Genomic DNA, 72,089 nt, shown 5'->3' with positions numbered 1-72,089 from the left:
AATAGGATTTAATTGTGAAATTCTGTAATTGTGCTCTGGGATATCTTGACTTGTGAGAGGACACTTGACATTTTGATAGCGCTCCTATATCTTAATTGGATAAAATTTTAATTGGCTACATTTATATTCTGTACCTCAATGGAATGAAATTGAGAAGGTGTATGATTTCCAACATCCAAATTTGGTGAAATTTTCTAAAGAAATGTAGAAACAACTTTTAAATGAGTTTTGTGAAAATATTTCCTGAACAATGATACTTTGAATAGACAACCTACAGAATGGGAGAAAATATTTGCAAACAATGTGACCAACAAGGGGTAATATACAAAATATATAAACAAATCATACAACTCAATATAAAAAATCCAATAAAAAATGGGCAGAAGACCTAAACAGACATTTTCCAAAGAAGACATACAGATGGCTAATAGGCACATGAAAAGATGCTCAACATCACTACTTATTAGAGAAATGCAAATCAAAACCACGACAAGGTATCACCTCATACCTATTAGAATGGCCATCGTCAAAAAGTCTACAAATAATAAATGCTGGAGAGGATGTGGAGAAAAGGGAACCCTCCTACACTGTTGGTGGGAATGTAAATTGGTGCAGCCACTATGGAAAACAGTGTGGAGGAGATTCCTCAAAAACTGAAAATAGAACAACCATATGATTCAGCAATTCCACTCCTGGATATATATCCAGAAAAAATGAAAACACGAACTTGAAAAGATACATGCACGCAATGTTCATAGCAGCACTGTTTATAATAGCCAAGGCATAGAAGCAACCAAGTGCCCATCAACAGACGACTGGATTAAGAAGACATGGTGTATATACAGTTATGCACATACATACATATATACATATACCTATTTTTTTCAGATCCTTTTCCAGTAACAATTTCAAATTTCTTAACCATCAAATGCAAGTTTGAAAATTATTGCAGACAATTTTATTTTTTCAATTTAAAAATAATAAAACCATATTAAAAATACATTCTTCACAAAAGTACGAACGATGCATTATAAAAGGCAAGACTAAGAAACTGATCAGACTATGTGACTATGTACTACTCATAATTACTCTGCTTATGCTATTTTTAAATGTTCAGATAATCAATGTAAATAAGTTATATTTTATTTTAATACACACTAATATATTTAATTCTTATTGTTTAACAAAAGATTTTACTTTTGAGCATGGGATTTGCACACCAATATAAAGTCAGTTTCAGTGAACAAATCAATATTTCAAAAATTATATAGCTATTTAAGCCCCCTTCACTCTTAGAAGTGTCTCGGTTTGAACAAGAAGTGATGTTATCACCCCAACCATAACATACTTAGCACATTTGCTTTGGCAGTGGCTGGCTAGGGCTTCAATATCAACTATGCAACTTAGTAGCTTTGTGACCTTAAGTAACTTAGTCAATTTCTCTCAAACTCAATTTCCTCATCTTTAAAATGGGATGATAATAATAGAAACTCCCACTGGGCTGTTGTGAGGATGAAGTGAGGTAACGTGTATAAGGCACATGGCGCAGTGCCTTGGCTTGTCCAGCACTCGGTGACCATTCCTGAATTATTGGTAAATATCATTATCACCGTTGTTGTTAGTTTTATTAAGAGGCTATGTTCATGATTGTCATTAGACTTTATCACTGCCTTGGTGTCCTAACATTAGCAGGTTGGTTGCCTGACCTCGTCTTTGTCTAGCAAAGGGACCCAGTTATCAGGAAGATTCACCAAATTAAATTATGGCATAGACCAGCATTTTCAAGAACATTTTTCTTAGAATATTGGCCCTACAAGAGGCTCTGTCGGCAAAAGATTCTGCAGCCAGCCGATGCCCGGGGGCTACAGTCATGTTTTGCAAATTCAGAACACATACTGTGTCGGCACTGCAAAATCTGAGAAGTCCTGCGGTAAAGAAACTCTTTCATTCGGTTTATACCTCATTTTCCAAACTTATTTGCTAATGAAGCCTCTCATCTCTCATTTGTGTGTATTGAAGTTTCAAAATTAACAGAATATTCTATGAAATATAGTCTGTGAAACATGGATCTAAGTCTAATTTTTTCACTTAAAAAATAGGAAGCCTAATGGGGGAGGGAGAAAAAAAAAATAGGAAGCCTAATTGGGAGAAGGACTTTCCCACACAGTCATAGTGGGTACATGGGCCTTGATTCCAGCTCTCTAAATCCTGATACTTTTTCTTTTAGGAAAGTATCTTTGTATGTAATAATCTTTGTGCACAGATACACAGATAATGTGAACTGTGTATTAATAAGTAGCTGTGTGATACCTTTGAAAGTTCAATGACAAGCACATTTTATAATAGCTAGAGGTTTTGTATTGTGAAACGTACAGCTTTAACAGCCTCCCCGCTCTCTGGGCCTGAGAGTTTCTGCTCGTAAGCAAGAGGCAGGGGCCACAGACCAGTTAATGGGACATTGGCTCTTGAACTGACACAAAGTGATCGCCAGAGGGCGCTCGCTCCCAAGGATCTCAATTTAGACGCAACGAGCAGGAATACATAGAAACAGCAAGTTTCAAAAAGACCAAGGAAGAGAGACGGTACTGTCACTGGGGGCATGATAGTATTTAAGAAATTAAAGCCATGGAAGACAAAATTAGAAAAGAAAGGGAGGCCAAACAGGACTATATCAGTGTATAAAATCTTCTGCTTCATAATCAACAAAACTAAGATAAAAAAGGTAATGTGAAAATAATGTATATATATGTGTGTATGTACATGTGTATCTATGTATATGTACATACCTACATACATTCGTACATATATCCAATACAAATCTGTGAGACCACCAAGTTTCCAACCAGGCAAAATATGTCAAGTTCATAATAGATGAAATAATATAGAAATAAAAATTGTTTACATTTATTAAGCACATTCTATATATTAGGTATCTTATGTGCACTATTCTCATTAACACTTAAACAAGCCTATGAGGTAGGTATTATCAGAGCACAGTCCTCATTTTACACACGAGGAAACAGAGGCTTACAATCTTAAATAACTTGTTTAAGTTCACAGTACTAAGTAGAAGAGACAGCCGAGATTCCAAGTGTCTCCCTGCGGAGCACTCAGCTATTCCTCACTCCCTCCCCATGGCGTATAAGGCCCTGTGTGGCCTGGCTCCGGCTCCTCTCTCCAGCCTTCTTCATCAGAATTTGCATCCAGCAGGACTGAAACACTTTCAGTTCCTTTAACAGGCCATGTTCCTTCCCCACGTAACCCTCTTCCTGCTATCTTTCCTGACTCAATCCTCCTTGTCCTTGCAGTCTCAGCTTAGCCATCTCTTCCTCTAAAAGTCTACTCTGCAAGTCCAGACACCTCCCTCTGTGCTTCTATAGCGCACCATCATTTCACCAGCCTGCATGGCAGTTGCCCATTTCCTGATCTGTGCCCTCTGTTAGGCTGAGAATTTGGGGAGAGTAGAGACTAGGTCTGTCTTGCTCCCTGCTGCATTCCCAGCTCCTGGCACAACACCTGGCATATAGTGAGTTCTCTAGACATGCAGAAACTCCTCTACTTGAGACATTTCTAAGAGCCACAAAGCTGTCACAGCAAATGTGATCAACTCTGCTGCCAGCAGCTTATTGACTGTCATTTTGGTCTCTGGCATTGACCTTTATCAGGCATGTTTGCTGTGATTTGGCCAAGGTTTGAACAGTTTAAAGAACATTATTAACGTATATCTGACACATACAAAAGCAGTGAGAGTGTTGAAAGTCCTAGTAATAAGTGACATAGGGTTACAATAAAAATGAAATTAGAATAAATAAATATGAAAATTACCAGTGCTGCACAAAAATATATATACTACATTTGATCTTAGCCAGAAGGTCAAGAAGCAATAAAAATATTCATAAATAGTTGAAAAATAGTAAACATTCTGATGGGCAAACAAACACCAGATCATGCAACATGTGAACAGTCCTGATCCTATGGAGGCCAAAAAAGTCAAGAAGAACCATGTATTTTGACTGAGGAAATGAGTGTCCTAAGCTAATTCTTAGAGCACCTTATTTTGGGGGAGAGCTAGAGGTCTTTGCTCACTTTCCAGAAGTCATTTGTCATTCCTTTTATGACACTACTATTCTGAGCTTCTCTGAAAACTATTGTTGTGAAATATTGAATTTAAAGATGTTATGGGAAAAAATGTTATGGCAAAGAGCCAGGATAATCAATCTTTGTGCAGAAGGGCTACATCCTTTTTTAAAAAGGCAGCAAATTCCTCCCATTGCATATTCTATTATTCCATTTGTATAGGATTTTACAAAATATTATCTAGATTTTGTAATTTATTATCATTTCTTGAGCACCTACTGGAGGTCAGGCACTTCTGAACATTATCTGATTTAATCCTCACGGTGTCCCTGTGAGACAGATACTATTATCCCATTCCACAGATTAGGAAACTAGGGCTCTGAAAGGTTAAGTAAATTCCCTAAAGTCATACAACTATGAAGAGTTTACACTGGAAAAGGCAGCATAATTTTGTTGAATCCAACGTGTCCTTTACACTGCACCAGCCTGCCTTCCCTAGTATTTAATTTCATCCTCACAATAATCATACAAATGAAGGTAAGAAAATTATTTCCCCCATTTTCAGACGAAGAGACCGAAGCCCAGAAGTGTTCAGGGTCCCACCATTAGGTAGTGATGGAGATAGAAATAAACTCAAATCTTATATCTTTGAGCCCAGTGCTCTTTCCAGGTCACCAGACCTTTACTTCTTTATAGATTGATTACATGCTAATGGTTGGAGACTTTATAAGGGTTGGACGGCCTTAGTGGCTAAGGAGTGTGTACCCTGGGGAGAGGTGAGGGAGGGGCTGGTTTCCTCTTTTGGGGGGGATGAGGAAGGGAAGCAGCAGCAGTGGCCCTGGCCCTGGGATTTTCTCCCCCAGCTACTAGGCACTTCCCACTGTGCTGGTCTTTTGCTGACATCCCTAGTCTGTCCAGTGGAAATTGTCCATTGCTGACCTTTACTCTTCAAATGCAATCCTGGCCAGACTATGCGGGGCAGGATAGATTTCGTCTGTCCTTTCAAAACACTCTGTTTTGGATTAGGAGGCCTTTGGACAATTGGTTTGGTGACATATTCGTCTTGTATGATTAATTGCCAACTTGTGTCTTTAGGGAAATTAAACGGAATGAGCCATTTGTAGAGTAACTTTTTATATGCTATTCTGGAACCCAGGGCTGGCTGGGAGGATGCCAGAGTGCTGGGGCAGATATTAAATCCTGAGGACAGATTCTGGTCAAATTTCCTGAAACAATTTCCTTGAGAGTTACATGTTTTGAATTTTAATGAGTTTGTACCCATATCTGATGTATGTGTCTACCGCTAAGAATCTCCAAATATTACTACTGAGTTTAGCTTGCCATTAATCTGATATTGAACCTTCTTTTCTTAGGTAGTTGCATAATACTCAGGCCAAGTACACAAAGATCAAAGTATGAAAATGTAGAGGACTTTTGCCTCCAATCAGGTTGGAGTAACAAGGACTGGATTTACCCTCTATCTGAAACAAACAAACAAAAAAATAAAAAATTCAAGAAACAGTGATTTTTCAAGACACATCAGGCAATGAAGAAAAAGTGATCCCTGAAAGATGGTTAAAAAATAAGGTGAGCCCTCTGATCGAGGCCAGCTACATAAGCTGCAGGGCCCAGTACAAAATCTGTCACTATCTCTTTGGGTTAAAAAAAAGATGTGGTATATATACATATATATATGTATATATACACACACACACATATATATATAATGGAATATTATTCAATTATGATTAAGAAGGAAATCAGGTCATTTGTGACAGCATGGATGGAGCTTGAAGGCATTATGCTAAATGAAAAAAGCCAAACAGAGAAAGACAAATACTGCATGGTATCACTAATATGCGGAATCAAAAAAAAAAAAGTCTAACTCATAGAATCAAAGTAGAGACATGGTTGCAAGAGGCTGGGGGTGGGAAAATAGGGGGAGGTTGGTAAAAGGATACAAACTTTCAGCTATAAGATGAATAAGTTCTGAGGATCTAATGTAAAACATGGTTTCTAAAGTTAACACTGTATTGTAGAATTAAAATTTGCTGAGAGTGGGACTTAAATGTTCTCAATAAATAAATAAATGAGGTGATGAATGTGATAATTAGATGATGGTAATCCCTTCACAATGTATACGTATGTCAAATCATCACTGTGTACACTTTAAATATCTTATAATTTTATATATCAATGATACTTCAGTAAAGCTGAAATTTTTTAAAGACTTAGTTATTATTTTAAGAGGGTGTCATTTGAGAATATGTCTGCTTTCATTTTAACTGAGGACCAATCTGAATGTGAAAGAGATCGACTCATGTAGTGAATGAACAAAGATTTCAAGACTGATTGTACAACTTTCAAAATCTCATGCTCTATTTGTAATATAAAATACACAAGGCAAAAAAAGGTGAGTGTTTTTCTGAAGATTTCTTTGGGATGTATGTGGCCATGCTATGTATCATGAAGGGAGAGAGTTGGGGTAGGGAGGGGAGAAGTGGATGAGTTGGTAACTCCTTCACCTCAAGCTTACTTGGAGTAGTCACTTCCACTGAGATGACTTGAAAGCTTGAAGCGTGTTTACAGCAATTCAGCATCCTTAGATCTGCCTGAAAACTGAAGTGAGCTATGGCAACAGGATGGAGGGTTTGTCTAGGAAGCAAAAACACTTTCTCTGTAGGACTGATAGAAAGATGGCTACATTTTTACTGACCTGAACTGCAAGAGTTTGTTGCCATAACACCAAGTATGTTCAAGATATTCCATTTATCTAGTATTTTTAGGTATCATATGTTTGCTGTAATGCTGGAAACTGAAGATTTATGTTACTTTATAAATATGTTGGTTACTAATCTCTTGCTTGAACCACATCAAACTGGTTCATAATTAATATAGTTTGCCTTTTTTAACAAAAATTATTTAATGCAGTGTACCCTTCCCCCTTATTATTGATAAATTTATCCTAGAAAACAGACAAGAGATTTAGAAAAGCAGAGAAAAATTAAAACAACAAACACTGCATGTTCCAAAGCTTGAGAAATTTTACACAACGATTTATTCATGGTTCCTAAGTTATAACTCCTGATTTCTTGCTAATAATATGCTACCTAGAGTATTGAAACTATTCACTGCAAGATTTAACAGTATAAAATTGTATCCAGAAAATTAATTTTATTGGCTTATTTTATAATTGTTCATATATCAGAAACATTCTTCTCAGTAACAAGGACTCTATTAGATAAAAAAAATTATAGCCATTAAGTAAGAGACTTCTTTTAACTTGAGTTGTGGAGATTATTTACTTGTTATCACCCATTTAGTTTGTGACCTAGATATATGCTACTTGCATTAATGTTTTATTTATTTAATTTTTTAACTGGAGGTACTGGGGATTGAACCCAGGACCCCATGCATGCTAAGTACACATTCTACCACTGAGCTATACCTCCCCCCTTGCATTAATGTTTTAAAGGAAAAAAATAAATTATTTATCCCGTTAAATATTTTCTCTGTCCTTGAATACTTGTATAGAACAATGTAGTTTATAATAACAGTTGAATATCAGATGTATATTATCACTGAATAATTTTATTTTGATTAATCTTAAGATACATATCAATTTGCAAATGATAGCAGTGATGCTTAACTCAAGTCTTTAACAACTCGTTTATTTTTGGCCCATTTTGAGGTATAAATTGAAAATTGTTGTAATAATAAAAAATCACCTTAAACAAACAAAACCCCAAAACTATCCAAAAGGAAACATAGAGGGAAAAAGAATATCAAAAAATGTAAGGACCGTTAATGAACTGTGAGACAATTTCAAACAGCCTAATTGGAGTTCATGAAGAGGAAGGAGACAGAAAAAATATGTCAAAAAACAATGGCAAAAAACTTGACAAACTTTATGAAAACTGGAGGGAGGGTATAGTTCAGTGGTAGAGTGCATGCCTAGCATGCATGAGGTCCTGGGTTCAATCCCCAGTACCTCCATTAAAATAAACAAACAAACAAACAAATTTAATTACTCTCCCAAATAAAGAATCTATAATAAAAGAAAAATCACAATAAGTAAGGCAAGTATATAGTAATGACTGAGAATCAACCACTTAAATAAGCCAGTATGAAGATAAAAAAACAAAAAGCTGTAAAAGCAACTGTAACTGCAATGAACAATTCAGGGATAAGCATGAAGATATAAAATAGAACATCAAAAACACAAAATGGGGGGAGGGGAGTAAAAAATGTAGATCTTTTAAAATATGTTTGAACTTAAATGACTACCAGTTTAAAACTGGCTGATATAATTATAGGTCAACATATGTGAACCCCATGGTAACCACAAATCAAAAACCTACAATAACCAAGACATGGAAACAACCTAAATGTCCACTGACAAATGACTGGATGAAAAAGTTGTGGTGTATATATACAATGGAATACGGCTCAGCCATAAAAAAGAATGAAATAATGCCATTTGCAGCAACATGGTTGGACCTGGAGATCATCATTCTAAGTGAAGTAAGCCAGAAAGAGAAAGAAAAATACCATATGATATTGCTTACATGTGGAATCCAAAAAAAGGACACAAATGAACTTATTTACAAAACAGGAACAGACTCACAGACCTAGAGAATAAACTTATGGTTATCAAAGAGTAAAGGGGGTGGGAAGTGATAAATTGGGAGTTTGAAATTTGCAGATACTAACTACTATATATAAAATATATAAACAACAAGGTCCTACTTATAGCAGAGGGAACTATACTCAATATCTTGTAGTAACCTATAATGAAAAAATATGACAATGAATATATGAATGTAAATGTATGATTGAAACATTATGCTGTACACCAGAAATTGACACAACATTGTAAATTGATTATACTTCAATAAAAAATGCCCCCAAAAACCCTACAATAGATACACAAAAACTAAAAAGAAATGAACATAAGCATACTACTAAAGAAAATCATCAAAGCACAAGGGAAGAAACAAAAAGAAGAAGAAATTAACAGAGAACTACAAAAATAACTGGAAAACAAGTGATAAACTGGAAATAAGTACATATCTATCAATAATTACTTTAAATGTCAATGGACAAAATGCTCCAATCAAAAGACATAGAGTAGCTGATTGGATTAAAATAAAAAACAAAAAAAAAGACACTTCAATACGCTGCCCACAAAAGATTTACTTCAGGGCTAAGGAAACACAGAGACTGAAAATGAGAGGATGGAAAAAGATATTTTATGCAAATGGAAATAAGAAATCAAGGGCAGCAATATTCGTATCAGACAAAATAGACTTTACAGTAAAGGCTATAATAAAAGATAAAGAATGGCATTATGTAATGATAAAGGGGGTCAATACAAGAAGAGGATGTTACCCTCATTAACATATATGCACCCAATACAGGAGCACTTAAATATATAAAACAAATACTAAGAGACATAAAAGGAGAAATTGACAATAATACAATAATAGTAGGGGACTTTAACACCCCACTTACATCAATAGATAGATCATCCAGACAGAAATCAATAAGGTAACAGTGGTCTTAAATGATACAATAGACCAGGTGGACTTAATAGATATCTACAAGACATTCCATCCATGAACAGCAGAATACACATCCTTCTCAAGTGCACATATTCTCCAGGATAGATCACATGCTAGGGCACAAAAACAAGTCTCAATAAATTCAAGAACAGAAATTATATCAAGCATTTTTTTCTGACCATGACAGTATGAAACTAGAAATCAATATGGGAAGAAAAAAATGGGAAAAGTGCAAACACATGGAGACTAAACAACATGCTACTAAAAATCCAATGGGTCAATGAAGAAACCAAAGAAGGAATCAGAAAATATCTTAAGCCAAATGAAAATGGAAACACAACATTCCAAAATCTATTGGATGCAGCAAAAGCAGTTCTAAGAGGGAAGTTTATAATGACATAGGCCTCCCTCAAGAAACTAGAAACATCTAAAATAAACAACCTAACCTACCACCTAAAAGAATGAGAAAAAGAGGAACAAAGCCCAAACTCAGCAGAAGGAAGGAAATAATAAATCAGAGAGGAAATAAATAAAATAGAGATAAAAAAAAGAGAAAAGATCAATGAAATCAGGACCTGGTTTTTTTGAAAAGAAGATAAACAAAATTGATAAACCTTTAGCCAAGTTCACCAAGAAGAAAAGAGAGAGAACCCAAATTAAAAAAAAAATGAAAGAGGAGAAATAATAATTGATACCACAGAGATACAAAGAAATCATAATAGTACAGTTATATGCCAACAAATTGGACAATCTAAAAGAAATGAACAAATTTCTAGAAACATACAACATGCCATGACTGAATCAAGAAGAAACAATTTGAACAGACTGATTACTATTAGTGAAACCGAACTTGTAGCAAAACTCCCAGCAAACAGAAGTCTAGGACCAGACAGCTTCACAGGGGAATTCTACCAAACATATAAAGAAGCACTAATACATATCCTTCTGAAACTATTCCAAATAATTGAAGAGGACAGAACACTTCCAAATTCATTCCATGAGACCACCATTACCCTGATACCAAAACAAGACTAAGACTACAAAAAGAGAAAATTACAGGCCAATATCCTCAAGAAAGTATTAACAATCCAAACCAAGTCCAATACATTATGATCAAATGGTCAAGTTGGATTTATTCTAGGGACACAAGGAAGGATCAACATTCACAAATCAATCAATGTGATACACCATATTAAAAAATGGAAGGATAAAAATCACATGATCATCTCAATAGACACAGAAAAAGCATTAGATAAAATTCAACATTCATTCATGATAAAAACTCTCATCAAAGTGGGCATAGAGGGAACAAATTTTAACATAATAAAGGCCCATTTATGACAAACTCACTGCTAACATCATACTCAGTGGTGAAAGGCTTTAAGTTTTCCTCTAAGTTCAGGAACAAGGCAAGGATGCCTACTCTTGCCACTTCTATTTAACATAGTGTTGGAAGTCCTAACCACAGCAATCAGAGAAGAAGAAATAAAAGGCATCCAAATTGGAAGGAAGAGATAAAAGTGTCACTATTTGCAGATGACATGATACTTTATACAGAAAACCCTAAAGTCTCTGCCAAAAAACTATTAGAACTAACAAATGAATTCAGTAAAGTTGCAGGATACAAGGTTAATATACAGAAATCTGTTGTTTTTTAAACACTAATAATGAACTACCAGAGAGAGAAAGCAAGAAAACAATCCCATTTAAAATAGCATCAAAAAGAATAAAATACCTAGAAATAAACATAACCAATGAGGTGAAAGACCTAGACTCTGAAAAGTATAAAACATTGATGAAGGAAATTGAAGGTGATACAAAGAAATGGAAAGATATCCCATGCTCTTGGATTGGAAGAATCAATATTGTTAAAATGACCATACTACCCAAAGCAATCTACAGATTTAATGCAATCCCTATCAAAATACCCATGACACAGAAGTAGAACAAATAATCCTAAAATTCATATGGAACCACAAAAATCCTGAATTGCCAAAGCAATCTTGATAAAAAGAACAAAGCTGGAGGTATCACCCTCCCAGACTTCAGCCTATACTACAAAGCTATAGTAATCAAAACAACATGCTGCTGGCACAAAAACAGACATATAGATCAATGGGACAGAATAGAGAGCCCAGAAATAAACCCACACACCTATGGTCAATTAATCAACAACAAAGGAGGCAAGAACACACAATGGAGAAAAGATAGTCTCTTCAATAAGTGGTTCTGGGAAAATTAGACAGCTACATGTAAAACAATGAGATTAGAACATTTCCTCATACTATACAAAAAAAAAATAAACTCAAAATGGATTAAAATGGATTAAATGGATTAAAATGGACTAAATCAAAATGGATTAAAGACCTAAATGTAAGACTAGAAACCATAAAACTCCCAGAGGAGAACATAGGCAGAACACTCTTTGACATAAATTATAGCAACATTTTTTTTGGATCTGTCTCTCCTAAGGCTAAATAAATAAATAAATAAAAGCAAATATAAACTAATGGGACCTACGAAACTTAAAAGCTTTTGCACAGCAAAGGAACCATTCACAAAACAAAATGACAACCTACAGAATGGGAGAAAATATTTGCAACTGATGTGACTGAAAAGGGATAAATATCTAAAATATATAAATAGCTCATACAACTCAATATAAAAAAACATAATCAAAAAATGGCAGAGGACCTGAATAGACATTTTTTCAAAGAATACAGACAGATGGCAAACAGGCACATGAAAAGATGCTCAATATCGCTAATCATCAGAGAAATGCAAATTAAAACAATAAGGTATCACCTCACACCTGTCACAATGGCTATCATCAAAAAGTCTACAAATAACAAATGTTGGTGAGGATATGGAGAAAACAGAACCCTTGTGTACTGTTGGTGGGAATGTAAGTTGCTGCAGTCATTATGGAAAACATTATGGATGTTCTTCAAAAGACTAAAAATAAAACAACCATATGATTCAGCAGTTCCACTCCTGGGTATATATCCAGAAAAATGAAAACACTAATTTAAAAAATACATGCTCCTCAATGTTCATAGCAGCACTATTCACGATAGCTAAGACATGGAAGCATCCCAAGTGTCCATCAACAGACAAATGGATAAAGAAAATGTGGTATATAGAGACAATGGAATATTACTTAGCCATAAAAAGAATGAAATTCTGCCATTTGCAGCAATGTAGATGGATCTAGAGAATATTACGCTTAGTGCAATAAGTGACACAGAGAAAGACAAATACTGTATGATATCACTTATATGTGGAATCTAAAAAATAATACAAAGAATGTATATAGAAAAAGAGAAATAGACTTAGATATAGAGAACAAACTAGTGGTTACCAGTGGGGAGAAGGAAGGCAGGAGAGGCAAGTTAGGGCTATGGGATTTTTTTTAACATTTTTTATTGAGTTATAGTCATTTTACATTGTTGTGCCAAATTCCAGTGTAGAGCACAATTTTTCAGTTATACATGAATATACATATATTCATTGTCACATTTTTTTCTCTATGAGCTACCATAAGATCTTGTGTATATTTCCCTGTGCTATACAGTATAATCTTGTTTATCTATTCTACAATTTTGAAATCCCAGTAGGGGTATGGGATTGAGATAAAAAACTACCATGTATAAAATAGATAAGCAACAAGGATATATTGTATAGTATAGGGAATTATGGCCATTATCTTATAATAATTTTAATGGAGTACAATCTGTAAAAATTCTGAAGTACTATGTTGTACACCCGAAACTAATATAATATTGTAAATCTACTCTATTTCAATAAAAAAATAATAAAGCTTCCAAGAAAAAAATATCCTTAAGATCTTGTGGAAGAAAAATATTTTTTAAAGAAGATATCAAGGAAAAGACTGATAAATTGGACTAAAGTAAATTAAGAACTTCTGTACATCAAAAGACCATTAAGAGTGTAAAAAGGCAAGCTACAGTGTATAATACAATTGTCACTAGTCATATGTAGTTATTGAGTACATGAAATGCGACTAATCCAAATTTAGATGGGCTGGAGGTGTAAAATACAGTCTGGGCTTTGAGGATTTCATATAAAATGTAAACTATCTCATTGATAATTTTATATTGATTTCATGTTGAAATGAAAATATTTTGGCTACATTGGTTGTGATGATTAACTTAATGTGTCAACTTGACTGGGTCATAGGGTGACCAGATATTTGGTCAAACACTATTTCAGGTATGTCTGTGAGGGTGTTTTGGGATGAGAATAACATTCGAATTGGTAGACTGAGTAAAGACTGCCCTTCCTAATGTGGGTGGGCCTCATCCAATCAGTTGAAGGCTTGAATAGAACAAAAAGGCTAACCCTTCCATAAGTGAGTGAGAATTTTCCCCTGCCTGACTGCTAGGGTAGGACATCAGTCTTTTTCTGCCTTTGAACTCCAACTGAAACAGCTCTTCTTGAGTCTTGAGTCTGCTGTTTTTTTTTTTTTCGACTGGAACTACACCATTGGCTCTACTGGGTCTCCCAGTTTGCTGACTGCACATCTTGGGACTTCTCAATTTTCATTACTGTGTGAGCCAGTTCTTTATAATAAACCTCTCTCTTTCTCTCTCTCTCTCTACACAAACAAACACACACACACACACACACACACACACACACACACACACACATTCTTGTTCTATTTCTCTGGAGAACCCTAATAGACTGGGTTAAATAAAACATATTAAAATTAACTTCACCTCTCTGTTTTTGGCTTTTTAAAAATGGCTACTAGAAAATTTTAAATTACACATGTGGCTCACATATTTCTATTGGGAAGTGGTTATCTAAAATATATAAAGAACTTCTGTAAAAAAATAAGAAAAAGACAGACTACCCATAAGAAAAAATGATAAAATATTTGAACAGGAACACCGCAAAAGAGGAAATCCAAATGTCTAAATTAACATATGAAAAAGATGCTTAACCTTATTAGTAATCAAGAAAATGCAAATTAAAATCACAATAGGGATGACAAAAGTTAACAAATATACAAGGAAACAAACCACCGTGAATGAGTCAACAGAAATAATAAACAACAAACTTATATTCCCCAAACCCTTAAGATATTATAATTACCTGATACAGGATGTAAAGTTACTAGTGTAAGAAAAATATTTAATTAAAAGAAAGAACCACAAAAATGAGCAAGCAACATCAGACTATCAAAATGGCCTGCTAGATTTATATAAGAAGCAAATAGGACTTTTAAAAATAAAAAAATATTAATTATTGATGTTAAAAGTTCAGGAAATGAATTAAAAAGATTGGGCACTGAAGACAGGATTAGTTTACTGGATAATGGTTCTAAAGAAATTACCAAGAATGCAACCTTAGAGATGGAGAATATGAGAGAGTGAGACATAGAAGATACAATGAGAATCTCTACATGTCTGATTTAGTTCCAGGGGGAGAAAAGAGAAAGAATGGAGAGGCAATATTTGAAAAACAAAATAATAGTTGAGAATTTTCCAGAACTAATGAAACACATGAATTCACATGCAAATGAAGCACTATTATATACCAAGAAGGGAAAATAAAAACAATTTCACATTTCTCCATACTGAAACTGCAGAACACCTGCTATAAAGAGGCAGTCTTGAATGTAATCAGGCTGATAAGTCATTCTCATCTGTAAAGAACAAAAATGAGGCTAACAGCAGATACTTTGGTGCAATACTGGAAGCTGCAAGACAGTATGATGATATCTTCCAAGTGCTGGGAAAATATAACAGGCAACTAAGAATTGTGTGGCTAGAAGAATATTTCAAGACAGAGTTGAAACAAAGACATTCTTTGTTAAGGAAAAACAAATATCCACCAATAGACCTACACCCAATACATTTTGAAAAGATGTACTTCAAGAAGGAAAAAAAAATTAACTGAGAAACAAGTTCCGAAATGTCAGAAGGAATGGTGAAAGAAAAAAAAACTAGCAAATATGCAAATTAATGTATACTTGGTATAAAATTATTCATTTATTCAGCATATATTTATCACCTACTATAGTAGGCTGAATAATGTTCACCCAAAGATACCAGGTCTTAATCTCCAGAACCTGTAAAATTCACCTTATTTGTAAAAGGAGTTTTTGCATGTGTGATTAAGGATTTTGAGATTTGGTTATTTGGGGATTATCTGGGTGGTCCCAGAATGCCATAACAAGTGTCCTTATAGGAGAGGGTCAAAGGGAGATAGACAGAAGAAAGCCATGTGATAGAAACAGAGTCAGAGAAGAAAAGTGTTATTATACTGGCTTTTAAAATGGAGAAGGGGACACGAGCCAAGGAATGCAGCTCTAGAGGGAATATGGCACTGCCAACACCTTGATTTCAGCCCAGTGAAGCTGATTTCCGACTTCCGGCCTCTGGAACTGTGAGAGAATTAATTTCTGCTGTTTTAAGCTGCTACATTTGTGGTAATTTGTTACAATAGCTACAAGAAACTAATGCACTTACTATGGCTAGAAACTTATCAAAGGTTTGAGATACATCAATGAACAAAAGAAAGGTCTCTGCCATAATCGAGCTTAAATTCTACACTAGTGGAGTAAACAGACAATATGCCATAAGTATAGCTAACAAGTAAATTGCATAGTATGTAAAAGGTAACAAATGATACATTAAAAAGGAAAAAGGGTGAGTGTGGAATCGATAATGTGTGTGTTGGGGTTGGTGGGCAAGTTGAATTTTAAATAGAATGGCTATGGTAAGCTTCATTGAGAAGGTGGTGTTTGAGCAAAGACTAACGTTTTATTTTTTTTTCAAAGTAAGTTTGTTTGTTTGTTTATGGAGGCACTGGGGATTGAACCTAGGGACTTGTGCATGCTAATCATAGGCTCTACCACTGAGCTACACCCTCTACCCTAATGTTTTAATTTGTGGTGTTCATTTTAAAAAAGAAGACAAAACTAAAACACTGGACAATATTGTGTAAGTTGGGAGAGAGGTGATCAGTATTTAACTTTTTTTATTGAGTTATAGTCATTTTACAATGTTGTGTCAAAGAGGTGATCAGTATTAAAGTACTATAACGTTTTTATATTAATTGGGAGGAGAATTTAGATATTATTTTTAGACTTTGTTAAGCATATATGGTAACATATCAAGGGTAATCAGTAAAAGAATAGAAATAGAATATATAATTTCCAAATAAGTAGTGAAGAAAATGGAATAAAAAACAAAATAAAACTCAATATATATTTTTAAAGTTGAGAAAGGAGAAAAGGCAAACAAAATTAGAAGAGATAGAGAGCAACCAGTAAGATGTTAGAAACAAATACCAATAAATGTGACCAAAGTACGTGCAAATGGATATAATCTTACAGTTAAAGGACAGAACTTGTCTTCATCTATACCTCAATAAAAAAGTATATTGTGGAAAAAAATGGACAGAAATTGTCAGACTGGGGGGGGGGGAGGGAAAATCCACCTAATATGGAAGAGACACACTTAAAATATAAAAATATAAGAAAAGGCTGACAGTTAAGCAAGGAAGAGATATACCAAGCAAATACTAGACAAAAGACAAAAACATATACTAATTACATTAATGTAAGACAAAATAGAATTTAAAATATATTTTTAGGGATTTAGAGGGTGACTATATAATGATAAAAGATGGGAGATTGTAATGCACCGTCCTCGGTTATTGATAGGTTAAAATTAAACAGACAAAACATTAATAACAATATAGAACATTCAAAGAACCTAGTTAACAAACTTGGTTGAAAACTGCTGCTATGAATATCCATGTACAAGTCTTCTAGTGCACAGGGAATGAGTTTCTCCAGTGTGGGGGTGTAACTGTTTGAGCATAGGGTTTGCACATTTTCATAAAATACTACAGATAGAGTTCAATTTCCCCGTACCCCTCCCTTGACCTTATTCTCTTCCCTCCTCCCTGAGAGATCATCACTATCCTGGTGTGGTGTTTATGATTTTAAGACAATTTTAAAATTTTACTACTTCAAGTGTGTATGTGTATATATGTGCCATTAAACATTACAAAGCATTGTTTATATTTTAAAATTTTAAATAAGAAATTTTAAGTATTTACTTTTAATTGTAAAAATTGTATATAAAATGTATCATACTGGATGTGTATCCTCTTGCACCTTGAATTTTTTGCCATTTAGAGATCTGTGTTGATATAGTACTAATTCATTTTTAACTGTTATACAACATATTTATAAATATAACTTATAAATTTATTGTACACATTTGTTACAATGTTTAAATATAAACTTTTATATATTTTTTAATGTATCAACCATTGTGCTGTCAAACACAGTCTGTTCAATTTTTTTTTCCAATTACAGATGATATAGAAATAAACATTCTTGTAAATTTCTTTGTATATAGTGTGAGAATTTCTCTAGGATATATATGTAAGATTAGAATTTCTCAGTCATCAGATGTGGGCACCTTTGACTTTATAAAATGTCACCATATAACATTTCAAAGTAGTTGTATCCCTACCATAGATTAGTTTACATTGCTCCACGATACCACCAGGATCTAGTGCTGAGACTTTTCCATTTTTGTCAATCTGATGTGAAATAATACCTTACTTTTTATTTTGCATTCCCCTGATTATACAGACTGATCTTCTAAATTTGTTGGCCATTTGTGTCTCCTGTTGTGTGAAATGCCTATTCATGTTCTTTGCTTATTTTTGAATTGTCTGTTTTTGACTTAGAAAACATGTTCTGAATGCTGATCTTGTGGGGGTTAAATGCACTGTGAATATCTTCTCTCACTCTCGTTTGTCTTTCTGATTTTTTTATGGACTTTTGGTTATATTGGAACTATCTCTACCATATTATTCTGGGCTTTGCATTAACTGCTTTTTGTAAACTTTCCCCAACCCCCATTTCCCTACTTGATTGATTACATTTCTCCCTTCTACTGGTTTGGCTGTTATATATTCTATTTCTACTCCTTAAGGGTCACCCTTAAGATATTTTCTAAAATTTTAATTTACATAAAGTTCATATTTTGGTTTTGACAATGCATAGTGTAACTACAATTAAGATATAGTAGTTCCATCATCCCCCAAAGTTCTCTCTTATCCCTTTGTAGACAGATCCTCCCCCTACATCAACCCGAATTCATCATTAATGTTTTCCATTCCTAGTTTTGCCTTTTGCATAATGTGAATGGAATTATACTGTATTTAGCCTTTTGATTGTGGCTTCTTTTACTTAGCATGATGCATTGGAGATTTATTCATGTTGTTAAAAGTTGTAAGTTCATTCCTTTATATTGCTGAGTAGTAGAATTCCACTGCATAAACGTACCAATCATCGGTTATCCACTCACCAGTTGAAGAACATTTTGGTTCCTTCAAGTTTTCAAGTTGTTTCAAGCAACTATAAATAAACTACAAATATTTACAGATAGTCTTTTCTGTGAACATAGTTTTCATTCCTCTTGGGTAACTTAGAAGTAGGATTTCTAAGGTATTCTTAAATTTTAATATTGCATACTTAAGAGTCCAAAGTTACTACCTTCAACCTGAAAAAACCAAAGACCTTAATATTTTTTTAAATCGCAAACTCTTTCCATCTTCCATGTTAGCTTGTTTAGTATTTTAGTGCCAATCATATTTATACTTCCTCCAACAAAATTAGCCATTTTAAACTTTTAGTCAATGCTAATTTAGAGCTATTAATGTTGCAACAAATTTTTGGTCACCATTGCTTCTTGCATCCCATTCCTTTCTTCTAGAAAGCATTTTAATAACGGTCTGCTTTGGAATGATAAATTAGAATTTGACACAACATTGTAAAATGATTATAAATCAATAAAAAAAAGTTAAAAAAAAGAAAGAAATTAAATGAATAGAATATCCTAGTATTATAATAGAATCTGGTATCTCCAAAATACACATTCTTGGATGATGAACCTAATGATCTGTTGTATGTAGGAATTATTCATACTAGTCTGGAACAATCACCTTTTCTAGTTCACTTCAATTGTGAAGAAGGTGACCCTCTGGTTTTTACTGCCTACATAAGAGTAGGATGAGAAAGCTAAAATAGGCACCATGCACTTAAAGAGCCCTGAGGGTCTTATGCTACTGTCTTTGGTTAAAACATCTGACTTTACTTATATCTAATTTCCTCTTAATTAAATGCAAAAAAAAAAACATGTTAAGCAGGACACTTGATATTCCTAAATATTTTACAAATCATAAAGTACCTTAAGAACTTAGTATTTTTGAAAATCTGATCAAAGAGGAAAATGTGCAGTAACTTTCTGCCTCAAAATCAGAGCTCCTTAACTCAGAGTAATTGGAAACAAATCTCTGAAGGATGCCAACTCCACAGCTTGTATTGCAACAAGCATTTTAAGACAGAAGCCTCATTCATCAAGTAGGTCTAAGATAACTTCCCTTTGCTTTTTTTTTTTTTTTTTGGTGTGTGTACCTGTCTTTAAAAAATCTAGCAAATTCAATACTGTCTTTTTAGATATGTTAATCATTGTGAAGAATTTTCAGACAACTAATTATCTTTTTAAATGTTTTCACAAGATTAGCACACCAATGATTTAAATAAATCTGCAATAGAATACCTGTCTTTGTACTTAATATGAACTTTCTTACTGCCTGCAAAATGTTTTCAAAAGTAACTTCTGATTACCCCCTCCCCACTAAAAATAACTTCTGATATACAGTAATGAACAAGAAAATACTTTCATGCATAGCAGGGACTTATAATCAACACAAAACAGCTGAATACCTAAAAACAACTCACTCTGATAATTACTTTCAACTTAATGCCTCACTGGCTATTTTAAGATTGATTAAAAAGCAGGAAAGATTTTAGCTCTGTGTTAATGAGCACACAATGTATAAACATGTAATTTGTGGCAAAAACTACATAAAGGAGTGGCAGAGGTATATAGGAGCAGTTTTTGTATACTACTGAAGCTAAATTGATATTAATTTATACTAGTTTGTTGTAAATTTAAGATGTCAATTGCAATCCTCAGGGTAATCACTAAGAAAATAACTAAATGATATACAGAAAAAAAGAATGAGAAGGGAATCAAAATGGTATACTACAAAAACAAACAGAAAAAGCAGCAGTAATAAAGGTGCTGAGAATCAAAAAAGATATATAGCAAAACAAATAGCAAAATGGAAAGTTCTTCCTTATCAGTAATTAATTTAAATGTAAATGGATTACACTGCCCAATTTAAACAGGCAGAGATTGGAAGCATGGGTTAAAAAAAACCCTTTATCTACTATAGGTTGTCTATAAGAGACTAACTTTAGAGCCCAAGACACAAATAGGTTGAAAGAGAAAGAACAGACAAAGATATTGCATGCAAATAGTAACCAAGAGAGAGCTGGGATGGCTCTACTACTATCAAAATAGAATTTTAAGTAGAAAACTATTATTATAATGAGACGAAGAACAAGGATATGTATTAAGGGCCAATCCACCAAGAAGATACAATAATCACATATTTATACACACTTAACAAGAGTCCCAAAATATATGAAGCAAAAATTGACAGAAGTGAAGAAATAGTTACACAATAACAGTCTGAGACTTCAATACCCCCACTTTCAATAATGGATAGAACAAGACAAAAGATCAATAAGGAAACATGAGATCTTAACACTATAAGCCTACTTGTCTTAGTAAACATATATAGAGATAACAGTCTACTCAACCACCAGAATACACATTCTTCAAGTCTACCTGGAACAGTCTCCAGGATAAATCATATGTAACACCACAAGTCTCAACAAATTAAAGAGACTAAAATCATATACAGTATCTTTGACCATAATGAGATGAAACTAGAAACCAGTAACAGAAGAAAATTGAAAATTTCACAATATGTGGAAATTAAACACTCTTGACCAACGGGTCAAAGAAGTCACAGTGGAAATTAGAAAATACTTTGAGATGAATGAAAACAAAAACATACCAAAATTGAAAACAAAAACATACCAAAACCTATGGGATGTGGTGAAAGCAGTGCCCAGAGGGAAATTTATAGCTGTAAATGCTTATACTAAAGAAAGATTTCAAATCAATAAGCTAACTTTACACCTTAAGGAACCAGAAAAAGAACTAAACCCAGAGCCAGCATAGGGGAGTAAAGAAGATTAGAGTAGAAATAAATGAAATAAGAGAACAGAAAAACAAAAGAGAAAAGCAACAAACTCAAAAGTTGGTTCTTTGAAAAGATCAACAAGATTGAGAAGCATTTAGCTAAAGAGCAGACTCAAGTTACTAAAATGAAAAATGAAAGTAGGACATTACTACCAACAATACAGAAATAAAAAGGATAAGAGAAAACTATAAGCATATTGTACACCAACAAATTAGATAACCAAGATGAAAATGACAAATACCTAGAAACAAACAAAATACTAAAATTGACTCAACAAGAAATAGAAAATCTGAAAAAAACTGGAAGAGATTGAATCAATAATCAAAAACATCCCCATAGATAAACAAGTTTCTTCTGTATAGCACAGGGAACTATATTCAATATCTTGTAGTAATCTATAATGAAAAAGAACATGAAAACAAATATATGTATGATTGAACTATTACGCTGTACACCAGAAACTGACACAACATTGTAATGTAAACTGACTATACTTCAACAAAACAAAACAAAACAAAACATCCCCATAAAAGAAAGCCCAGGACCAAATAGCTTCCTTGGTGAATTCTATTAAATATTTAAATTAGAATTAAAACCAATCCTTCTCAAAGTCTTCCAAAAAACAGAACATGAAGAAACACTTCATAATTCATTCTATGTGGCCAACATTACCCTGATACCAAAAGCCAAAAAAGATAAAAGAATACTACAGCTCAATATCCCTTATGAATATAGATGCAAAATCCTCCATAAAATACTAGCTAACCAAATCCAACAGCATATGAAAAGATTATACACCATGACCAAGTGAGATTAATGACAGGAATGCAAGGGTAGTTCAACATATGAAAACCAATCAATGTAATTCACCAATTTATGAAGGAAAAAACCCATATGGTTATCTCAATTGATGCAGAAAAAGCATTTGATAAAGTGCAACATTCTTTAATGATAGAAACACTTATAAAACTACGCATAGAAGGAAACTACCTCAACATGATAAAAAGCATTTATTAAACACCCACAGCTAACACACTTCATGGTGAAAGACTGAAAACTCTCCTCCTAAGATGAGAAAATGAAACAAGGATGCCTGCTTTAGTCCCTTATATTCAACACTGTACTGGAAGCTTCAGTCAGAAAAATTAGGCTAGAAAAAGGAATATAAAAACACACCCAAACTGGAAAGGAAGAAGTGAAACTATCTCTGTAGACAACAAAGATGCTATATGTAGAAAATCCTTAAAATTCATAAAAATATATTAGAGCTAACAAATTCAGCAAAGTTGCAAGGTACAAGATGAATGTGCAAAAACTATATGCTAGCAATGAACAATATGAAAAGTAAATTAAGAAAACTGAAAATAGCATCAAAAAGAACAAAATACATAAGAATATATTTAACCAGGGAGATTCAAGACTTGCACAGTAAAAAGTACAAAATATTACTGAAATAACATTTTTAAAGACCTAAAACAAATAGTTTTTAAAAAGAGGAAAGATATCTTGTATTCATGACTAGAGAATAGTATTTTAAGATGGTAATAATACTCCTAAATAGATCTATATATTCAATGCAATCCCTATCAAAATCCCAATGGCCCTTTTTGCAGAAATAGAAAAGCTGACCCTAAAATTTATACCGTACAGCAAAGGATCTGAATAGCTACAACAGTCTTGAAAAGGAAGTGGAGGATTAACACTTCCTGATTTCAAAACCTATTAAAAAGCTATAGTAATAAAAAGTGTAGTACTGGAATAACCATCAATATATAGATCAATAGAATAGAATCCAGAGTCCAGAAATAAATCCACAGAGCTATGGTCATTTGATTTTCGACAAGGGTTACAAGACCATTCAGTGAGGGAAAGAACAGTCACGTCAACAAATGGTGCTAGGACAACTGGCTATCCACATGCGGAAGAGTGAAGCCGGACCCCTGTCTAATACCATATACAAAAATAAAGTCAGGTGAGACCAAAGACCTACATGTAAGGAATAAAACTATAAACTTTTACAAGAAAACATAGGGTTAATCATCATGAACTTTGGATTTGGCAATGGTTTCTCAGCTATGACAATAAAGGCAAAGCAATAAAAGAAAAAACAGATTAATTGAACTCCACTGAAATTAAAAGCTTCTGTACATCAAAAGACACTATCAAGTGAGTGAAAAGACAACTCATAGGAGAAAACATTGGTAAACCATTTTATCTTATAGGGGTCTAGTATCCCTATATATAAAGAACTCTTACAATAACTAAAACACAAACAATTCATTTTTTAAAAATGGCCAAACGACTTGGATAATTCTCCAAAGAAAATGTACAAACGGCCAATAAGTACACAAAAAGATGCTCAACATCATTAGTCATTAAGGAAATGCAATTTAAAAACCACTTCACAGCTACTAGGGTGGCTATAACAAAAAACAACAATAACAACAGAAAAACCCCCAGAAAATAACAAGTGTTAATGAGGGTTTGGAGAAATGGAGCCCTTGTATACTACTGCTGAGAATGTAAAACGATACAGCTGCTATAGCAAAGTTTGGTGATTCCTCGGCAAGTTAAGCACAGAATTACCATATAATCCAGCAATTTCATTCCTGAGTATACATACTCAGAAGATCTGAAGATGGGGACTTGAACAGGCATTTGTACACAAATCTTAGGAGCAGCACCATACACAATTGCCAAAAGGAGGAAAGAACCAAACGTACAACTGAATGAATAAAAAGAATGTGGTGTGTACACACACACACACACACACACACACACTATTCAGCTATAAAATGGAATGAAATACTGATACATGCTACATCATGGATGAAACTTGAAAACATCATGCTAAGTGAAAGACACCAGACATAAAAGGACACATATTGTATGATTCCATTGATATGAAATATCCAGACTAGGCAAATCCATAGACACAGAAGGTAGATTGGTGTTTACCAGAGTCTCGGTGGAGGGGAATGGGGATTGACCACTTAATGGGTCAGGGTTTCCTTTCAGGATGATGAAAATGTTCTGGAATAGAGAATGGTGATGGTTGCACAAAATGGCCAACGTACTAAACATCACTGGATTGTACACTTTAAAATAGTTACAATGGTAAATTTTATGTATAATTTACAACAAAGTTTTAAAGAAAAAGTCTTCAAAGATTTCATTACAAGAATTAAAGGATAGGTGGAAGATCTGTAGCTTGCAAAATTATTAAGTTCTAATGTGTCTCTGCAGCACATCTTGTATCAAATAAAAAAGGTTCTACAAAAGGTTAATTTTTTTTTACTATGCTAGACATATATTCTAAGGATTGTTAAAGTATATTATGTGTCTGTTCAAAAAAGAAATACTTTTAATAAAAAAGAAAAATATAAGTAAACAAAGTGTTAAATTTGAACCAAGTGTTTCCAAGTAAGTAAATCTCTTCACTATTCAAATGTAAAGCAATTTTTTTGTTGGAAACTGAAAAATATTGATAAATGAAGCATTAGCAAGGATACCATATAAAGCATAGCTATGCAAATTCCCATTAGAACTGCTTTTTAACGAACAATTTGTTTTGGCAATTTTATGTAGATGAGAGAACACAACATGTTTGTAACACTTCTGCTACTCACAGCACTAAACAGAATGGTCATTAAAACAAAAAATAGGTAATGTAAAAAGATTTATGGATACTAAGATTTAAAAACAAACTGAAAATCTTGAGACACAGATACTAAATAGAACAAATTTATTTCCTGAATTGTATGCACATGTGTAAGAATTTCAAGAGTATGGCTAGATACCACGTTAAGACCATACAGCAGACTCAAGAACTAGGTCCAAAAAAGCTTCTTGATTTCTTGTTTGTTAAGGTTCATGGGGAACATCTTGACTATGAGAGTATATGGTCCAGAACTCACATTAAAAGAAAAGGCAGATCAAGTGTCATAACAAAACAAAGAGTATTCATTTAATCTTTTATTCTCCCCGCAACTTCAATCTAGACAAATTTCATGCTGACTTTATGAAACTATTTGACTTTGAGGACTTCGATGTAACAGTGTTTATACTTGTGCTTGATTTTTCTAAAATACGACATTTAAGAATACTCACCTTGAGGATTCCTGGGAATTTTACTCATCCTTTACTATATCCTCCCCTCCACACTCCTATAGCATTATCATCAAACCACCACAAAAATTAAAGAGAAATTTTAAAAATAACAAAATTGACAACTGTGAATTCATTAAAGAAATCATTAGGAAGATTTTAAATTCTGTAAGCTTTATAACTTTCTTACAATATTTGAATTTTAAAGATCTCCAGAAACTTTTTTTAAATAAAAGTTTTATTGGAGAAAAATAGAACCACCACATACACAGGGAAAAAGAGCACAAAAATTCAACTGATACAGAACTAAAAGTCACAATTATCCAATGCTGTTTGCGATTACTTTTCAATTGCTCAAACAGCTCTCCTCAACTTGTTTAAGTCTTGACAATTTTTTCAGCTGAAATAGCATCAAGTTTTCAAAAAATTAAGAGCCTCAGGGAAGGGACCAGCTTTCAAGATAATGAAGATGACATTAAGAATCTCCTAATAGGACCAATTCTACCTATAAATTCCTTAAGAGTAACTATTGAGTCTGGTGGAACAGTCTACATCTCAGAGACCATCAGGGATGAGTTAAAACACTGACATAGATGGTCCAGCATGAAGAAAGGGCAAACAAAAGAGCCGCATTTCCTTGTCAAGTAAGTTCATGTAAGGAAATCAGGGAGGAGCTAAAAAATATTTAGGCAATGGCTGCTCAAAAATAATTAGGAAGGCATTCTAAATACCACATATTGTTAGACAACAGTGTGCAAGTTGATGCAATTAGAGAGAAAACAGGCAACTTAAAAAAAAAAGCTGGTCATGGGTCTTTCAGAACTCAAGAAAACAACAGCAAACAGAAGAGCCAGAAGTCTCCTCAGTTGAGGGTCAGGACCTAGATATTCTTCCTAATGGCTCCAAATGGTCAAGGAAATACACTGTTGCAAAGAGCATTAAAGCAGCTGATTTAAAAAAACAATCAAAACAAAATTTTCTGCTTCTCCTTCAAGATCAATTTCCTTCAAAGCTTCAAGGGAAAAAAAAAAAAAAAAACAAGGAAGCAAAACAAAATCCCAGAAACGAAAACACACAAAAAAACCCACTGATGGTAAAGAGAAGCCTTTTACTCATATTATTAATTTGAAAAACAGTACTTTTTCTATTTTCTATGTATGTGAATAGTCAGTCCTAGGACATTCCCTTGAAAAGTAGATGTCCAGTAGCTATGAGAACTCTTATCTTCAAGCAATTTTGAAAGGAATACGATCAGCATAATACAGAATTTGAAATTCCCAACTAGGGGGTCTGTGGGGAAAAGGAGGGAGGATCTAGTTCTATCCAGGGCTTTAGGAGGTAAAAATAAGGATGATAGGAAAGGCTTATTTGCCAACAAAAATGAGAGTTGGGGCACTTCCAAAAAAAACTTTGGTAGAGAAAATAGGAATGCTAAATCCCAGGAAGCCTGCAACGATCGACAATTGGTCCAAGTTAAAGACGAAACTGTCCAAACAACCTTAGAGTCTAAAGAAGTTGAAAACTAGTTTATGAATTTTTGCTCTTGTAAAAAGTTACGAAACATGTGGGTTTTGGTCTCTTTTGCGATGTTCATATTGTATTCACTTTTAACATGAAGAAAGAGTTGGATTTTTCTCTCCTACCATGTTTTTCTAGTACAACTGATCAGCAATTTTCTATTTCAGCTATTTTTATAAGTACCTGTTAATCAGCACAGTAAACTCAGGGCTGAGCCATATACACATATCCCACAGTCATAAGTGGAACATTCTAGGATATGTGTATACAAGAGATTATGTAAGCAACTGTCCCTCTACTTGAAAACTTGTTTCCAAATAAATTTTTAAAAAACATCCCTTTCAGTGTAACAGATCATTACTTAGTAAAATATCAATAGCTATGACAACTTATTTTTCTTTTCAAGAGAAATCACAAAACAGGTGAACAACCAAGTCCAGGGTGGTTTTTCTATTTGATAAATACATCCAGAACTCTGTACAGTAAATAAAGTCTGCATGCAGTTTAAGTATCTTTAAATGACATTTTAAGCAAATAAACCTTTTGCTTCATAATTAATGGTGTATAAGAACCCCCCTCCTCCTTTTTGAATAGCCAGAGGGACCTCTTCCCCATTTCCAAACAGGAATCATGAAGACCAGGTACTTTCTTAAGAGTTTTCTGCACATCATACTAAATAACATGCAAAGAGTTCAACATCATTCTTTTTAAAGGTAAGTACTCTTTAAATGGGCATGTTAACCACTGAAAAGTCACTCAACTAGTTCCATTACACTGCTTCATTTGGTCATTGGTAGTATAAAAGAAGTCAAATAATAACAGGTTAGTTAATTCACTGGCTACTGCATATGACATCAAATGCTCCAAGGCCAACATTTTATGCAATATAATTGTACTGGTTTGGATTTTCTTTATCTCTTTCCATGTAGTCCCGGTCAATTAAGGATTCTATTCTCTTCTTAAGATCAGCAGGCTGTAAGGGAAGGCAAATTTTCAGTGCAAAGCTCATAACTGCTGGCTCAAACCCATTTAACAACACCCTAAAAAAACCCCAACAATTTTGGCTCACTGATTTAATGTATTTGATCTCCCTAATATTTTTTAATTTTTATTTTTAAAATCTCAGTTTTTTTAAAAAGGAAAGTTTAATGAAAATAAACTAGGTTAACAAATGTTTTTATACTATACATATACTGTCACACCTTGTCATATTGTTATACAATATTTTCTATTAATTTTCTGTTTAAAGAGATCTTCTAAGCACCAGCTATTCTCTGCACAAATACAAAAGACCAACACTATCATAACTTCACAGGAGGAATACAATATAGTTTAGGGAAACAGAAGGCTATTTAGTTTTGCCAAGATAGCTTGAAAAGATAAGTAGACCCTAAACTTTGACAAAAGCTGGTTCTCAAAGTCAGGTTGCACTTTTGTAAATTAAACAAAAAATGTAGTATGGAAATCAACAACAAATGTTTTGATAAGTGAAATATCACCTCAGAATTCAGATCTTCATATTTCAGCTTTAATGTAAGATTTTACTGTTACCTGCTATAAATGATTTGAATTTTTGAATCCTACTTGTTGAAAAATCATTGAGAAAGCTTATAGCTTGTTCTCATGATGGCATTCTTAGCTCCTGGGTAACAAAATTCCACTGTCTTTTGTACCTAGTCTATAAAAAGAATATCATCTTGCTCACTAATAGTTTTTCGGACTGTGTAAAGTGGCTACTTGATCAAGAAGGGTAAAGAGGGAAAGCAGTCTGATAGGGCAGCCAAAATTTCAGCCATAATTTAACCAAGGTTTGATAATCAAAATGACTTTCTCTTAACTGTGGTGAAAGACCTAGAATATGAGCACAATATTTATTACAGTGATCTTCTAACTTCCCTAGCTAACGTCAGTGACCTCTGTGGCTGGAGGCGAAATAACTGCTAGGCAGAGCACGAGGGTGAGGGTGCGGTAATGAGGAAGCGGTACTAGGTTTGCAGGAGAGAGCCTACCACCTGACTAGCATTAGCAACTAATGCTGTGTTAGGCTCAGTGCTAAGCTTTTTACATATATTACCTCATTTAAGCTTGACAGTAATCCCACGAGGTAAGTACTATTATCATCTCCATTTTATAAAAGAGGAAGCAAGCTGAAAAAGGCGAAATGACTTACCTAGGCCCAAAGCTCACGAGAACCCTAACAGTCGAGTCTATACAAACTCTATCAAGTGCTGATCATTACAAGGGTTTGGGAATCTTCTAAAACATGAGATACAGCCCAGTACAACACCACATTATCTAAGCCTCTTTATTACTGGGCATTTATATTGAAATGTGTCCATGTGATGACTAATTTCAGTCTCCCAGAACTACTGCTAAGCTTTAAAAAAGATGCCTAATGATGACTAGTCATCTGTATAGAGGTTTTAATGGACACTTAACACAAGCTAACTAAACAGAAGATTTGACTTAATTAAAATAACCAAATTTGTCAAATAGCAAGGTATTTCAAGAAGAAAAAAATAACAAAAATAACAAAGATGCTAAAAAAAATTAAAGTGAATGAACTTGAAAATTTCAAAGAGTCACTGGGCAACTAAGCTTTCCAGCTAAACTTTCAGGTATAAGAGCTTGTATAAATTGTTTTCCCCTTCTGTCTCAGCTGCCCACATATGCCAACAAAGGTTTTTTTAGAATCATATATATGAGCATGAGAAATGAAAACTTCTGTCCCTCCAAATGTCTTGAGGCTTTAGTCTACGTTTGTAAGATTCCTGTCTGAAAAATCTAATTTTTATACATAAAAAGTTCAATGTAATTTTTATATATAACAAGCTCAGTAAGAAAATACAGAAGTACCTACCTTTACTGGAAATTTCAACTGGTTGTACACTTCCGAAACAAGAAGATTGTGGCTAAGTGTCTTTCTCATCTTCATAATTCGAACAATTGCAGCATCAATTTGATACTGTCTGTCTTGAAACACTCTTTCTGTAGTGCTTGCTTGTTCTTCAACCTAACAAAAAAGTTTTAAACTTAGGAACTGTACCTGAAGTGAAACTTGATTACTTACACAAACTGTACATTTTAGGGACATGACAGTTAATGCTTTAAATATGATGAACTATCAAAAGGAACCTACTTTATAAATACAGTGATTTAAAAAAAAACCCTACAAACATAACTCCTTTCTGTCTTAATTATATTGCCCTGTACCAATGAAGTAACGCCAATATTAGTTAACAGAAAAATATCTCTGAGAGTTGCTTTTCTAGAAATAGACAGCTGATGCAGAATTTATCATTCTCTTTTACTCATTTCTTATAATCTAAATGTGCCACAAGAGGTTACTGACCAGATTTCTGTGTGACATTAGTTTATCTTTAAAAGTAATCGACTTGTGGGGGGCGGGGTTAAGGGGTATAGCTCAGTGGTAGCATGCATGCTTGGCATGCACGAGGTCCTGGGTTCAATCCCCAGTGCTTCTGTTAGGGGGAAAAAGTAAAAAATTTTTTAAAAAAAAGTGATCGACTCTTGACCTCTGACTCAAAGTATGGTACTAACTAGTAAGCTAACTAGAGTTAAACTTAAAATCTTTTTAAAAATTTTGTTAATATATAAAATCAGAAATGCACAGTTAGTGCTTATATTTGTTCAAGACTAACAGAAATTTAGGTGTTTAGAAGTCAGTTAACCCATTTTAATGGTAAAGCAAGAATATTCCTCTCTAGCACATAAATTAAAAGAACAGTTTGGGCTTTTTGCAGTCAGTTTCTTTCTGAGACAGCACACGTTTTGAAAGGACACAGTAATCTTCTAAGGGAATGCCACGCCTTTGATGTGAATGTGAACAAGACAGGAACTTAGTGCGATCCTGACCTCTATCCCACATTAAAACTTGACCTCAAGTACTGTATTAAATCTTGTTGGAATTGAAACCAACTGGTTTCAGGAAATGCTGCAGTTGCTGGTTTCCTTAATAAAAGTCTCTTACAAATTCAAATGGCAAAAACAAAATACTCACTGTTAATCGAAGAAATACTAACTAAATCATTCCAACTTTTCACCAAGCAAGTTGGCAAAGATTGAAAAAAAGAAAATACAGTCTTTAGCGCTGGTGAGGGCACAGTAAGACAGGCACTCATGCTGCTAGACAGTGTAAATTGGTCCAGTCTCTCTGGAACACACTACGGCATACTGTATTAGGACTCTTAAATAAGTGTTCATACTCCTTAAACCAAAAGATCTACTTCCATGATAAATTCATAAGGGAAGGATCAGAGAGATTAAGATTCAGGTACAGAGATGTTTCTTGCTGTTTTATTTACAATACTAAAAAGTTATGAATTTAACTGCCCAACAATGGTCATTGGTTCACTAAATTATTATAGCCATGTAAAGGAATAGTATGTGGCCATCTGCCATTTTATAAAGATGTTTAATGGCATGGAAAAATTCTAAAGATTTAATGTTAAAAAAAAGCAGAATATAAAGCTATGCTGAGTATCAGGCCCAACTGTGTGTAACTCCCCACAAAAACCTGCAAAATCAAATACTGAAATACACTGAGCTAGATATAGGCACAGATAATGTTAACGTTAGTGGTAGTATTATAAGCTAAAGTCTTCTTTACAAATTTTTATCATGAACACATATAATTCAAATATATTAGGATGAGAAGAATGCAAAAGAAATACCGTTTCTTTCATCTGGATTTGATTGATCTTTATCCTGAAAAGTTTGTGCTTGAAATCATCATTACAAATGAACTTATCACCATCTTCGATATCTTTACCCTTTGGATTTTTCGCCAGAACTCTAGCTTTGCCACAGGCCAATGACTGCAGTGTTCTCCTTAACTCTCCATCCTCTGAAAAAGAAACAGTGACTTGTTATTTGTCACTAGCTTATCAACAGGAACAGCTACATTCAACCTCAACATAGCTTCCACTCCATCCCTCTATTAAAACTTCTTCCTTTTCCCCACCAAGGTCATGAACAATCCTCTTTGTCCTATCCAATGCCTTTTTTCCTGGTCATCTTCTAAAGGCTTCAATTATTCCGTGTGTATAACCACCACATCTTCAGAAATGACAGCTCACATTTTCCCAGTCCCACATTTAAAGAATACCCCTGCCTGGCTGTTTTACTGTCATCAGCTCCAGTATGTCCAACATTTTATTTATCATCTTCCCCATAAAACTGTGTCTTCTTTCCAATGGTTAGTCATGAAGCTACCAACCTACTCTGGTGAGAAATCCTGGAATCATCTCTTAACTCTTCCCTCTCCATCTTCCTTGTAACTAATAGTTGCTTCCTTAGAGATGCCTCATCTCTCTTCTCATTGGCCTCACTCTAGGCTAAGCCCCTTATCACTTTATGCCTGAATTATCCCACTGGCTTCTAGATTGGAATCTCTTCATCCTCCAAGCTGCCCTACTAGTTTCTGATTTTAGGTAAGTTGCCCAAATAAGTCACTTCTATTATCTCACACACTTGGGTCCCTACAATGTAGGTTTCATTTGCTAGATTTGTAAGGCTCTCCATATCTTCCCTATCTAACTTTGTATCTCACTATTCTACACTGCAGTTAAACTTTTCATGACTCTTGCCCACGCTGTGCTCATTCCTTCCTCCATGCCTTTTCTCACAGTATTTCCCCTGGCAACATATGCCTTCTCCCTAACTAAAATTTGAAGGCCCAGCTCAAGCCCCACCTCCCTTCATGAAGGTTTTCCCATCTGCGCCAGTCCACAGTGCACTTGCTTCACTGAACTAACATACTCCATCAGCACCACAGATTAGTTCTTATTGGTTGTGAAATGATTTCAAGTGTCATTTCTCCCTTTCCCCATGGCTATATTGAGTGCTGAGGAGAAAGATTATTCCTTTATAGTCCCTAGAGCTCTTAAGGTAGTGGAGTGCACACAGTGGACACCGAATAGTGCTTGTTAATCAACTGATTCAACAAACCTATTCCAGTAGCCTGCTTGATCTCTTCTAAACTGAATTCCTCTCCCTCATTAAACATTAGCAGCACCAGTGTTTGAAAAAGAGAGACCTGGAGTTCTTTTTTACCCTGTTGGAGAAACAAAGTGTTTAGCCATCATTTTTTTTTAGAAACACATGAAAATTAATCAAACAAATAATCTCTTACAGGAAAAGCATTTTTCAATTAGTGGATTTAGAAACACAGATTAGCATTATCCAGAAAAGCTAGTATGTTCAGTGTAGGGTTTAGGTGTGATCCTACCTAAAACAGGAGGAAGGATTGGGTGACCTTTCTACAGGTCTTTTTTTTAAGCTTTAAATGAAAACAGAACAACAAAGTAATAAAATTAATAACAGCCTTATGTGTCATTACAGATACTTATCATGAGTAGCAAAAAAAATCACTATTTCAATGCATTTTTGACTTGTTTGATTCAGATTAGTCATTAAAAGCTACAGGAATTTTTTGAAATTAGATATGAGAACTGTTCCCCTTAACATCCACTCTATTCTCTAGCTCCCAACAACAAGAAAAGAAGTTTCCTATGAAGAAGTGGCAGTAAATTCTGCATCCACAGGTGGGGAAAGGGTGAGAGAAAAGGGTTACTGGTTTTGGTTTTGCAAGAAGGCCAAGTCAACTGTGGAAAAGACCATTCTTATAATTTACACAAAGCTGTGACAAGCTATCATTATGCCATGCAGACACTTAGGATAAATTTATATAACAACTTAAACCTTCAAGTTAAGGGGATGAGCTCAATATCAAAGATGAAGGTGAAAACTAGGTTTGGGGAACATCCACTTACCTCTTTAAATTCTGCCTTTAGCACACAGTGCCCTAGGGTTGACTGCCACTGAAGTTTTCTGCCACTATGTTTGCCTAGGTAAAATGTCTTGAAAATCTCCTGAAGTTTTACCATCTACAGTAAATAAAATAAAGCTTTATTTAAGCTCTGTATCCAATATCACATTCACCACTTTTTATATTTGCCTTGTATGTAAAAATTTCTGGAAGTTTTTAAGTCTACACCCAGCAAGTCTGCTGATCACACTTTGATATAAGGTAATAACTACCAAATCTAATGGTATAAATCACTCTTTATATTCTTTGATCTGTCTCCAACTATTAATCATCCCCTATTTTGAAACATTCACCTCCAATGTCTTTTGGGCCTCTGCACCATGCTGGTTCCTTTATCTCACTACTGCTTCTTAACTGGTTTCCTTCACAGGTTCCTCTTTCTACCACCTTCCGTACGTGAGCCTTTTCCAAAGTTCTGCCTCAGCCTGTTCTTCCTGTTTCCACATTCCCCCTCTTAATGAGGGAGATCTGCTCCCTCGGCTTCCATGATCACTTTCATGGAGGACTCTCAATCTCTCTCTCTAGCCTTAACCCCTTTTCTAAGCTTCAGTCCTGAGCTAAGACATTTCCCCATGAGTTAGGATGGATTTACTCAAGAACTCATTGCTCAGCAATCCAACGTCCCCAGGTGATATATGGGCAAGAATTTCTGAGAGCTGGACACAGTGATGGGTACAGTCTGGAGAACTGAATCAAGGAAACTGGCCCTGAACCCAGAAACTTGGCATCCTTAAGTATGTTCTAATGATATGAGTACGAGAGTAATATAAATAAAAGAAAAAAATACTAAAAACAGTTGATATTTGGTACTGGTGCGCTCAGTGACACAAACTTTTTAAAAGCACATATTTTTCAATGACAAGCAAAATAGAAGTGTCATGTATTTCTATGCTTATAACTCAAGTCCTAAACAGCAATTCTTACCTCTGGTGGTAAGTGGACTTCCATAGGCACATATGTTGGCCAATAACCCATTGTCAGGATATTCACAGTTAATTCAATATTCCCAGGTACATTCTGGTTCTGCATATACTATAATAAGATCAACACACTCACTGAGATCTTAAAAATAGAAGTGCATACATTTCACGCCATAATAACGAACCATTCAAGAAGTTCCCTATTACAGAATTACATGCGAATTCTGACCATCTTTAAGATAAAAGACAACTATTAAAAGGACTATAAATGAAGCCTATATGAAATGCACTAGAAAAGTACACTAGTTAATATTCTGCTACAATGGCACACAAGGATCACATGACCTTGTTAGAAGTATTAATAACTTAAATAATTTCTCACATATGACTGCTGTTACAAGATTTCTTTTCCATTCTTTCCCCCATACCACTTGCAGTCCCCACCTTTGGAGACCACTATGTGGCCTGGAACACCTGGCAGCAACCCCCATTCCTCACCCCACCAGCCAACCCAAGTCTCCAGTTTTTCACTTGCTCCACTGCCTGTTTGCAAGGGGCAACCTGAAGTGGGGAAGGGAAAAGGGGGAAAGGGCAAAGCAGATAAACCCTATTCTGCAGCTACTACAGGATCCATGATCCTACTGACCCTGATATTTCTTTTGAGTCTTCTACTCTCATTTCCCACCATAGCAATACAGTGGTAACAAAGTCATTACTAAAACCCTGAGAAAGGAAAATCTAATTTGCTACCAACTACTACCTATGCTCTTAAATATTTCAAAACCACCTTCTACCCACATCTGCAAAACCAAGCATCTAGCTTTTAATTCCCAATGTCCCCAAAGGCCTTATGCAACCACTGTATCACCTCTCCTCCCTCTCCATTACCGGTTTTGAACATGCAACTCACCAACTGATTAGATGCTGGAAGCCCTGTTCTCACTAGCTACAGATTTTCTTGTCCTGACTTCTGTTCAATACATTTTATTTCTATTTTTGTGTTATCTTGGGTGTATACTGAGAACAAATTTTGAAGTAGGTCAAATATACTTACATTTCATTGGTGATTTTTTTTTCTCTACTGTGAATATCATCTAAGTTGCTATGAAGCACTTACAACAAATACATGTTTCTATTTATCCTCTTCAGTACAAACCACAGCAAGGAGATAACTAAATACATTTAAGTTTGAGGAATTAAGTAAGAGTTTAACTCACTTTTACCTGTTTGAATTGAATCATGATGTCTTTAGAAAGTTCCATGTCTTTAAACATTCCTTCAAGTTTGCTGGTGAAAGCAGCTCCACATTCTATTAAAGATGTTTGTACGTTTACAGTATTTTAAAGTGGTAAAAACAAAGAATTTAGGATTGAAAACATGAAACCTAAAACTTACTTTAGCATGAAATATGATCTGTAACTATATATAAGAAAAAAAATCCTTACCCCAAAGTGTATACCCTACTAATTCAGAGTCAAATCTTTAATCCTGTAATAACCTTATCTACTATTTAGGCATAAGATTTATGGGAAATTTTTACACAAATAATAAAAACAAGAACTTAATGCTTTATTTTTAGAAAAATCGCAACAGCTCTGGATATGTATAGGTTGGAAACCTCATGAACTTATTACTCAATTTACGTTTCCATCATACAAACTTACGAAGACTGAAAGAGTAAAATTAAGCTAACATTTTCCCTTATAAATCAAGGAAAAGGAACAGAAAGAACAACAAACATACCATGTTTAAGTTTGGAGAGCATTGATTTTTCAGCATCTACAGATGCACTCTTCCCAACTAACAGGCGCTTGGCTAAATCTTTCTTATAGAAGGCCTCAAAAACATCCTTGCCTATGTTAAATAACAAAATACAGCTCTCATAATATTCCAATAAAAGGTTCTAACAAAATTGCTTCAAAGTGCTTGATAAATCGTACCATTACTCCAAGTTATTTAAATTCATACATTTTATCCAAGTTTACTAAATGCACGAAATATTAGAGGTAGATTTTTGTGCCAGACACTTCAAAAGTTCTTTGCTGTAAAGAATTAAGATCACATTAACTTTTCTTTAGAAAAGCTTTAGTTGACTGGTAGCTTTAGTGTCAATATTCTAGAGATTAAAACAAGTAGCAAAATTCAAGGCTCTTAAGAGTGGAAAAGTTAAAGCACAAAACAATTAGGTAACATTCCTAAAGTACCCCAATAAATTAAATGCAAGGAATACAATAGAATTTTAAATATCTAAATCCCAAATAAATATACTTTCCAGATTGATTATACTTGATAGTTTCTCTGTTGAGTGTTTTGTTTTAAAAGAAAAATATTAAAACAAGAATACATACCATAGATAAATCTAAATATGATCATAATCTTATCTAACATTTTCTCAAGTTCTTCATCTGTAGCTTCTTTGTTGCCTGCGCGAAGCTTTGAATCTACATACTTAGCTAAAATGGAGGGAAAGTTTGTTGTTTAGTGATCATGGGTATCCATGAGGTACTGGTCACTATACACACCCAACCAGAAGAATGATATACTGAGTTTTTCAATGCTTCACATGTATACATGCATTTTTTTAAGTCTCCAAAGTTAGGGAGATCAAGTATCTTGTTCAACGTTAGAGATAATAAATACCAGAGCCTCCCTACACTGGAATTTGACACAACATTGTAAAATGACTATAACTCAATAAAAAAATGTTTAAAAAAATACCAGAGCCTCAATTCAAACCCAAGTCTTCTGGCTCCAGATGTAATGTACTTTCCACCATACTGATGCTTATTAAAATGCGGTATGAGTACCCTGCGGGGTGGTGTATACAGCCCTGTGCTAGGGCCATCAAAGCCACTGAAAGACATGGCACATTTCTGGGGTGTCCATTTTACACTGATGGTAAAGCAATCTTAAACATCACTTTTACATGAAAACAAACCAGATACGTCACAGAGTAAGAGGCAAAATTTGCAAAAATTTAAAGGCTAAATAGTAGACAAACAAAATATCATCCTTTTGGCAAAGGTATTTCTCAGGTAGCTTCTCCTCTGACATTAAGGGGTACCTGGATGGGAAAAACTGACAAGCGCTGCAGTATACCACACTATTTACTTTAAATTGGCCCAGATTATTAGGTTTATTTTTATCCTGGACATTCCTTTCCCACTGGCACCTGTAATTTTGTGCTATCTTCTCCTGTAGCCCTATGTGTGGGGCCTCTAGAAATAGCACCCTGCTCCACCTCTAAATTACTATAGGCTTGTAAAATAGCTATCAAGATTATAAATAAAAGTAAATAGGCTCCAGTGTACTGTCTTACAAAGAAAAAGAAATTATGTTTGACATGTGGGCTTTGAGACTTTAGCTTGAAGGACTTATTCCTTGCCTCCAGGTTCTTAGAAACCACCAGCTAAGCAACTCCAAATAAATGAGGTGTTAATATACTACAGCCCTGTCAAAATTTCAGATTAAATGAAATTTTATGAATCAAAGAAGAACATTAAATAACCAGGAAAAGGACTGGGAAAATACCTATAAGTTCAGCAGGTTTGTTTGGTCTTTTGTTAATGAATGTCTCAAATGCTTCTTTCATGGCGTTGATAAATTTTTCATTCTTCAGAAAACAGATATCAATTATATGGTCAACCTTATCTTTAAAATCCAGCAATTCTTGAACCATGGTTTTATCCTTTTCAGGATTAATTACAATAGTGCTACCAAATGCCTAAAAAACAAAAATTACCACTTTTCACTAGAATTGAATTATCTACAATGAAAACAACCCCCAAATCATATTTTAGGTAGGTACATATATTTTAAAATCTCAAAAAATAAAAATGAAGCTGATTTTGAAGTCAAGAAAAAAATAAAGTGATAAAACATCCAGACTGATACCATTCAGTTATATTCACAAAATAAGGAATGGCCACTGGGTTCACAATATCAAAACAGGGTATTATTATAAAAGTCTCTTGGGTCTTTTCCCTATTTTAAAAGAAGTCAGCTTTGAAATTTTTTTCTTTATTTTTGGGAGGGGAGAGGTAATTAGGTTTATTTATTTATTCATTCATTCATTCTTGGAGGAGGTACTGGGGATTGAACTCAGGACCTTGTGCATGCTAAGTATGTGCTCTACTACCTGAGCTATAACCTCCCCCAGCTTTGAATTTTTTAAAAATGACAATCTGGGTTCAGTGTAAGGTTGAAAGAAAGAAATCTGGAACCAGAAAAAGCCCTCTTCCTTTTCCCACATTCACTGCTGTAAGTATTAGAGTTGGAAATCACATCAGACTTCAAGAAGGTAACTATTTTATTGCTAATTTGCCATACAGCTGTCATTCTCAGGTTGACTGCTCTCAAAACTCCCATTACTTAAAAAAAAATTGGATCTAATAAGTAAAAAATGCTGGCTGATATATACTGTGGGTATACAGATTATTAGCTATGAGAAAAAAAAAAACTGGTTAACTGCTAATACCTTAATGTACTCAATCCACTGTTGCAAGAGAACCTGAACACCACCTCGAACTCTACTGAAGAGCTGATACAGGAGAGATAAATCTTGAATTCGGTTTTCATCAAGGAGGTTATTTAAACCTGAATTTTGAAACATTTGGTATTAGAAAAGTGAACAAAAAAATCAGGTATTTTAATTAAAATTAAGTTAAATTATTACTGACACTGGTATGAACTATGACTACTAGTCTGTGAATTTTAATACAGACTTGCTTTGAATTAAACCCAAGAGACAATCACTTTTCCAAGTAAAAAGTAAATACAGGAAACTTCAGTTTATATAAAAATAATTGGATAACAGTTTATATCATTTAGCATGGTGGATCACATGTATAAACCAATTTATATAAACTGGTTTACATAAATACACTAAATTATAAATACCTCATATGTGCTGCAATAGCTGTATTATATTTACATTAGTGTATACAGCTATATTTCAAAGTATTAGATATGGCCTGTGGTGTATCAAAAACCATGAATCAATAGGCCAAGTTTAAATGAAATTCTAAAGCATCTGATTTTCAGAATGAAGTAACAGTGTAACTACATTAAAGTTCTAAAACATTTTATAGAGAAGGAAAGATGGCTGGAGAGAAGTACTTTTGCCTACTTGTGGCGCTGTCAAAGTAAAATTCAGGGTATACTGATAGATCACTTAGGATTAATAGAAATGCTTGGTTTTATATGCTAGGAACAAAAACACCTTAATAGTAACACAGTAAGTAAATAAGGACTGTGTTAAGTAATAAAAACACAGTAATAAGGAAAGACAAAACGGAATGCCCTTCTCTATTACTGTAGTCTTACAAATTAAATAAAAACTCCAGAATTCTGTTTCTTTACTGGAGTTGCTAGACTCCTCTCCTCTCACTTCCTGTATCTTTAAGCTAAGGAAAGAGGCACCTCCTGAAAGTTTACTGTGATGAACAGGTAAAAAGGATTGTGTCCATCCTCAGAAATGCAGCCACATGTTATCAGACTTTTAAAAGAGTAATCTTCAAAAAATTTTCTACTTGTTTGTTGAGACCATTTTAAAAGCAATCTCTTATTTATAAATTGTCAATTACCTTTCTGAAGAATTGCTGTTAAGTGTTCACCTAGAAGTTGTTTTTCTACAGTAGCAATTAATGACTTCCTACAAGGAAAAAAAATTTAGAATTGCTGACATTTGACTTCTCTGAAAATTTAAAGCCTCTCCTGGGGAAAAAAATCAAATAGCTCATTTTATGTTCATTTCAGTACTCCTATCCTATGTATAAATTTATTGATGCTCATTGTTTCTCTACTTTACACCTAGAAGAAGGAAAACATTGTATATTTCAGAATTTTCTTACATGAAATTAATAGTTCCACAATCTTGCCGTGACTGGCTATTCCCAAATTTCTCTGCTTTTATTAGGAAAGTATCTATGCTGCTTACATGAACTCCTTGGTTGGTAGTATTTAGGAAAGCACAGAAATACTTTCTCCTATGAACACTGACTGAATTTTAATTGGCCCGAAGATTTCAAAGATCACATCAGCTTGTAATACTATTTTTAATTATGTCTTAAACACATACACATACTAATAATCAAATCCTTGATTAAATCTAATTAACTAGGGAAACTAACAACTCAAAGCTTGCACTATGAAAACGATTGTTAAAAAATCTCAAGTCACACCTGAAAATAGTTACTAACATGTTTGGGGTTGCCTAAAGTGCCTTAGGTGACTCAATAACACAGGTTAAAGCTACTAGGCTTAGCATGTAATACTTACTGGGTGGTCTGATCTAGGTAAGTAATAAGTCTGTCTGCTTCTTCTTCTAGACGTTTGTTAACGTGATGAAGATATTCAGGAACCTACAAAGATAGTTTTTTATATTATTGTTTTCCTCCCCATAAATCATTCAGATAATATTAAGTCCAAAAGATCCTGGGAGCAGCCCTGTCAAATGTGTAAAATTATAGGTAGAGTTTATGATCCAGAATTCTGGCCTTTAAGAAGAGAGAAAAGAAAGGAACACCTAAGTGAGAGAAAAGCAGCATGATGTTGGGAAGATAAACACAAAGGGCGGCTTATGTTCTATAAAGTAGGGTCTATTGTGCGACACAGCGGATTTATTAATCATGATTTTTACATACCTCTCTTTCCTGCATTAATTTTTGGCCTTCGGCTGCGTAGAGTCGGTTAGTTTCTTCCAAAAATCGTTGTTCAAAAGAATCCTGATAAATCTGGGAGGAGGTTAACAAAATAAAGGAGTTCATTTATTCAATAAGTATTTATTGAATGTCCTCTATGTGAACAGCACTATGAATTTGGTTTTTGAACATCAAACTACGGATAGCAATTTGCTCTGTAGTAAGTGAAGCAGTTAACTTACTTGCAAATCAGAGAGCATGCTTAAAAGGCTTCGGAGTAAACTTCTATCAATTGCTTCACCATTCCTTTCCCTCTCAATCAAAAGAAGAATGCCATCAATTGTCTTATTCTGGACTTTCTGATCACTTATAATATGAGCCCTAAATAACTCCAGTCCCATGTCCCTAAAATAAAAAAAATATATATAATCTAAATTAATTGACAACAATACCACTTCAGGAGAGGCTTGCTTAACTTCTCACCACATGCTAATTAGGGCTCCAGGCTTTGAAGCAGCAATTGTAAAAGGATAAAATCCACACACTTAATTTTAAATAACATTATCAGATTCAAGCATACAGGAAACTCATTTTGTCTTTAATGAGAACTGAGGCTAAATTCCCATCTTCCTCCATAACTAAGTTTTGTTGTATTACTTCCTTTGGTGGATTTCTTCCTTGGTCAAATCAAGAGACAAAATTAGTTCAAAGCTATAAAACGGTCTTTACTGTACTGGTAATGAAGGCTTAATTGCTCATTTGTCAACTGGCTTCAGTACTCAAAAATGAGTAAGCTCTCTGATAATTGCCACAGGTAGATGCTAAGCACATGGTAGGGGTAAGAGCTCATTATACTCTTCTATTTTCATGTATACATGGAACTTTCCATAATAATGTTAAAAGATATTGAGTGAACTCTTGATCAGCAACAAAATGATGCACACTCAGACAGTTCGGAGCAAACTTTAATCCCCTTAGCTAACAAAAAAAAGTCTTCATAAATTACTATAAGCTCAGGGAATGTTAGCTATCTCCAATATTAGCATAACAACTCATAATTAAGCAGGTAAAATTGCTATAAATATAAGCCTAGAAACCAAATGTCAGTTTTTAGGAAAATATTCACAGTATCACTTACTCTCTTCTATTAGTATAATTAAGATTTGACTATGACTTGTAACAAAACTTTTCATAATTTTTTTTCTGGCATCCTTACCAAATGGAGGGTAGCATTGAATTCTGAAGAACGTAAGTCCTATCTAGAAACAAAAAAATGCTCCTGATCATGATCTGCCAGAGAAAAAAAAGAAAAACAATTTTTATATTTTGTGAAGCTGAAATATTTGCTCTTGATAAAATAAGACTGCAGGGTTTACTTGTATATATTCTAGACTACTAGGATCAAATGTACAGATAAACACATCTACCTGAGAATACGCTTATATATAATTTTTGTTAAACTATTTTATTGTCTTAATTCTTGCTGTAGTTCCCAGAAAAAAAACACAACTTAACATGGTCCTATGACTTCTTCACAACTTGAGAAATAACTGAAAATAAAAATGGAATCAAGGTGACGCACATACAATTTTTCCTCAGCAACAGTCCTCAGGATAACACTGCATTAAAAATACACATGGGATTTTGGGCAGGGGGGATGGATTTTAAGATTTTTAATTTGCAGACTATAAGGTACAAAATAATACCAGATTAGGGAAAAAGGAAAAGGTTGTGATCTGAATAAGCTAAAATACAGGACGACCATGAGGCACCTTTATAAGTAATCAAATAGCGGGGCATGGATAGCCATCAAGTCTGACAGATAAAACAACACTTATTTAATGAGATAAGTACTTTTTGGTTGTGAGACAAAAATAAAAATGATCTTAAGGTGCAAGTCATTCTAAAGTACTGGTATACCTATAATTTGCAGTTTTAAAATAGGAAACTCAACCAAAATTAGTTTCCAGTTCAGGACAAGAATAGATATTGAGACAGTCTCCCTATTGCAAAGTTTTAAAAACTAACACTTCGGTATTTGAAGAAACTTATTTTTTTAAACTACAATATTTAGCTGAAATGTAATGCTTTTTCCAGCTTACCATTTGTCTGCAATGGTTTTGCCAACATCTATCGATCTTCTTTAGAAAAAGAACACTATCCAATGAATCCGTGAGATATATGTTAAGGAAATTTTAAAAGTGCTTAGTACAAGTATTATATGCAATCTAAGAGCACAATTTGTCTTAAATATGGAATGCCCTACATACTAAATGAAACTAAATATAGAACAAAATGCTACTTCTTAAACTGTAAAAACATGTTAGATTCCACTGAAAATACCTTTAAAAACAAGTCTTAGATATAATTGCGCATTGTTGACATAATAAACTGAAAACACAATGCCAATTATTTCCCTTAGATTATCTTTCCTCAAATGGAAATCTGTTGGGACAAAGAAGGGTAAAGACACCTATCTTATTTACACTAATAGATTAGTGTATACTAATTACTAATACAATGTAGATTTGGACCTTAATTAAAGCTGAAAAGTCAAATTGCTTCCTTCTCTAGAAGCAAAATGAACAAAAATAACAAACCTATAAAACACAGGGATTCCATTTCAAGCTACATTAAAAAGTGAGTTATAGAGAGGGAAGAAAAGAGGAAATACAAAATGTTTTGTTTTTAAAAGGATATTCTCTAAATTGATGAATTTGTGCTTTGATGTGATCTTCACAAATCTGTCTCAGCTGCTTGTACAAGTTTGCAGAAATCTTGTAGGAACAGAGATTTTCCACAGCCTGCAAAATTAAACATACACTTTCTGAAGGAGAGAATGGGTGGATTTCTCAATTATTTACAACAAATTCTCATTTGTTATTTCTACCATGTCAGCTTATTAAAAAGGCTTATTCATCCATTTAAAACACAAGGTAAAACAACAAAATATCAATGTGGATAATGAACTTTTTTCATAACCAGTGTACTATCCTAATCCCCCCCACACACAAATTAATGTATCTATTATGGCTGTACCTGTAACATATAACAACGGCTACATATAAATTGTCTTGTTCTTTAAAAATGTTAATTGTTTTCATAAGCAGAATTCTACTTTGAGTTTGAAAAATAATTTCACCAATTTGTTTATTAGATGGGTTGGTTGGGCCATTCAACCAATATTTAATTAAAATTTCTTTATACTTTCTTTGGTTTTCCTGAATAGAGCAATGCAGAGTTTATTGCTAGCAGTATTACAATGAATGTGATACAATTATACATCAAGGATTTTTCTCCAACATTTTACTTTATTTAAATAGAGGCTTTTAAGAAACAGGCTCGAAGACTTAGTAAACAATCTTACGGTTACCGGGGAAAGGGAGAGGGAGGGATAAATTTGAGAGTTTGAGATTTACAAATGTTTGCCACTATATATAAAAATAAATTTTAGAAAAGTTTCTTTTGTATAGCACAGGGAATTATGTTCAATATCTTATAATAACCTTTAATGGAAAAAAATATGAAAATGAATATATGTATGTATATGCATGACTGGGATATTGTGCTGTACACCAGAGATAGATACATTGTAATTGACTGTACTTCAATTTTAAAAAAAGAGGCTTTTAAATGTGCACAACTGAATAAACATTAATTACTAGATAAATACTGTATTTTTACTTCATTCTAATAATCGAAATGGTCTTTCATACTCAGATCCCAAAAGAATAAACTTCAGATTTCAGTGTGCTTCTTGTTATGTGTATCAAAATACTTTCAAGCTTAATACAACAGGCATGGTAAAACTCTTTGGATGAACTCTGATACAATTTACAATTCCAACTAGTAATTGACTTAAGTATAACACCAGATTTCTTTCTCACCACAACAGAAGGCAAAAATTCCATTAAAATTGACTCTAAGGGAGCATCCAAGTTCTGCTGGTTGGAGTGGAATTTTATAAATATGTAGTTGGAAGTCATATTCCCAGTATGCAGGTCCAGCAAATAAACTAGCAAATGAAAAGTAAGCTTAAAGGAAATCACTTATGCCTAAGGAAAAAAGGCACTACACCTTACCAGGGAACAGCTGGCCAACTGATCCAGCAGCTAAAGAGGAATAAGAAGGCTGAGTCTAAGGGTGTATTTGCCTAAGGGTGTATTTATATTTATTTCATGTGCCTGACTGGTTCACATTGGTCCTCTGCAGATTCTTTCCCTTCCTCCTTTAGTATTCTCATTGTATCTTGGTGTTCTTTTTGAGTGACTCATTTTCTCAGCCTTTATAATTTCCCTGCTTAGGTCCTGTCTTTGTATTTCACTTTCTCCACATTTCCCATTTTCAGTACTTTTCCAGGTCCTACTTCTACCATTCCCTTCCGCTGTGTTCCTCTTTCTCCCATAGTTAGTTCTCATCGCGTCTATTTATCTTCTCTAACAAGATACTGTAATTCCCTTACTACTCAGCTAGGTTCCATTTCTTCCAATGAGCTTTCCTTAATAGCCTCAGCTACCAGTGACTCATTTGGCACTATCACCAATCACACCACACTGACTTGTCACTGAGTCAATACTGTATCTTTTTATGTGTATATCCTGTCCCCAACTCTCCTTAATAACAGAAAGAGACCACATGCTCATGTATCTACATGTTCCTTAATACTTTTTGGGCTTTGAATCAGGTGAATAAATATAAAAAAACTAATGTACCTACAACTAGCAATGTGCCCTAACATAGAAGGGGCTTAGAGTTTAAGGAGAAAGCTGGCTGGAAAACATATAATTACAATATACTGTCTTAGGTGCTATGATGGGAATAAGCATAAAGGCAAGGTGCCCAACCCAATTTTTAGGGCAGGGGCAAGTCAGGAAAGGCTTCCTGAGCAGAGATAAAGAGGTGGAGTCCCAAAGACCCAAAGGAAAATAGGTAAGAGTTAATGGGAATAGTGAGAAATAGAGAATTAAGCTGGGCTTTATGTATATACTTGTGTTTAGTTGGAGGGTGGTTTAAGATGTTAAAGGCAGGAAAAGAAGGAAAGAGAAAGGCAGGAGCATCTAAAGTGAGTTTTAAAGGTCCAGTTGGAAGAGAACACTTTGCTTCTCTTAATTTAGCCTTGACTGCTTAACATATAGACCAGATTTAGTGACTTGCCTTCCTTAAGAACTTTTCTATCAAGCTCTTCAGGTACTAGTATGGAGAAATTTCATAATAGGTATAAAAAAATACAAAGGACTGAATGGTGTTGTGTGTGGTCTACCATCATTTACTTGAAAAAAAGTAGAGAAAATTAATTTTAAAAAACCCACACAGTTGTTTGTACATACATGAAACATTTCTGGAACTATACTCACCGAACTAATGTTTGTCGAGCGGGGAATTAACTGGGGGAGGGGTGTTGGAGGTAGGAGTGGAAGTGAAACTTTCTACTACAAGCTTTGCAATACTTTCTGGGCTCTGAACCAGATAAATACATTAAGTATTCAAAAAACTTAAGTACTTGCCTTCCCCACTAAAACCCTATCTTCCTCACCACCACACTTTTTTGCATGGCATTCAAGGCTCAATATTACCATTTTAATCTCATGTCTGTTTATAATCTTTCCATACACCCTGTGATCTAAACACTGCTTTCCTCACTTTCAAGCAAGGCCTGTATGGAGCAGTCACGTGTTCCTAAAGCAGTGGCTTCCAAAATTTTTTGACAAGACAGTAAGAAATACATTTTATGTCACAATCCATTGTACATAAATTTATGTAATTTAAACAAAATTTTCATGAAACTACACTCACCGTTACTATGTGTGATGTATTCTGACATTTTCTATTTTATTTCTTAAAAATAAAATGTTGGTCACAAACTACCAATTTCATGAGCCTACCAGACTATAAACCATCTCAGGGGCAAGGACTAAGTGATCTCTATATGCCTATGGCATCTGCCCAGCTTTGCAGAGTGAGCAACCACTGATTCAGCAAGAATGGGGTGTTTACTAAGTACTCTATATATGTTAGCTGTTGGGATAGAAACACGGATAAGAAAGTGTTAAATGAGTACTTAGGCGTTTGACAAAAACCCTATTTTATTCCAGACCTTTAAAATGCACTTTTAGAAATGTATTAATTATTTTACACTTCACTAAACACTTTGGAAATTCCTGAAAGTTTGATCTGGTATAATTATTACTAATATAATCCTGTTTCACAGGCAACTATTTGTATTAAACAGATTAGATAACTCTACAAGTCTCTTAAATAAAATTATCTTTTCACTTAAGCTCCCAATCATTACTTGTTAAATATGCTGCCTTAAATCCGTTTTGAAGGTAGCTGGGTGTAAAATAAAAACATTCTAATAAGGTTTTAAACTTTAATCCTCCAAATCCCAGCCCCTTCCTTCCAAAATCCATACATGTCACATCAAAAACATGTCTGAAGAACAAAAAAAACTCACAAGAAAATATGTATGTGTCACAAATGAAATGCAAAACTACAGTTCCTGAAATCTGATGCTTTGCAGGATACAAGATTTAAGAAACAGCAAAGGTACATAAAGTTGCATTTGGGACAAGCAGAAATGAGGGTGAGAAATAAGACTAGAATAAAAACATGAAGAGGATTAAAATAAGGATTAAAAAATACAAAATGTGAAAATTAATGGTAAGGGAGGAAATATAGAAATTTTTTTGATTTAACAACAACAGACACTTAAGAAAAATACTAACTTCTCACCAGGGTGCTGAACTCTGGTCAGTGGCCTAATGGGTTGGCACTTATTTTTCAAACTATATGTTTAAAGAAAAGAAAGCACACCACAAAACTTTTCAACAACTGATATAGTAATAAAACTCAAATTATCTGTCTTTTTAAATCTAGTAAAGATGGCTAAAATAAGATACTCAAAATGTATCAAAAACTAAGAATTTACAGAAAGAAAGCCAGACAATGAAACCTAAATTATTTTTCTTATTACAGCTACCAAAAAGAGCTTAAGCAAGACCGAAATTATCAAGGACTAAGAATTTGTAGTTGCACATTTTCTTAAATTGCAGGGACAGTGTTAATTTAGTAAAAAGAAGAGCAACAGTAATGTGACCAGGTTTAAAAATTTAAAAACATCAACAGAATGACAACAGTTAAACTTGCAGAACACAACAGCTAGTCATCAACACAGAATACAATAGCTAGTCACCTCTGCAAGGAATGTTAACTGCTCTCCTCTAGTTACTGACTGCTTAAGAACCCAGAGTTTACAATGGAAAATAACCTATACTGAGATGGATGCACTATTTGCATTCAGTCTCAATGAATGAATCTTTAATTGAAAGGATCATTATTTAAGATTTATTTCACAAAAAGCAAATCAAACGAGAGCGCCCATTATTTATTTATTTAATGATAGATAAGATTATTTCCGTCAGAACTGAAACATGGACTAAGCTTGCCTTCAAAGATAATGGCTAGAAATTTATACTAAAAAGAAATGTTACACTTTCATATATAAAACAGCCAGCTCCAAAAAAGGTAGCTGATTTTTAAAACACTACACAGCTACTCATACAAGGCTGTCAACATGAGGAAAATAATCCCATTATTTCAAAATTCCAACTATAAAGGTACCACACGTAAAAACAAGACACATTCTTGAGAGGTACATAGGAACACTGTTCCTAGAGAGTTATTCTCTTTTTCTATTATTTTTTCAATTTGGCTAGTGGTGTTTTCTGATGCGTATTTGGAACTTAATCTATTTATCAGCCAGCTGTTCTGGCCCAGTGTGGATTTAGAATTTTAAAATATGTGGCTTTAGAGCTGTATAATAAAATGTAATCTTACAGATATCTTTTTTAAAGACTAAAATACCTATCATCATCATCAGTGACATGGACATACAGCAGGCAGTGTGTAAGTACTTTTTGCAGTATTTTATTTACAACTGAACAAACCTGCCATATAGGTAGTGCTATTCTCCCTATTTTGCAAATGAGGAAGCCAAGGCTTAGAGAACTAACTCTCCCAAAGTTATCGTGAGTGGCAGATCTCTAATCTGAGGCAGGCTGATCAACTCAAATGTCAGTGCATGTAACCAGACTCCTATCTGTAGTCAATCAAAAACAAAACAAGCAAACAAACAAAAAAACCCAAACCAAAATAACATGAACCACTGCTTCACTCTTACAAGATTTTAAGGTTGTGGAGGAAAGACAATTTTTAAACTCAGGTACAATCCTCACTTAAAATCACTTTTAAAAGACAATGTTTGCTTATTGCAAATACACTTAGACACCATGTTCTTTTCTAGAAATTAAAAACTTAGAGGAGGAAATATATGCAATCCACACTAGGGACTTCCATGCTTAAGCTTTAAAGCAAAATGGCTTTGCATTCATAGATATATGCCAAGTAAGTGTTTACTTTAGGGATAGAGAGTGGGATGGGGGAATGAGGTATACTACATTTGTTTGGTATACTACATACTTCTATACTGTTTCAATTTTAGGAGAGTATTTTTAAATTACATTTCAACCAGTCAAAATCAAACAAGCACCTGAAATCCAGATGGTATGAAATAATTTTACTTTTATTCTCTTTTTTGAACTTGAACATCTCAAAATAATCTTTCTGAGAACAATCCAAAGGAAAAGCATTTCTAAAGTTAACGTCAAAAACAACAAAAGAACTAGAAACAAATGCTTTTGATTTTATTATAACAGAAGTAGTAAAGCATTATGAAAACCCCTAAGAGTGAAAAGTTATAACACTGATGTTAGGCTAAAGAAATGAAACTGAACAATAGCAGGTAAAATTCTGGAGCACAAGGAAGGAAAAACACAAAACGTAAGCTACAAGCTCTTGAAACAAAGAAATTTAACTTAATTTATCAGGAAAAATAGCTTGTGAACTCAAAAGCTCTAGAAAAATATTCAAGGTAAAATAAGGGTTCATTAACAAATAAATCAATGTTATAAATATAAAATATATAAAGTCAATCAATGTTATAAATACGAAATATATAAAGTAACACGTTATTGAAATTAAAGATGCTATATGCCAACATATCCAAATAAACACCATATACATGCATGAATGAAAAAAATTACCTTCTTTGATGACAAAGACTTTTTCCCTAAAGTAAAACCATTTATATGCTTCAAACACAGCACTACAGAGGTATGCGAAGTGCTATAGTGTATCAGTGAAAGGGCACTGGACTAGAAACTTGAGCATCTTGGTTTAAGTCCCTTGCTCTGCCAATATGTCACTTTGGGCATATTGTTATTCCCTGAGACTTCTGTTTCCTCATCAGTAGAGTGAGGATAAATAACTACTACCTTACCTACTTCACAAAGGGTTTCTATATTGCTTCAATGAGATAATCATACTTTGTAGGCTGTCACATACCCTTTACGAAGAAAAGATACGGGACCACGTGGTTTCTTAAGGCCTTTTCAACTCTAATTCTTTAATTCTTTTATTATTGTACAACTCAGGAGCCACGTATGTAATAAACCAACATAGCCAAATGAGGTGGGCTTAACCTTAAATAATACTTTAGTACTACTACTATCTAACACTTACATAGTATTATAATGCTTATAATATTACATAGCATTATTAACATGTATTGGGCACCATTCTGAGTGTTTGGCATACATTGATTCATTTAATGTAAACAGCAATAGAAACTGGTGATCCCAATTTACATATTACAAGTAAAAAAAATCATACTGTGGCTAGTGAAAAAGTTAAACTAGTGATAACACCAACTTATCTTTCTATATCATAGTGCTTCAAGGTTGTTTTCACAAACATCTTATTTAATTCTTATAAGCAACCCTGTGAGGTAGACAGAGCAGGTGTTCTTCCCCTTACTTACAGAGGAGGAAACAGAAGCTAGAAGTTTAGTACCTTGTCAGAGATCACAAGGGTGAAAGCAGTCAAAACCAGACTCCAATTCTTTGCCTTCTGACTCCTAATCCAAGGTTTGTCCATTACCATGGACAACTAAAATGAATAGATGAAAACTACAAATTCTGATAAACTGGACTAACATAATTTCTTACAAGGTATTCATCAATACAGAAACTCAAGCTATTGGGCTCTGAATCATTTTTTTAAATACAAAACTGATGGCATTATAATGGAAAGTAAACTTCTTAAATTGGTTGTGGCAAAAACAGAGTAGGGCAAAGTATCTTGGTAGTAAGAAGTCTAAATAAGTAATTGTCCATATTTTATATATTTAAGTTAAAAACGTCAAGTACAGATTCGTTTGTTAAGCAAAAGAGACAATCCTGAACCTCAGACCAAGTTGCTATACTTCAACCTGCTGCTCATTTTTGGGCTAAAGTGTATCTTGTAGGTCAGGAGATAAGACAAACATAAAGAGCAATAAAATGAGATGGCAAAAGCATTCTAATAGGAAGAGGTAGAATAAAGTATACTGAGACTCTCTACATTTCTTGAGGCCTTTCCTGTAGGTAACACCACTTAGCAAGAAGTATCACAATCGAATGACATATCACCAGAAATCATCTTTGGGATCCAGGTTATAGGATTCTATTATAGGTAAAACCTCTATTATACCAAGGTACTCCTAACTGTAAATTCTAGTAAGAAGGATCCAAGATAAGCCCAATTTATACCAATAAGACTGTACTCATAGTTTATGTCAGAATACATGGTCTAACTATAAAACAGAATGTATATATTAATTGAGAAATTATAATTAGAAGGCAACCAAAAGTCTACATAAGCACTCATTTCAGACAGTAAAACCCATTTACACTGAACCTCAATTAACACTAACCAAATCTGATAATCCACATTAATACATACCTGATAGAGTTCTTCTAAATTGTACTTAATCGAAGTACTATTCTGGATAGCTTCAACCGCTTCTTTCAGTTTCTGCCATGTTTCATCTGTGTAGTTTTCTGGCAATTTAGGCTTATCTAGATGATATGTAAAAAGCTGTTATTAGAATGATATGTAGGTTATAGTAAGAAAAGGATCCATAAAACACAACAACAGTATTATTGCTCTTTAAGGGTAAATTGTGATCTTTATAATGATTACACCTAAGTATTAAAGTAACTACTGTATTTAGGCTTAGTTTAAGGAATAAAATTTGAAGTGCCAGAATACCGTGTAAATCATTTTGACTCACCCACTAAAATTGAAGGTGAGGGTTTTCTCCTCCTATTGACTATATTGCTTCAAAAAATTAACATTCAAGAACGACAGATAAAAAATAACAATCTCGACCCTATTCCATCATGTGTAAAACCTAAGTCAATATGAATTTTATACCTGAGATTTAAAATACTGAGTGCCTACTATGTACAAGACACTTCATAAACATCTTAATCTTCCTAATAACGCCCTAAGGAAGGTATTATTATCCCTATTTTGCAACTGAGGAAACTGAGGCTGAAAGACTCATTATTAATAAGGCTTGCCCAAGGTCACCATAGCTAGTCAATGGCAAGACTGGGATTCTAATCCAGGTCTGACTCCCCCCTCCACATTTATGAAGCACCTACAGAAATGAAGAGAAACATCTTAACTCAAGTTTTAATTTAAACTACATTTATGAGCAGAGTGAAATTTAAAAAAATTAAAACATCCAAACGACTCCAGAACCTATGTAACACTTTCAGAATGGAAAAGAACATCTTAATCCAGGCTTTAATTTAAACTTTATTGACCAGCAGTGAGTATTTTTTTTAATTAAAACATCCAAATACCTTAATAATGTGTTTTTAATTTTAGGGGGGAGAGAAAAAAAAACCCAAACAGAATCTCTGAAACCAGTATGCAAATACAATTAAGGTCATAGGTCATCTCTTTAAAAAAAAAATCCTTGGATATTAAATTGATATATTTTAAGTTAAACAGTGAACATATTAGTTAATTACAAATCATATTTACTTGAGAAAGGTCTACTATTAAGTCAGAAAGATTACAACACTCTTGAGAGCCTGAGGGTGGGATAAGAGGGATAGAAAAAAGAAAAGGTTAAAAATAAACAACACTACAACCCTCTGGCTTGAGACAAAGTAGAGAATATTCCTGATTTCTACACTAATGTTGAAAATACAAGCATGGAGAACCTAATTTTCCCAATACTAATATTTAGTCAGAAGGCACTGCTCTGGTAAATATTACTTTAGTTCATTCATTTCACTTCTCCATTTAATAAACATTTTAGCATCTATTACTTGCCAGTTAAGGGTGTTGAAAAAGTCAGAAAAACAGAAACACAGCCAACAGATTAAAAAGTAATTCAGCTCAATTACATTTTTAAAAATCGCTGATTTTATATTTGCATCAATGCATTTATAATACTCCCAATCACATATCTCAAACACAAAATGAACAAATTTTCCTAAAAGCACCAGGTCAGTACTTTTAAACCCATTTTCAGTGATTAAAAAAAAAAGATGTAGTAATTGTTCCTATCTTTAGACTAGTGGTACACAGAGTTACTACTTCTGTGTATACACAGTATTTTTCACTTCCAACCTCTACCTTTGGAAAGAAATGCAAAGATCATAAATATTTTTCTCCAGCAACTGCTTCCACAATGAATTTCAGGAATGTAGTATTCAACATTATAAATCTAACTACAAATCATGTTTGAACATGAAAAGATCACTACTGCTATCTGCATTTCTACGGACTAGATAATGTGGCCTATTGAAGCATAAAAATAAAAATCCCAATAGTGCCAAGGCTCACTATGTACCTGAAATAAATCTTTTTAGAATACAAATTTCTCACCTGTAAAATCCGGGTCAATCATATTGATTGTGAATGTTATAAGGAATAACAGATTAGATACAATACGCTGAGACAGACCTCCAAATACTGCACAGAAACACCCAGTGTATGCTTCAGCACAAGGATACTAACCACCCTCGGAAAATGAACCCTCCACCCAAAAAGGACCTCCCTCCACCTCATTGATTATGCATAAAACATTAGGCCACCTCGATACTGTTTAATATATTAACATAAATAGAGCACGTGACCACTCAAGTGTCAAATCCTTAGGTGATTATGGATTTTGGCCTTGGTTACCTTTAAAGTTCTTGATCACTAACTTCTTAGCAGAGCCAGGCTTGCTGTTAGCAAAGCTAGAGACGGTGGTAGAAGATTTGGCTAGGCCGTTTGCGTGATGCACCGAAGCCACAGAAGAGATTAATATACTCTTATTTTTAAGTTGCTGCTGCTGAGATGTTGCAGCAGTTGGTGAAGATGAGGAGGAGGAGGAGGAGGATTCCTCAGCCATCTTCGCATCAAACCCTACAAACTCCAGGGTGTCTTCAAAACGCAGCTTCTTCTGTATCGGTACGTAGCTGGGAGCAGCCACTGAAACCCCCAGGCAGGAGAAGGACGAAGTTGAAGGGGATGCCGAATCCCTGGGTTGTAAAGGAGGAGTGGAAGAGGAGGAAGAGGTGGAATCAAAGTCTTCTCTCTCGTTACTACTGTTACTGCCGCTACTGCTGCTGCTGCTGTTTAACTTTCTCTTCTTGGCAGAGGTGGGCGGAGTGGTGCTGGTATTACCATCAGTGGCAGATCTGACCTCCTGAGCAGCAGCAGCAGCTGAGGGATTGGGGGAAGAAAAACCTGTTGGAAACATGAAAATAGCGGGGTCAACAGGCAGACGAGCATCAAAAACCTACGTTTATATGCCTGCGTGCGTGTAGGAGAGAAGGTGGCAATGCTAGAGGGGGAAGGGAAGAAAGAGAGGAGAAACACAGAGGACGAGAAGGAAAGTGAAGGGGGGGGCTCCACCGGGGGAATGGGAGGGTTTGGGAAGGCGGATAGGCTGACACCAGGAGTGAGCAGAACAAGGGGAGAGAGCGAATGAGGAGGCAGACAGGTAAACGGCCGTGCCGTCCCCCTCCCCTTCTTTTTGGTCTCTCTCCCCCTTTTCTGCAGGAGCGACTCAGAGAGTCTGTGAGGCTGCAGCTCCTCCTCCTTTTCTCCCTCTCTCTGGGAGGGGAGATGCCGTGGTTGGGGGGAGGGGGAGGGGGAGGACCGGAGCTTGTTATTGTCAATAGCACAAGAGGCTAAAGATGGCGACACTTCCGGTCACGCGGAGGCAAGGGAGGGGCGGTGTCTGTCCCCGGGAGTGGGGGGTGGAGAGAAGCACTGCAGGCGCTCGAGGGGCGGGGGTGCGGGCTTGTGGGGAGGCGGCAGGAAAGGGCGGCTGTGGTACCCGAAACGTCCGTGCTCCTTCGCTGGCACTCGCTCTCCCTCCCTCTCCTGCTCCCCTTCCGTAGCAGCACTCCCCTCCCCCGGCGCACCGGTAACTCCCACCCCCTCCTGAACAGTCCCGCGGGAATCTCCGCGCCGCAACGCCCTTACCGGAAGTGACTGGGCAGACACTTTTCATAGCGCCCAGATCCCGAAGCCCCCAGGTCCGCAGGACTTGAGGTGGGGGGGGAGAAAAGGGAAGGGGGGGGAAGAAGTGGAAAGGGAGGAGGGGGCGGGCCTTCGAGACACCTTCGGAGCTCCTGATTGGCGTTTCCTGAATGCGAGGCGGGCAGGGAGGGGGTGGTGCCGGGAGAAGGAGCGGGAAGGAGCCTGAAGGGGAGGGAAGATGGTGACGGTGAGGGGCGGGGTGAGCCGGCTGGGAAAAAAGAGGAGGAGGGAGGGAGTAAAAAGTAAGGAGAATGGAAACTTTGAAAGAGATAAAGGAATAAGGAGGGGTTGCAAGGCGAGAGGAGTAACCCGAAATGGAGGAAAACATAATCATGCCATTATGCCTGCTGCTAGGGAGGAATGTAGTGATGTTAAGATAGGAAAGGAAAAGAAAATGAGCTTAGAAAAAGGAGTTTATGATTCGGTTGAGCTATAAATTTTCTCTTTTATGTCAAGAACACCGCTGACCCAATACTGGGTTTTGATACCTTTCTCAGTAATGTAGTTGCAAATCCTTTTACCTTCCTACCAGGAGTATTTTCTAAGATGGCTGGCCAGAGTTAAGGGTGCATTCTAAAGCCAAGAAACAGGAAGGTAACTAACACCCCCTCCCCAACACAATTCGCAGGACCAACCCCAACCCCGACCCCTATCAGTGATTAACCCGGTAGTTTACAGACTAAACAAAGCCACTTCTTTTCCTAAATCTCGGTTCATACACTTTGCCTTAAAGAAGACGTTTTAGGAGAACAGTACTGGCAGAAGTCAATGTTTTCTACCAATACAGTCGATGAACCCAAATTTTAAAATGCATTACTCATAAGAACAAACCTCTAAATTTGGTTAAATTAGCAACAATAAACCGTGTAAATTCCCTGTTGAGAGTATTTAATCCGAGGGTATAGGGGGAGGGGTAGGAGGACACAATGTAAATAACATATGCCAACCTGTTGCTCTTTCTAACTGCAGAAACATTTCAATGAGCATGTACTGAAAATGTTTGTATTCCTGACACTATACGAAGTTCCTGCATTTGAGAAGCCAGTGGGGGAAGAATTTCAAAATTAACTTCTATAACAGTACTATGACCAGTGTACAAAGTGCTGTAGGAACAGGGGAAACAAGAATTTGGGGGAATACTTGAATAGAAAGAGCTTCATAGAGGAATTGACGTTTATGCTGGGTCTCAAAGAGGGAGGTGCCAAAAAGACAAGAGGGGAGAGGGTGAAAGGCATTCTGGGCAGTAGAAACTGGGAAAGCAGGGAGTTGTGAAAGGGCCTGGGCTGTTTATGGAGATATGGCAAGTGCAGTGAGGCTGGAAATTAATATGTCTGGTTGGAAGTAAGAAAGATGAGGATCTAAGGTGCCTGGCACATGAAGCCAAAAATTTTGGAGTCTACCCTGTAGGCTAGGGTAGACAGTATGGAAACCAAACCGGGTTTTTAAAGGCAGCGTAGTGGCAGGATTATGGGTGGAGTAAAAGCAGTTTGAATTGTATAGTCTGAGAGAGACAAATCAGAACCCTAAGAATAAATCAGTTTTCTAATTTTGTTTACACTTTTAATTTTTTTTTCGTCTTGAAAAGTCCTTGGTTTTTCAAGCAAATCCTCCTGGAAAAGTTACCACCTTGGGCCACTATCAGCTTTGTGGTGTTTGATGTCAACAGGCTGAGAGCAAGGTTCTAATGGAATTTAAGCCCCAGGGCCACAGAGAAGAGAGATAGAGGCCTGAAAGGGGGAAGATGGGCTCCTGTCTGTTTTGAATGTACCATATTGTTCTTCCTGCCCAAAATAATACTGTAGACTCTTAAGGCCAGGGAAGGTGTCCTAAAATACTAAACCCTCCTTAATTGTGTCTCACATTTCACACCGTGCTGAACAACTTTGTAAATGCAGAGTAAATACTTAGTGAATTGAGTATTTCATTGAATGAGAATAAAATAATGCATGTCTTCATAAATGAGGATTAACTGGCTACTTTTCAGGATTTAATAATAAAGGTTGTTTTAATTCTTGTGGTTATATTCTTTAGAAGGATGTTTGGAAGGGCCAGGTGATAATGGCCCAAAGAGTTATTTTTCAAGGACGATCTGCATTTTAATCAAGGACTTTTCAAGACCAAGAAAAAAAAAAGTGGGCCTTGTTCTCACTCATGTAATTCTATTCCTTAGAAGGGTGTATGGAAGTGCTAACTATTTAAAAAATTACAAATATTAGTGCCATACAAAGATAGACTTTTATACTAACATACAGGATAGCTGAGTCCTGTTAATATTCAACTACGTACTAGTAATAATAGCTCCCAATCTGACATGATTATCTAAGCCCTTTAGTCTTCCGCATTACATGTTAGTTCTAAAAGCACAGATCCTTGGCTCTTGAACTCTAGCTCACTTTGAATGATCCAGTAGTCTAACCTACTATTTCAGTTCTCCATGAAATACCCTTACGTGAGTTTTGTGGGAAAATATTTTTCTTTTTTTTTCTTAGTGATTAATAATAATTTTCCTCTTCACATTTTACAACCTTATTTTATTTTGAGCCAGGTCAATCCTCACATGTTTAGCACACCTTAATATGGATATGTAATTTAAAGAATTGTTTTAAATTTAACTTTTACATTTTGTGGCACAAACCAACTTAGGTATTACTATATATGATGTATGAGGACGAGAACTTTGTGTCTTTTTGGAAACTTGGACCAATTTAAAAAGAAGAAAAACCCATACGACTTTGTAAAACATCTTTTACATCAAGAGTCAACTAACTGGAGCTAGCTAAAACATAAGCATTATATACTATATACCTAAATGTTTGCCATCCAAAATTAAAGACACTCTCAACAATAAAATACATTTTTCAAGGTTAACTCAATGAAACGACAATAATTAAGTCATGACACGTAGGACACCATACAATTATGGCCATTATCAGACTAAACCAGATTGGGTACTTAACACATATTCTATATACAGAATCTTTCATCTTGTGAGTTCAACTCATACCTTAGAAATATTAATTAAACTTTGCAATGCTGCCAGATCAGGTATAGTTATTATTGGCCTTATTTTAATCAAGTAAATAAATAAATCTGTAGCTATTTATAAAGGTAAATATATGCATAAAGAAAGAAATACAAACAAAGACAGAGGACTATCTTATGTCCATTCCCCTATTTCTGTAGGCATCTCTCTAAAAAGACAGAGTGTAACCTGTTTCCATTTTTTGATCACGGGGATTTCCCAGGGTGCTTGGTTTGGGGTCTTCTCCAGACATCTCGGAGGAGGAGCTTGTCAGTGACTAGTCACTCCTGGAAGCCTTGTTATCCATGAGTGAGATTTTCCTTAAAAATAGGAGATACTGCTTGCTCGGGAAAATGTTTCTGCAGCAAGCATTGCTTAAGAATGTGTTCAGAAAAGACAACTACTGGGTAAATAGTGGTCCATGTTCTCTATCCACTTTTCTGAAGGACCATCTTTGAAGTGGGAGTGGCGGGTGGCATACAGAGGAGTCAAACCAAGCGGTGGTGACACGGTAAACTTTGTCATAATGAGGGCTTTGTTATGCCATCAGCAGCAAGGGGCTGCTAGGGGATGACTGAGGAGGCCAAAGCTTAAACAAAGATGATCCAACTACAAAATGTGAATTGACCCTTTGCCCACCCTGGAGTTGCTTTATAAAGCAAGGAACTTAATAACAAATGCTGAACCTACAGTGTTCAATAAAATGTAAATAAATAACACAGATTTCATATTTTTAACAGAATCATTTATCTTCTATGTCAAGTTATGTCAACTGAACATTTACTACTTGAGTATTTCAACCATTTGAGTACATATTCCCTTATCTCAGAGATTTTATCTGCTATCATACCTGTGAACCAACTGGAAAATAGATTTAAGGACTAACAGGGCCAGGCCCTGGGGATTTGGGAGTTGGGGACTGGATCAACCACAGACTACTTCTTCCTTTGGTGCTGCCAAGCACTTACTTTTTATGGAGTTGCTGGGCCTATTTTTAGACTTCTGTTCACTTTATCAATGACTCTCATCCCTCCACCCCGACTCCACTTTAAGGTTTGATCTTCCAATGGCATTCAGCTTTTCTTTTACTCAACAGCAGGCCAATTTAGGTTTAAATCAGAGGTTCCCAACTCTGGCTGCACAACAGAATTGCCTGGGGAGTTTTTTTAAAAACACCTTTGCCCAGGTCTGAATCTAGCTCAACTGAATTAGAATCCTGGTGAGTAGGATCTCAATTATCAGTATTTTTAAGAAGCTCTCTGGGTGATCCTACAGAACTCCAGGCTTGAGACCACAGCTATAGGTGAAGTAAGTACCACTGTGATTTGAATGAGGCTGATAAGTCTTTGTATTCCCTTTAATGTCTGAAAATTCACAATTATTTATTCATTCCTTTTGATAAAAATAACCTCCTTCTCTAGGAATCCTTTTTTCAAATGCAAATTAGCCAGGGAGACTTAGTTCCTGACCCTTTAAGGTGAATGTTTCTTAGGAACAAAGGATAATACAAAAGCCCTAAGTGCCTGGAGGTAAACAGAACTAGGAGTAGGCACTGGCTGCGGCATCTGGGGGTGGGGGGGTGGCGGGGTTGGGGGGTGGTTAGTTATCATGAGGGAGGAAAGATTTCTGAAAGTACATTTTGCTGACCTCACAGTGTTGCCTGGGGCCAACCCTGCTTTGAGAGGACTGCATATTTAGGATCTAGTCAAATCTGACAGCTTATCTTAGCTGCCAAAATCAAGTTTAGAGAAAATTTAAATATTTTTAAATAAGCAAAACAAAGAGTAGACGTTGGGAATGTAGGTTTGGAGCTATCCATAAATGCCCAACTTCTGAATTATCATTCACCATATGGATGTTTCTATTGCCAAATGATCTGTTTTTCCTGATTCTATTAAATGTCCTTTATTCCCACAGATAGCATTATCTCTCTTGCCAATTCATTTGGTCATTCAACAAAAATGTATTGAGCAAACTACTGTGAGCAAGACATGGTGCTAGATGTCATAAGGGAATACAGAACTGATACAAAATTCCATTTGCAGTTGATTTTACAGTTTTTCAAAGTACTTTCACACACAATCTTATTTTAGCCTCATAACCACATTGTGAGATAGGTCAAGTGCCATCTCCATTTTACAGATGAGAAACAGGCTCAGGGAAGGAGGTTAAAATGACTTGCCAAAGTCACAAAGCACAGACTTAAACCAAACCTAGCTTTTCTCTAACTCCAAATACAGTAATTCCCATAGTTTACAGTTGACTAAGGAGTCATGCCATAAAATTGTTTCAAGTAATAGACAAGTTAGGAAAAGACGTTCAGAGCCCCAGTCACCAGGAGAAAAAAATGAGGAATAATAAAATAACACCTTTATTGAGATGAGCCAAATCACAGTGCCCAGAAGGAGACCAAGGTTGAATTAGTTCAGGCTATCGTCAAGCAGGCAGGACACAGCAGCAAGCAATGCACATTCAAGAAGAACGGTGGCAATTTGGTTCTAGAGAATCAGTCCGTTCCCTGGCTGGGCCCTTACCACTGTTTGATCTTCAACTGAAGTTAAAACCAGCTCCTCCCAGCCAAATCCAGGCAAACACTGAACAAGCCTTGCCCGAGGACCTGTTACGAGCCAGTCACTGAGTATACAAAGACAACACTTGCCCTTGAGCAGTTCTCTATTGGCCTAGTGGATGAGGCATACAATTAGAAGACAGAATGGATAAAGGCTGCTATAGGAACACAGAGACACTTGCACAGCCTAGGAAGGTAAGGTGGTGGGGTGGAGAAAGGATAGGGGTGAGGAGTTAAGAACAGCTTCCAAAGAAAGTAATTAAATTTAAATCCCTGAGGATAAGTGGGAATTAGCCAGGCAAGGGGAGCTGGAGAGAGCAGAGGGTACAAAGAAAACAGGGAGCACATTTAAATTCTAAAGGTGAGAGAGAATAAGGCATATTCAAGAAATTGCAAGGAGACTAGTTCTCAAGGAATAGTTTCAGTTCTAATCAGAAACCCTGGAGTGCAGTAGAGAGATTAAGGCAGCAGCCCAGTCTCAAATATGGTACAACAATTCCTAGGCCTCTTAGCACCAGGCCTTACTCCTATACCCTACTTGCTGTTGGAGCTGTGGCTAGTGATAATAATTCTTGCTCTGAGTCACATTGGTTCAGGAATTGGACTTAAAAGTTGGGCTCATCCTTAGATATAGGAGCTCAGAATCACAAAGTTGCAGGAGGAAGGGGTGATGAGGCATGAGAAGTAAGATACTGAGAAAGAAATGAGATAATACAAATGTATGTATGACCACAATACTGAACAATGCTCTAGGAATTCAGATGAATGAGAGCAGGGTTTGGGAAATGATGGCCAGTGGACCAAACCTAGCAGGCTGCTTGTCTTTATAAAGAATGTTTTATTGGCACACCGCCTTACTCATTCATCTACATATTTTCTGTAGATGCTTTTGTGCCAAACAACAGAGTTCAGTAGTTACAATGGACCACATGCCCATAGAACCTAAAATATTTCCTATCTAGTCCTTTACAGGAAAAAAAATTGCTGACCCTTGCCCTTGAATATACTGAGTGCTAAAAAGAGATACATGGAGAATGTTTAGTGGTGGCGCAAAGGAGGAAGTAATTCAAAACATGCTAAGGATTTTCTGTTCCTAGTCTGCATCACCTTTGACACAGACTTCAAAGAATGTCAAGAGAATATTCTTTGACAGAATGGCTAAACAAATTGTGGATATTCACATGAGAAAATACCACACAGCATTGAAAAATAAATTACAGCTACATGCATAAATCACAGAAATAATGTTATATGAAAAAGAAGGTCACAGAAGAATACATACAGTTTGATAATTTTTTTGTAGAGCTCAAAACTAAGGAAAACTTATGGATATGTAATGTGATAAAATTTATTAAATGTAGAAGGGAAATGATAAACACAAAATCCAGGATAGAGAATTGCTTTGGGGGAAGAAAGGAGAGGACTTTAGGTAGATTCAAAAGCATTGGTAGTGTTCTAATTCTTTAGCTGATGATGGGTTTTTAGATGTCTGTTTTATTATTATGCTACATAAAGTACATGTCACACATATGCTTTTGCGTGTATCGAAACTATATAATAAAAAGTTTTTGAAAGTATAAAGACAGCAAGTGGCGATGTATTGAATGCTAGAGCATAGCAATTTGAAGAATGAATAGCTGGCAGAAATAGCAAATGACAACTGGGACCGATTTTGAAACATTTCTTGTGGATTCCCTGAAATTACTCGGGGGCTGGGGGAATCACCCTCCAACCTGGTGAAATAGATTGCCCATGGTCCACAAGATGGGGGCTCAGAATAGTTATCTGTAATATTAATTATACAAATCTGAACTTTATTTGTAGTGTCAGAATGGTGAGATCTGGAAACTTACGGGTTACCTGAAAAAGCGGAACAGTGTGTATAAAGACACGGAAGTATGAGGAAAATGATGGCCCATTTAAGCAAATGCAAGCATTACCATGTTGTGTGACTGTCGTGCAATAAGCCTGCAGGGCGGAGGGTGGGAAATTAAGACAAGAGACAGGCAGGATTCAGATCATGGCGAACATTGTATGCATGCTCCAGAGTTGGGATTGGATCCATTAGATCATGGGTAATCCACTAAGGGCTTCCAGTATGAAAGAAGGGAGTAAAACGATCAGCTCTACAATTAGAGATGTCCAGGGCTCAACAAACTTTGACTATAAAATAAGGTGACACCTCCCCCCAATCCCCAAAGGGAACCTCAGTTAATGGTTTGCTAATTAAAGATATTTTTCTATATATTTAGCAACCTACAGTTTTTGCTTATACAAAGAAAAGATCATGCTGTATGAATTATTCTGTGACTTTTATTTTATTTGTTTCACTTATTATTATATCATGGACATCTTTCCGTGTCAGTATCCATAGATTTACCTCACCATTTTTAAGGGCAGCATAGTATACTATATGCTTAGTCCTCCACATCAATGGATACGGCTGTACTCCACCATTTTATGTAAGGGACTTGAACATCCAGGGATCTTGATATTCACGCATTTGGGGGAGGGGGAGTGGAGGAGCGGGGGAGTGGGGCAGGGGGCAGAATCAGTCACCCAAGGATACAGAGGGATGACTGCATATGGATGTTCATATTCCTGTCACTTAAAAAAATATTCTAATTATCACACTTTATCGTTGCTTCTTTTTTCTCTTTCCTTATTTTTGCTGGGCTGACTGGATTTCCTTTTTTCAACTATTAGTGGTTTGGAAGTTATATGAACTATTTATGTTCTATTAATAATTATCTTTCAGTTTTGTTCACTTATACAAATGACACACAAATACATTTTTGAAAAAAAAAACCAATATAGAAGAATATGGGATAAAAAGTGGAAGTGTACCTTCCCTGTTAAGTTTGGTGCATAGCCTTCTTCAGCGTTTATGTGTGTGTGTGTATGTATACATATATATGTATATATACGTATTTATATATATAGGAGGTATCATTACTGTACATGTAGATCTACAATTTGCTCTTTAAATGTAATATGCATTGGAGATCTTTTCATGACAGTACATAGAGATCTATCTAATTCTTTTTAAGGGCTGCATGCTATTTCATAATAAAGACATACCACATTTATTTAACCATTCTCCTATTTTGGGACACTTGGTTACTTCCAATTTTTGCTACTACAAACATGCAGCAATGAACATCCTGTAACTTAGATCTTTGTGCACGTATAAAAGTATTTCTAATAACAAGTTCATACTGTATAGTGCAGGGAACTATATTCAATATCTTGTAGTAACTTATGGTGAAAAAGAATATGAAAATGAATATATGTATGTTCATGTATGACTGAAGCATTGTGCTGTACACTAGAAATTGACACAACATTGTAAACTGACTATACGTCAATAAAAATATATATTTGAAAAAAGTATTTCTGAGGATATATTAGAAATAAGAATTGGGTCAAGGGGAAGGTATATTTAAATTTCAATAGATTGCCATATTACCCTTAAGAAATGTGCATACACACCCATCTTCAGAATGACCACTGACTACCCACATTATTAGCAACACCAAATATTATCAAACATAAAGTTTTAGCCAAAATATTGCATGAGTTCATTCTCACTGTAAAACAACCACAACAAAGCAAAAGTAGAAGTGCCCACTTGACCACGATCCCCTGATCCCTCAGAAAGTTGATTTGCACCTTGCTATTAATTTTTCATTAATGGTTTCAATATGCTTGATCTTCTTAGGAATAATTTAATAATTTATTCAAGCTTCCTAGACATGTCCTTAACAATTATTTGGACTTAACTCTAAGTTTTACGAGTTCATTTACTCACCAGTGTCTTCTGAGATGGCTCCATCGTCACTCCCACCCCCTGATCCAGATGACTGTGACATGGTGTATCTTTGGGGGCTGTATTAGAAAATGAAGAATTCATGTTTACAGCTGCCCTCTCCCATATCTGTATGCTGTATGGATTCATTGACTCGAGTTTCCCAACCAATTTTATCCTATTTGTTTCATATTTTCAAGAAAATCCTCACAATTTCGGGCTGATAATCATACCGGTCCCTGTTATTTCTTCGGGTTGTCGCTCTATTCTCATATTTATTTTAGTTCTTTCATTTAAAGCTGATTTGTGGGAGGAAAAACACATTTGTTCAGATAACATCGTAAACTGGAAGTCTGACATACCCTTTTAAATCACGACTGCTTGAGCCCCTGCTGGCTAGAATGCCAAGAAATAGACTCCCCTCCAACCGGCATGTAGCTATTTCGGAGGCTTCGCCAAAGTAAGATTTCACAAGGGATCTGAACCAGGTGTCTAATTATCTTCTATTTGGGCCTCTTCAGCCGGCTACAGTGCTTTGGTTGTTGAGGGTCCTCCTATGGTGTCACCACTTAGCTCAGGGCAGTTTTCTCCGCAGATAAACGCGGCTCTAACATACTTTCCCCTAAATTCTCTGCATCCCAGGTGGGTAAAGTCTGTAACTTCTAACATACCTCTTCTAAACGTTTAGGAATAACGAAAAGAAGAACAACATGAAGAATAACTTAAAACTGTCTAAAGATGTGGCCTTGCTTAGCCCGTCTCTCAGCCCGAAAACAGGTCCATGTTAAGTTCTTACAAGAATACCCACCACGCGCGCATCAGTCTCAAAGGGACCGCTTAACTCACCATCCCAAGAGGATCAGGAGGACTGGTTGTTGTTTGTGGTTCTATCTAGATTGATCTGAAATCCTGAGGACTCGGAAGACAACAGAACGGTAAACACGATAGCAACTAGCACCTGACAGTCGAGCTAAGTCCCGCCCACCGAAGCTGGATTTCTTGTGGCTTTAACAGTGTTCAAGGATGATTGACAGCGGGTCTGACCAATCCCACCAGGGGAACCCCACTTGCCTAACTGGGGCCTAGTTGGCGCCAAAAGTGAAAACCGAACACGCGAAATGATCTGTGATCAATACATTTCCCAAAGTTTGGGTAATTCTCTATGGGACAGTGGCAAGGTTGTTTTGTGCCAAGACTGGCACAGTTCCTGCGCTAACACCACTGGGTGGTAGTGAAAGTTCTGACTCTCCCTGGGGGTCTCCTCAACACCATCCCAGTGCGGAGGGTGGGGGGCGCCGGGCTCCCCACGTGAGCGGGGACAGGTGGGAGAAGCGGGATGGCAGCCTCCACGTAGCCTGCCCAGGCTGATGTGGATGAGGGGTGGGGCGCAGTTTTTCCGTGGCATTTGGCTAGACTGTATCACTTACATAAAATGTTCTGTAGTGCTAGGTTGCCCCTTTCCTGATCCTTTGTCTAGAGAGAGAAGAATTTTGAGGGTCCTTATTTGTCTGTGCCGGTTGGCGTTTCACACATATCTTTTCCCAATATTGTGAATGGGGTGCTGCTTTTTCCTGTTTCTGTTTCTAGTATTGCTAGGATAAAAGAACGCTATTGGAGTAGAAGAATAGATTGTTAGTTCTAAAATCTATGTGGTGGGTATATTGATGTTCACTGTGAATTTTTTTCAACTTTTCTTTATAAACTTTGAAACTTTATATAATAAATGCTGGAAAATAAAACAAAAGGAATCTACTTTATAATACTTCAAAAAAAGTGGGGGGAAAAATAAAAGCTGTGGGACTCTGTACATTTATCTTACATCCAGCTTGTATTAGTTCAGACTCTTGTTTCCAAGTGACAGAAACCCAGCTTGAATAAGCTTAAGAGGAAAATGGAGTTTATTGGTTTATGTAATTGGGAAGGACAGGGCAGATCTCAGACAAACCTGGATCCAGAGACTCAACTAGTGCCTAGGTTCTCACTCATCTCTTCATTTCTCTTCTCAGCCTCTTTCTTCTCTGTATTGGCTCATTCTCTAAGACTGGTCCACATGGTAGAGACACAGCTACCAACTACTCTGGGGCCACATCTTTACAGTTCAAGATCCAAAGAAAAGAGAAAGCTACCTCTCTGCCTCTGATTGGGAATATTCCAAGGAAAGTATTATATCTCTGGCCTGCGTCATGTGCCCACCCCTTGGAGCTGCCACTGTGTCCAGCAGATTTGATATTGTGATTAGCCATCCTGGGTTAGGTGCCCAGCTGTGTGTGTTGGGGGGGGGATGGGGCAAGGTACTATTGTTGCTGGTACCACCAGGACTAAATTGAAAGGACAGTGAAGAAGGAGCAGATCTCCAAAGGAAGAAGACTGCTATTACCAGAAGCCGGGAAGAAGGAATGCTGGGCAAACCAAAATAGCAGATGTCCATTTCATAGACTTCTTATTTTTAATCATTTTTAAATTGCATTTCTTGGATTCTCAATGCGTATAATCTTATCATCTGCAAATAATTATAATTTTTTCTCTTTTTCCCATTTTCTTTTTAGTTTTATACAGTTTACATCATTTTTCTTGGTTTATTACATTTCAGAACCTTCAAAACACTGTATTGGACATCCATGCCTTATTCCTGAATAAGGAATAAGGGAAATGACTTAAGTATGATGTCTGCTCGTGGCTTTTTGATACTTTTTACTATGTTGAAAAAGTTCTCTTCTACTTCATTGTACTTAGAGTTTTTATAAGGAATAGCTGCTGATTTTTATGCAGTGCCTTTTGGCCATCCATTGACAGATAAGATGACATAAAAATTTAAAATTTTAAGGAGCAGAGAGAGGTACAGAAATCACCAAAAAAAAAAAAAAAAAAGGAAAAGAAAAAACTGGAATGTAGATTTCACCTTCTATGAAACTAGGAGATAAATGTTACATGAAAGTATAACTTATGAAGATGGAAAGTGAATGGACAGGAGGCTGAATGATGATAGCTAGCCCTAACAGAAGCACTCACAATATGTCCTGGACTGTTCTAAATGCTTCATGTATGTTAGCACAGGAAAGTGAGTGAGAGAGATCTGAATGTTCATGATACAGCTGGCTCAGCTTGTGAAAATTCATTGAACTATAAACTTACCATTTATGCATTTCTGTATGTAATTTATCAGTTAAAAGTTAAAAAATAGATTAAAAAACAAATGAAATGGACATGAAACAGAGAGATTATAGACTTGAAGACAAATCGGGGTAATGGAGTGTGCTAGACTAAGAATAGGGAAAACAGGAGAAAGTCAGAGATTGTACATTCCACATCCAGTTTCCAGAATACAGGCAGCCAGGCTTATGTCCCAAGTAGGAAATCACTCCAGAGAAAGGACTACTGAGCAGAGGAAAACATAAAACAACCAGTATGCTTCTATTCCACTTAGTATATTTAGAGAAATAAAAGACAATGTTATAATCATAAAACATGAAACAGGAGTGAATGAAAAAAAGGCCCACATACAGGCATACCATTGTGAAATTCCAAAATACCAGAGTTAAAGAGCAGACCTTAAGAGCTTCCAGAAATAGAAAAGAGTAAAGGCCTCCTACAAAAGATTAGGAGTAAGAAGGACTTTGGGCTTCTCAACAGAAATAGACAAAGTCTTCAATATTCTTAGTAAGTGAAATTTCCAACATAGAATTCTATATTCAACCAAAATACCAATCGAGTGTTCGAGTAGAATAAATACATTTTCAGACATGCAGTACTCAAAAAAGTTTCCTCCTATCCATGCTCTCTCAAGAAGCAACTGGAAGACATGCTTCACTATACCTAGAGTGTAAGCCAAGGAAAAAGACATGACATCCAGGAAACAGAAGACTTGACACAGGAAATTGAAGTCTCAAGAGAGGGATGCAAGAAAAAAATTGGAACGGATAGCTTATCTATTAATTTAACTACATTGAAAATTATATTGCAAGTTTGATAGTCTGGGAAGACTTTGTCATAGGTACAAGCAGGGCTGCCATACATAACTGCATGGGCCATGCACTGCACAACACCATGGAGCACCATAGAAAACTAAGCAATTATGAAATCCAGGAAAAGAAAAAGTTGTTTAAGAAAGGGAATGGAATCATAATATACTATCAGACTCATTAGTTAATTCTTTGTATATAATCATAATGATTAAACATAATAGTTTATCCAAAATTTGCTGTAACTCTATTGAGAAGATGAAGAGGAGAGAATAGTGGGAAAGAGAGCTAAATAGTCTATGGCCATACCACCCTGAATGCACCTGATCTCATGAAGCTAAGTGGGGTGGAGGCTAGTTAGTACTTGGATGGGAGAGATAAATAAATTATGGTACATCTGTGCAAAGGAACACTATGCAGCCTTTAAAAGGAAGTTATGGTACTGGATGTACCCATCTGAAAAGTATCTATGATGATTTAAGTGGGAAATAAAATAAGTTGTAGCCCACTGTGTATTGATGGATACCACTTTTGTTTAAAAAACATAAATAGATATATTTGCCTTATATATTTGTATAAGCATAGTAACAAGTCAAGAAGATAATACAGCAAGCTGTTGATAAGTTAATTTCTGAGAGATGATATTAGAAAGGCAGAAGGGTACTGTCATATATATATATGAGTCATATATATATATATATATCTCCTCAGGGTTGCCAAGTGAATTACTTCTGGTAGGTGAGTGGGTGGCCCAGGTTGGATGGGTGGGGTAGGTTGTGGGGAGGGGCACTCTAGCATGGTCAGTAGACGCCTTGTCCCTAGTTCCTGAGGAACCTCCTGGAGAGGTCTAGTTGTGCTTGATGGTCTCTGAGAGCTGTTGCTGGCATTTGCATTAAAGACCTTCCTCTTGGTGCTGAGGGTGGCTTTATCTTTAGGGAGGAGGGCCTAGACTTTAAAACCGGAGCTTCCTGATTGCTGGAGGCAGGATCTCTGGGCTGCTCTGAAATGTTGCCTCTGCAAGGGCTCAGGAAGGTCAGAGGCCTGTCTCTTGAGACAGTGGATTGTGTGAAGTAAAATCTGCTGTCAGAGGAGGCCCACTTGAGTGAAGTCTCCCTGAACTTGAACCTGACCTCTCAGCCCTATGCGTGGATTTGGGAGGAGCCCCAGAGGGTGAAGGCCTTGTCTCTGGGTAGTGTAAATGGCATTGACAGAGGTTCTTGTTTACCTATCTGTGGTTCTGCAGGATATGCACTGCACAAGGGTGTACTGAAGGGTATGTGTGTTGGGGGTGGAGGAGGATGAAATCTAGCCCACACTCTGCTGGTCAACAAGCCTTGTGCCCTAATGCAGGGATGCCTCTGTCAGCAGAAAAAGGCAAGCATTTTTATAATTGACCTACCCAAAGGAGAGCCTTTTTCTAATCAATTCACCCCGAGGGGGCACTTTTGTGTGTACAATCTTCCTGCTTTGATGGTTGTGCCTGCTAGTTGTCGTCTTGGCTCTCTCAGAAGCACTGATATGCAGATACTAGATTTCTCAATCCTAATGGACCTTTATTAAAAGTCCTGAGTAATCAGAAGCCAATGCTGGAAGAGGCTCTTTCCCCTGACTTCTCAGAGTGAGCCCTGGCCACTCTCCTTGCCTCAGTCAAATTGACATAAGAAAATGACTTTGGTCAGATTAGATCAAGATGGCGGCCTAAGCGCTTGTAACTTTGTCCCCCTCCCCCCTCCCCATATCTCTTAAAACATGAGAATAGCAAAAGGACCAATAGTGGTATAATTAAAGGAATATGTACCATCAGCAATTCAGAAATTGTGAAGAATCCTTTTAGAATAGAAACCAGATATGATCAGATTGATAAGAGAGGAGCAGAAGCCCAATCTAAAGCCTGCAAGAGAAAATTACTGGAGCAAATCCAGAGGAAATCAAATCTCAGAATGAACACATGCAAAGAGCAGAAGAGGCTCTCTGGTCAATTAAAGAATGGCATTCAGGAAAGAAGGATCAGTCAGGCCCCTCTGTGATCAGCCCCGCTCCTCCTTCCCCCAACTCATTCCAAGGTTAAAGCCTGAAATTCCGCGCTAAAGAAAATGAGCTATTTGCTTCCAAAAGTTTGCTAGTGTGAGTGTAGGATCCTAGAAAAAAACAGAGCAGATCTTGGTGTAATCTGGACTTCCACAAAACATATGGAAAATCAAAAAAAGAAAAGCAGCTTTGGATAGGAGAGAAATACACTAAAGTTCTCCACTGCCAGAATAAAACTGTTGTGGCAGTTTGCAGGGAGTGGGGGAGAATGGCCTTCCTGCCTCCACACCCACCTACCTTAAAGTGAAGCCTGACAGGTCAACACACACAGCCACTTACACAAAGTCCTGCTCAGCAGACACGTAACTGCAAAGGGAACCCAGGCAAGCTATCATTGCTAATCAATTTGT

The 72,089-nt window shown here is 35.7% G+C and overlaps 1 protein-coding gene and 1 long non-coding RNA gene across 4 annotated transcripts; one reads left to right on the top strand and one right to left on the bottom strand.

Annotated features, from left to right (window-relative positions):
- Positions 1-26,148: 26,148 nt before the first annotated feature.
- On the bottom strand, positions 26,149-56,392 carry CUL4B (cullin 4B). Of its 2 annotated transcripts, none has more exons than XM_032476122.1 (21): positions 56,237-56,392; positions 54,944-55,492; positions 52,697-52,812; positions 44,558-44,661; positions 43,960-44,029; positions 43,074-43,147; positions 42,100-42,262; positions 41,861-41,950; positions 41,496-41,578; positions 40,802-40,869; positions 39,694-39,812; positions 38,748-38,940; positions 37,565-37,669; positions 36,960-37,070; positions 36,434-36,525; positions 35,221-35,328; positions 34,241-34,354; positions 33,417-33,522; positions 32,141-32,313; positions 30,307-30,459; positions 26,149-28,419 (listed from the first exon to the last, which is right to left on the bottom strand). In XM_032476122.1, exons 1-21 carry the CDS (start codon positions 56,262-56,264, stop codon positions 28,324-28,326), a joined length of 2,715 nt encoding a protein of 904 aa, XP_032332013.1. In that variant the 5' UTR covers positions 56,265-56,392; the 3' UTR covers positions 26,149-28,323. The 2 variants fall into 2 exon arrangements, with proteins under 2 accessions (XP_032332013.1, XP_032332014.1); XM_032476123.1 differs by having other exon boundaries at positions 36,440-36,525.
- Positions 55,095-67,431, top strand: LOC116662269. Of its 2 annotated transcripts, none has more exons than XR_004318314.1 (2): positions 55,095-55,213; positions 66,381-67,431. It is a non-coding gene; the product is annotated as an uncharacterized LOC116662269 (long non-coding RNA). The 2 variants fall into 2 exon arrangements; XR_004318313.1 differs by lacking the exon at positions 55,095-55,213 and adding an exon at positions 55,682-55,748.
- Positions 67,432-72,089: the final 4,658 nt, after the last annotated feature.

Source organism: Camelus ferus, chromosome X (assembly GCF_009834535.1).
Source record: "Camelus ferus isolate YT-003-E chromosome X, BCGSAC_Cfer_1.0, whole genome shotgun sequence".
Classification (NCBI taxonomy): Eukaryota; Metazoa; Chordata; class Mammalia; order Artiodactyla; family Camelidae; genus Camelus; species Camelus ferus.
Note: the sequence above shows the minus strand (reverse complement) of the source record. Positions and strands in the feature narration are given on the sequence as shown.

Coding starts and splice junctions, on each gene's coding strand:
- CUL4B (XM_032476122.1), bottom strand. CDS start 56,264: ATGAAAAGTGTCTGCCCAGTCACTTCCG. Junction 39,813..40,801: donor AACAGCAATTCTTCAGAAAG/GTAATTGACAAT, acceptor TTCAAAATTCAG/GTTTAAATAACCTCCTTGAT. Junction 35,329..36,433: donor TTCAATTCAAACAGGTAAAA/GTGAGTTAAACT, acceptor ATCTTATTATAG/TATATGCAGAACCAGAATGT.